We start from the raw sequence: 72,089 nt of genomic DNA, 5'->3' as shown, positions 1-72,089 counted from the left end.
TATCTGGCACATGTATGTATCTGTTATGAAAGAGAAATTGCATCATGAGTGAAACGGCTATAGTCCTTGGGAAACCATAAACCTACGTAGGCCTACATCTAAATGAGTTACCATATTTACTTACAAATTTCAAATTAAGAAGCCTTATAAGCTATATATTTCTGGGATGCATAGTAGCTGAAACTCCCCAAGATATCTACAAGATCTATCTCTCGTGCTCTCATTCTTTTTCTGTAGCCTATGTAATGTTTTATATAATAAAAAAAACTTTTATATATAAATATTGCGGGTTTTAGCACATCATCCCGCGGGTTCATTTGGTCATTTAATGATAAAATTAACCCGCGGGATGATGCGGTACTAAATCTTTCATCATCCCACGGGTTCATTTTATAATTTAATGATGAAATTAACCCGCGGGATGCGGCGGGAGTAAATGTTAAATGAACCCGTGGGATGACGCGGGACAGAATGGGATTAAATTTTTTCTTGGGATCTGGCCATGGTTGAACCCCTGTGGATTGATCTGCGACGTGTTTTTGTTGACTGTTTTGGTCGAGTTTATATACCGTCACCTATTACAAATAGCGGGCCACTTCCGTCTAATGGTACGCTTGCTTTCACATTGCAGCGTACCGTACCCAAATACGCATGATCCGGATCCGAGACTGTCTCCGGAGGTGGTTTCGGGAACGGAACGGTTATCCGTTTCGGGGGACGATTCGCAACATTCACACTAGCGCAACACCTGCCAAGCGGTCTGGAGTGCGCACCCGGGACCATAGTGTGAAAGCGCTCTTAGTTACTTTTCACCACTGGCAATCTGTAACCTATATCTTTATCAGCCTGCGTTCCTCCAGCCTATTTTCAAACAAACAAAGCCTGGCTCATTGTTAGACGCACTGACACTGCCTTAGTGCCTTAGTGCAGTCCTTTATACACGTACACTAGGCTAGCTGACGAACAAATGATTTGACTTGGTAAGGAATCAGCCTATTATTATAAATGGTGCATTTATATAGCGCTTTTATCCAAATCGCTCTACCGGCCACTCTACCCCTGAGCCACTGCCGCCCCTTGTTTATTGTTATTATTATCTAAACACAGATAACATTGATAATAGTGGTGACACTGTGGTATTGTACATGACGATGATAAGCAGCATACGATACAAATAAGCCAGCCTCTTGTCTTATGCATTAGTGGAGAAAATAATTGACTGTAGAGAGAGACTACTGTCTTTATTGAAGGTGTCTGTTTTGACAGGATGAATATTTATTGGGTTGCACCCATAGCCCTAGTTTCCTTCTAAATTTAATTTATGATGAGAAATAATGAAAACATGGGTAGTATGTGGTCAGTGAAAAGGAAAAAAAGACGCAGTAAGGCTCGTTGCCAGGATGCAAACGATACATTTATTAAGAAACAAACGTTTAGACTAAACAAAAGGTCTTCATCAGGGATTGATCATTGATTGTTGACTGACATCAGAAATAATCAAAACATGGGTATGGGATGTGGTCAGTAACACAGGAAACAGCTTTTAAAAATACATCTTCCCACTTCCTTTCATCTGTTGTATTGACAACAGTAAGAACTGCAGTGTTGATTGAATAATAAAACGTATAACTTGTATTTTGTAACATAACTTGATGGTCATTGGTCATTGAATTGAAATCACTTTGTTAATCCTTGACAGAACCACAAAAGTAACAAAATATATTTGTACTGTTTATAGTGTTTCATATTAACCAACTGAGCCCTAGCGTCCCTCTAATGGGCATGTCATGATAGACGATAAGACAAACATTCAGCCAAAATAGCCAATCTGCAAGCTCACAATGTGTCATGTCGGCTATTTTCAGCAACTAAAGTTTGGGGCGGTGTGTGGCCCTCACACCTACGTCCCACCGCCGATCCAACCAATATGACTGAGTCATAGGGTCGGGTGCTTTGTCAGTAGCCAATTTCAATATAGGAAGAGATTTGATGTAGAGAGGAAAAAGGAGGGGTGCAAGTACAGACCCCTGAGGGTCCCCGGTCAATGAAGTATGGGGCTTCAATGTAATTATGGGTACCTCAGTTTCTCCTTCTGTGCAATGAATTGTTTGAGTTTTTCCAAGTTTCACTACTAATTACCACTGTTTATTTTGACAAAGCAAAGCACTAAGCAACAGTTTCATCAGTGAAGTTAAGATAAATATATCTTCTCACAGATCCAGTAGGCTTCATATGAACATGACCAATTGCTCCATCCTCCATCCCAGCGGCTGTAAGCTGCACAGTTCCTGTCTTCTTCGTCACGAGGCCATTCACTGCCCCAGTACCTGCACAGTAAACAACAGTGTTGGGAAAGCTACTCATGCAGAGTAATAAGCTAGTTACTTGTTACTCCTTTAAAAAGTGAATAACTTTTTAGTTGGTTGCTCTGGTGTACCTCACTTTTTCATACAGGTGAAAAATACTCACATACTCACACAGGTAGGTGCACTGGTGCGACCAATTAGCCTGGTAAACCCCCCTCCCCCCCCTGGAAATAGCATTGCATTTGATAATGCAATGCGATTTCCAGGGGGGGGGTTACTAGGCTAGCGATCAATGAACATTTTAGTTGCACTGGACAGATTTTTTGGTGAGTCTGCACTTAGGCCACAACGACAGCGGTCTCTAGAGAAAACGGAAAAATAAAATATCAGATGTGCCGTCCATTTAGACGGCAACTGCATTATCGGGGGTTGAAAACGCAATAAAGTGAAAACCCCTTCCAGAGTGAAAATCTTTGAAAACACTCCGTCTCGTGTATGAAATACGGTGTTAACCAGTGTTGCCAGATTCTGCGAGAGAAATAAGCAAACAGGTCTATGAAAACAAGTCCAAAAGAAGCGACTAGGCTACGGCTATTTGAAAATAGCGGATCTACAAGCTCACAACGCGGCGCATGTGAGCTTGTATCTGCTATTTTCAAAAAAGAAAATAATGTTGAGAAAATAAAAAGAGGTAATTTTGGAAAACATTTTAAACTTTTTAACAACACAAATCTTGTATGGGGGTCCCTGGCACAAAATATTTTCAAATGGGGGGGTGTGTGGACAAATTCATATGTTCTACACTGCCACCTAGCCACCTGGCATGCACGTGTTTTCAATCACTGTTGCGTCTCCGCGTAACCTCAGAATAAAAAGTGAGAACGCAACGGCACTTTGCCGTCTTCTCTAGAGAACGTTGTCGTCTAAACGTGGCCCTAGTCTCGTGTGCTCTGAATGCTACTTTATGTCTGGAAGTACACCTCCCGAAAGCTATGAAAGGAAGCTGTCATCTGTTCGCCATTTCTGTTAATTTCTATATTTCTATATTTCTATATTTCTATATTTCTATATTTCTATATATGCAAGCTATATATTCTTCAATATATACTGTATATATATAATATATGCTTTATTTACAAATTGCGCGACTGCAAAGACGAGACAGAAGGGCGGGAGGCGGAAAATCCACTTAGATTTCATGGTACAGACTGTATGACGGAAGCATTTAAAAATTGGTCTGGCTTGAGAGACTAAAATTGACCCCTGTTATGTCATAATGCGCATGCATAAAAATAAGAGCTAAGATAAAAATGTGTCACATTGATGTATGTTGATAAAGTAGATTGTTGATCAGTTCCTTTTTTTGCATGTGGCAACCTCCTACTATTATGTATAAATTATAGAATACAGTCAAATACAAATTCATTGCAAGTTATTAATCAATCAACTCTTGATTGATTAATAACTGATGATTAATAACTGTAATATTATTACTGTTTTGATCAAGTTACACTAGTCACTGAGGAAAGTAATATAATATTACAGTAATAAATTACACCCACTCAGTCACTCACATAGTTACTTTGATAGGATTACGGAACATGTAAAATGTCTCACTGTGTTGTCAGTGGTGTTCCATCCACCCATGTCCATTTACCCTCAGTCCTTTTCACACCAATCCATGATGATGCATAATGATCCCCTGGGTTCAATCCTCTGATGAATTCCTGATCATTAAATGTACATGATTGAACCATAATTAATTGTCTCTGATATGTTCACTTTTCGCTCACAGAATGACATCACATGCAACATTGATGGTCACGCACACACACACTCACATACACACACACACTCACATACACACACACACACACACATGTGCGCACACATGCGCGCACACACACACACACACGCATGCTAACCTGTTCTTCTTTACTGTTAATGATCAGCAGATCTGCTCCTGTCTTCAGACAATGTTCTCTACTTTCCTCCCAAGTTTTAAATTCAGTAGATGTGTAATAACAGCTGCATCCAAACTTCTGCCATCCACTGGGACACGACTTGTCTAAATATCAAACAGGAGTTTTATAACTATATTATACACACACATGTATATATATGTGTGTGTGTGTGTGTGTGTGTGTGTGTGTGCGTGCGTGCGTGCGTGCGTGCGTGCGTGCGTGCGTGCGTGCGTGCGTGCGTCAGGGGCGTAGCCACGGGTGGGCATAGGTAGGCCTGGGCCCACCCACCTGGCTGTTGTGCCCACCCAAAAAAATATTATTTTTATATATATAAAATGTATATATATAAAAATGTTTTTTTATTAATCAATATAATTACATAGTGTGCCCATTTAAAGAATAACTCTTATAGAGCACCGAAGTCCTGACGTCACTCGTTCATCCCCAGGTTTGCGGAAGTAATTTCTCTATGGAGAATAACATTGGGTCATCTTAGAATCGTCTCATATAAGAATTGTGGTCCAAAAATAAACACCGCGTGTCGGCGTTATTGTCAGGGAGGAGGTTCTGTATCGTTTATGATAGTCAGTCACTTATATTTGATACAGTCTGTTTCTGGCGAAAATGTAACTAATTCGGCGGAAGTAACATTAGCGTTTTCTCACCGTCAGTTGATGCTTCATATCCATAAGAGTCAACCCGCCGGGGTCATGTGTTTATTTTTGGAACACAGTTCTTATTTGACGCGATATTCAATACGTCTATGGGATTCAGAACGGGGGTGGAAAACTGCAAACCAGGTAGACAAACAAAGGATGTGTAAATGACGTCAGACTTCGGCGGTCTATGTTGTTATGCTCATCTGGAAAACGGAATTCTTCATAATGGATTAACAGTTAATAAATACATAAATAATATAATTAATATTTAATAATTCAATATAATTAATGTAAATTTCATGGATTTTTTTATTTAGATTTCATAGATTTCTATGCATTTCAGGAGTTTGGGGGGCTGGCTCCCCCAAAATAATTAAATAACCCTAACAACCCTAACCCTAAAACCGAATTAAAGTATCAAAAAAACTCCCAAAAAAAAGAATTAAATAACCCTAACAACCCTAACCCTAAAACCCACCCGCAAATGCCCAGGCCCAGCTGCTGCCCTGGCGTGCGTGCGTGCGTGCGTGCGTGCGTGCGTGCGTGCGTGCGTGCGTGCGTGCGTGTGGCAGGTTTGATCATTTCTATTAGATTGATATTCCTGTTGATGATGTCATTGGTTTCTGAACTGTTCATAGCCCACCAATGAGATGCAGAGTGAGTAGACTGAAATTGTGCAGTCTTATAATTAGTGAGTCGGACCCATTATATGAGATAAGGCAAGCTTGAAAATGGGTCAAGTGCTGCATTAATAGTAATCACAACATGGATGTTACTGTACTACTGTATTAAAGGGTCAAACTTAGGGCGCTTTCACACTCAGGTCCCGGGTGCGCATTCCAGACCGCTTGGCTAGTGTGAATGTAGCGAATCGACCCGCGAAACGGATAACCGTTCCGTTCCCGAAACCACCTCGGGAGGCAGTCTCGGATCCGAATCATGCGTTTTCGGGTACGGTAGCTGCAATGTGAAAGCAAGCGTACCGTTAGACGGAAGTGGCCCGCTATTTGGAATAGGTGACGGTATATAAACTCGACAAAAACAGCCAACAAAAACACTGCTCTTCTAGCTGGTGCTACTGAATGAATGAAAACGCCCCAGAATGCATTGCGCACTTAAAGGGATACTCCACTTTCAAATAAAATAAACATTACAAATATATATTTTAAAAAAATGAAAGAAGTTATGGCAAAATCACGGCCCCCTCACACATTAGAGTGTGTTAAGGTGGGCTGGTGCATATTACTCTTAAGGTGGAACATAACAATTGAAATAATAATCAACTTATATTATGGGAGCCTTTCTAACAATTTTACTCATTCAATTCTGAACCGATTCTTAAAATTTAAAATTCTCTATTAGCTGTGAAGGGCCTTCTTTCATGTCTATCAGTCATGAAACATTGGCGGGTCTCCATCGCGCATTTCAGGTGCGCGAGCAGCGCATATAGTATATCTTGTGGGTATCTTGTGGAGTTTCAGCTACTATGCATCCCAGAAATATATAGCTTATAAGGCTTTGTAATTAATAATAATAAGTAAATATGGTAACTCATAGGCCTAGTAGGTTTATGGTTTCCCAAGGACTATAGCCGTTTCACTCATGATACAATTTCTCTTTCATAACAGATACATACATGTGCCAGATAATCCCCACACCAAGAGAGTAAAAAAAGAAAAGACGTTTGATTGATTGATCGATGTACTTTATTTAGTAAGACATGAGAAACAGTACATGGAAGTACAATTCACAATACAAGGTTTCTGTCATTCAGTCCGACTTCACTGTATAGGCTGCTACTATAGTTGCCTTTTCATAAATGATATATTTTTGTACTGAAGCTGTCGTGAAAGTTTATCATATTTAGAGCAATTTAAAGTTTCAAATACAAAAGTAGCCTAGTAGTAGTTGTGACGGTTAGCAAACTGGACATTTAGACTGAATGTTTCCTTTATCCTCATCTTGCGCTAATGCACACAAGTGTTTCACCAGGTTTTATTTATGTCGTTTCTCATAAGTGTGCATCCGTTGTCCGTCAACAACACAGCCTTCTGACTTCTGTGCGCTTATTGCCCTCAGTGCGCTCAGACTCTCTCACCAGCCGCAACTCCGCCCCCTTGCTTTCAACATATTTAAACGCATATTTGTGCGAGACCAGCACAAACATTGTCGCATAGTTGATGACGTCTGTGTCCACAGGGGAAACACTATGTGCATGCCGCCACCTGTAGGATCGGGGGTGTATATGCATGTGTTCTGTGGTGCGATAGGATCTATGCCCAATGTGAATGCAGGCCAGCATTCGAACTGGGAAACGTTTTCAATGAAAACGGATCCAGTGTGAAACCGCCCTTAGAGTTTGTCCGACAGATGCACAAGAGCATTTGTGCCTAATTTCTTGAAAAGGCCCTTCAAAGTGTGATTACAATTTGGGGCAGATTGGACAACTTTGCAAGCCAATTGGAATATAATATGACAAATGTGACTGATATGTATGAGTCAGATTTTTGTGTACCGATTCATGAGTTTTGACAAAATCTGTAGGAGTAGAAAGCAAAAAGTGTGTTTTGAAGAAAATGCAAAATGGTGGCAAATTGTGTGTGGCGGAAATGGGTATGACCTACGGACATATATACGGTAAATAATATGCTTATTAATATAAAATGTTTGTAACCTCTCTCACCAGCTATCTTTCTCTTAAGCTGGTTTACTTCTCTTTGCAATTGGTCTCTCTCCACAATCAGGTTGTTGTACTTAGTGTATAGCTGGTCTCTCTGCAGGATCAGGTGGGCCTCTAGCTGCTCTCTCTCCGAGTATAGTTGGTCTCTCTCCAGGATCAGGTTGTTGTATTTGGTGTATAGATGGTCTCTCTCTAGGGTAAGGTTGTCGCAGTTGTTCTGTTTGTTGTCTGAATTATCTGTAAAGAACCAGAAAGTGACAATAAACACAGTTGTTGCTACTGTTCATGATAAGGTCAAGCATCTGTGGTAATGAGCTTTGAGAAAAAGAAAAAAGGGAAGTTGGCATGGGGAGCTTGCCATTCAGGTAGGAATGGGATGAGAAAAGGGGGGGTTTTGGGGGCTGTGGGGGGCATGGGGGATGGGGGATGGGCGTGGGGGTATGAGAGTGGATGGGGGGTGTTATGGGGTGGGTATGGGGCTTGGGTGTCCAGGGTCTGTTCGGGTTGGATTATAATTTCTCAGGCTCATTGAAAACTATAAAGCAGTGATTCTCAAATATTTTCATGTCAAGGACCCCTAAATTGATATTTGGCCGCAGAACATTTTCTGCCAGGGACCCCAATACAAAAATATTTGTTTCTTAATTTTTCCAAATTTGACAACTTGATCAATTTGACCTTTGACCCCTGGTACTCACAGTCCATGGCCATGTCTGTGGTTCTCACCACTGGTAGAACACACAGCAGCATAAGACACACTGCAAGCACTCTGACCATGTCTCTCTGGATGATGAGGTCTCTCTGGACAACTGGAGGATATTAATACAATAGAGTTAAACTTTAATATGATCAGCTTCAATGTTTCATTTCAAAGAACAATGGAATGCAATTGACTCAGAACCCCCCTCATCTTCAATTTCTGCAGAAAGGTATGCTGTAAAATAATGTAGTTGAACATGTCTAAACCGTACAACATGCAATTGAAATGAGAAATAACATAAAACATAAGGAGGAACAACAGGCTCTCAACGTTCATAATGTTTCTTTCGATTGGCATTGTTCCAACATGGTGGCGTGTTCCCTTAACCATTTGTACAACTACTTTAAAAATTTTGTGACAAGCTGCTGTAGTGATGATATGAGAAGACAGAGAAACACTGTAAGTGTGTTAATGTACCTTGATCTCCTGTAGCCTCCTGTGAACCAGAGCCTTGGTCTGTGAGACTGTCTGACACCATGTTCACCTCCTTTCTCCTCCTGCATCTCCTCCCTAACTCCTCCATCCTACTGAACCCTTATTTTGGGGGGTCGCAGGCTTAAAAGGTTGAGAACCACTGAAACGTAGCATACTAAAGTTACAAACCTCACGTAATTTCACTCCCTCTCTCTCACACACACACACATGCAGACACAACTTGACAGGACAGCTGTTGTTGGTAGATTTGTTTACAGTACATTCCAAACTATACTGTAGATTTATCGTACATATTTGTTTAATAAAATACCCTAACCTACACATTTTGTTTCAATAAAACATTTTACAGTTACAATGTTCTCGCATTATGTAAACATTTACTGTAATTTTATGAGCAAGTACTCCAGTACCTTAATTAAAGTAAACATGTGACAGAGTAACTTTAACTTGAAGTTGACTTTTAAGTATTAATTGAAGACCAGCAGTATCTATACTTTGACTCAAGTACCTGGGTTACTTTGTCCATCACTGATTCTAATAATGTATATTACATTATCATTACAATATAATGTATTATATGTATTATGTTTAAATGTTATCTTACTCACATTGTCCAATATGTGTGTTGTCCTACAGTGGTCTTCACTGTTGCACTCTGAGCTGCTGTTTGTTCTAATCTGACTTTAAGAGCAGACTTTGGTGTGCCTTGAAAACCTTTAAGAAAACATTAATTTGCCTGAGGGAGTATAAATGTTTTCATCACCATCCTAAGAAGCAAAATACAATGTTCACAACAGACCTCTCCATGTGTCCAGCCCAGTAAGAGGAACCAGATGTAGGGGTCTGTCTGGGAGAACTTTCCCCAACAACATCCAACCTGTGGCCCTGCTGTAGATCAACAATAACACATCTGGCTCTGAACACTAGGCAGAAAGGTAGGCCTACAGCAGTGGTTCTCAAACATGTTCATGTCAAGGACCTCTAAAATGACCCATCTGAAAATATCTGAATTCATTCAAATAACTTGTAGAATGTCCTTTGTGTGTCTGCTAGAGGGAGAATCCAAGATAATGTTAACTTCAAGTCCTCCATAAACAAGGATGCTGAACGGCAGCTGGACCTAACCATCAGTTAGTTGAGTTGTGACAGGTTCTATTTACAGTACCCATGTTGTTCTAATTTTTGATATTTTTAGTTATCTAGCATGTTGAAATTTGAATGTATTTATTGTTGTTTTTATGTGTCTGTATGTCTCTGCTGACATTTTTTGTGATTAATTGTGATCATTCTGGCTTATTGAAAATAGTAATAATATGTCTAAAACAAATACAAACGTCTAACAATACTTTTTGGGTAAAAGTAAAATATCTTATAACATTGTATTAGATAATGATGACATACAGACAATGGATGCAGGATGTATGGACAAGAGAACACTCACACAAGTTTAGCATGTGTAGCTCTACAGGTGGAGAGAAAGTGTCTATTCAGACTCAGAGCATACATGCAGTATAGAGTAATGTACACATTACTCTATACTGCGCCCTTGTGGTCAAGATACAAAACAGCAAGTATGCAGAGACTTAGCTTACAATGCCATGAAAATGTTATTTAATGTGATTATGACAGTTTGTACTTCTGTACAATAACATGTTTGAGTTTTTCTTATTTTCAAGAAGAATCAAGAATCAAGAAAAAGCTTTATTTGTCACTTGATTAAACAAATACAAGCAAAATGTTAGCAAAATGTTGGTGGGATTGTTAACCAGAACATAATACAGAAATTAGGATAAAAATGCTGGATTAAATAGAAATAGAAGTCAGGGTTAGGGTCTTGTCTTAGAGACAGGACAAAATAAGGCACGCACATAAGAATGAAGTGTTATTTGTCTGTTTCATTCCGTTGTTTTTGTTTCTATTTTTGGTTTGACAAAACTTGACAAAACAGAACATCAAGCTTTCATTTTTATCAGTGAAGTTAAGATAAATGTATCTTCTCACAGATCCAGTAGGCTTTATATGAACATAACCAATTACTCCATCCTCTGTCGCTGTGTGTGTAAGTTACACAGTTCCTGTCTTCTCCATGGGTACGAGGATATCCCCTGGCCCAGTACCTGCAGAGTAAACAACATTATAGTTGCCGATTATTCTATCAATTACTTGTTCTACTGATCAATAATCGAGAAGCATGTTTTTGTATTTTATTTTATGTTTATCAATGAATTGATTAACCACTTAAAGGTAGGTGATATTTTTTGGTTAAAACAAAACGTTTTTTGTTAAAAGGTTAAAGCACTATATTCTGATAGTAGTCACTGCTATAGAGTGTTTGTTCAGTAACAGGGGTCTCCCTGTCTCTCCAACTCTTTATTAAACAGAAAATACAATTTCAGGTAGGTGACAACATTTCAGCCAATCAGGAGAGAGTACCCATTTATCAGCTTATTTTTTATAGTGTTCCAGTTCCAATTTTGTGTGCTCATTTTTATTTTAACCAAAGAAAATCACTTACCCTACCTTTAAGTGTTATTTTATTCTTTGTCGCACAACAGTGCCGTGCAAAAATAGTGAAAATTGCCGATCTACAAGCTCACAACTAGTGGCAGCGCTGCTCATGCGGTCCCATTCTAACTTGCAGAGGGTCTATTTTACAATTTTTTATTTTGCTGATAATGGCATGCCCAAGGATTCGAATAATAACGGATTATTTTATGAAATTATGGATATTTTTTGTAATCAATTAAATTCAATTAACTGCTAATTAATTATTTTAGTCCACACCCACTCAGTCACATACTGTACAGAGACTACAGTTCACCATGGCAGTAGCTTGATCAAGCTTCTGCCCCTGGAGAAATGTAGCTTGTAAAGCTAGGCTACAGCTAGGCTACAGCTCCCTTTTTTTTTCAGAGAAACTTAATTATGAAGACTTCTCTCATTTTGGGCAGAGATTTGAACGCATTTTGTCACCAGATGACTATCTGGACTTCTTTGCAGCAAGACCCACCCACCCTGTGAAGCATTGGAGTGATACCAGGGCCAATCAGAGGCCAATCAGAGGCAGCTGTTGGCTTGTCATGTGCTGACATGCCCCCAAGCAATCAGAGTGGACTTCAGGAGGCCGCGGAGAGACCATGCGCCCATCCTCATCGACGGTGCTGCAGTGGAAAGGGTCAGCGAGTTCAAGTTCCTCGGAGTACACATCGAGGAGGACCTCAAATGGGAGACGCACACCACACACGTGAGGAAAAAGGCTCAGCAGCGACTGTACTGGCTCCGCCGCCTGAAGAAGCTCGGAGTAGGACATCGCATCCTCAGGCTGTATTACAACAGTTCTGTTGAAGGCATCCTAACAGGCTGTGTCACGGCCTGGTACGGGAACTGCACTGCCCGAGAAAAGATCAGCCTACAGCGAGTAGTGCGATCGGCAGAGCGGATAATGGGAATCGAGCTCCCAGCGCTCCAGGAACTGTACAAAAAGCGGTGTGTGGTCAAAGCCAAGCGCATCATCAAGGACAAGCACCACCCAAGTCACAGACTGTTCAAACCCCTACAACGACCGCGACCGGGCAAGGGGCTCTACCGCAGTATCAAGAGTTCCACCACCAGGTACTGGTGCAGTTTTAATCCGGCTGCTGTCAGAATGCTGAATGGGGCATAAGCCTGATGAGGCATGGGCCTTGTTCAGCAGCCTGACAGCAGGGGGTGCAAAAAACTTTTCTGGCTCTTCCTGAACACACCTGTGGATTATACCAGGGACAATGACTTGGACTTAGCTCCCCCTCGGACACACCTGTGGACTACACCAGGTACAAATGACTTTTTGTTGCACTCCCTCATGGAGCTACTTGCGGATTATACTAGGGTCAGTCCACCCTAGGTGGACACGCACTGACCTTTTGCACCTTAATCCCATGTATAACGCACTGACTTTTTTTTGTCTTTTTATTGTGCTCTTTTCCTCTAAGCACCTTAACGTCCATATGTATATCATGCACAGTATAAGTATAACATGCACAGTATACATACATTGCTGCTATGCTCAGGCACTTTAGTTAGTTTTTTTTTTTTTTTTTTATTATATCAGGTACTTTGTAAATATGTAGATAACTTGTCTGGCCTTCTGTTGCTCTCTTGTTTTGATCTCCTTCCCACTTGCCCCCCACCCCCTCTTCTTCTCCCCCCCCCCCCCCCCTCTTCTTTCTATGTACAAAAACGAATTTCACCCACTTTTTTACCTTGTAAACCTGTGATGTGACAATAAAACTGATTCTGATTCTGATTCTGATTCTGAATGGAAGAAAAAGGGACATTCCTTGCTTTTTACCTGTACCTACCACGTACGTCATAGGTCAAATCAAGTCAACGGTATGACCACAGTGGAAAAGAGCAAAAACATGGCATGTCATCTGTTGAGAAGGAGCACCAACGCAAAAGAGGTCAGAACTGGACAATTAAAGCTAATTTTCGTCAGTTGAGAGAAAGTGTTTCAAAGTGTCCAATAATAACAATAAAAACTAAATTATAATAGCACTCAACAAACATAATCCATGGAAACCCTTGATCCACAGCCTCACCATCAGACCTCCTCCTCACCTCTGATCAAAGTTAGGCACCTTTGCATCAAACTATTGTGACACTGCATTCCTTTAAATCCTGCCATGCCCTTCACGAATCACTGACTATCTGACTTGACATTCAAGTCTTTTTCCATTGTTCCATCGGCTTACTTTCTCATCAACATAGACTAACCTGTTCACCTTAATGGAAACCACAACAAACAAAAAACTAGTTTAGCTGGTACTTCCCGTCTCTCCTGTCCTCAAGTAACACTGTCCTCTGAAAAGCCATCTTTCTACAGTATATACTGTAATAACAATAAGTATAATACACACCCATTCACCTTTGCAGCTACAGTAAGTGGCCCTTTTGCTCCTGCAATGTAAGATGGAAGCACTGTCTGTACCATAGGCCTGTACTGATAAGACCCAATTATTGAAATCCCAAACATGGAATATACTTGGACCATGCCACATTTAACCCATTCAAACCGGGAACGTCTGTGTAACCACTTTATCCATATTTTATACTTTGGCTATTCAAAAATAGAAGATATACAAGTTCATAGCACGGAACTTGTAGATTTGTGCAAATATATGATTATATATGTGTGACAGTGTTAGCAAATGTTTATGTTTTAAAGCAAACATTTTTAACTAAATATTTTGCTTCTGGGGGTCCCTGGAACTAAATATTTTGGGATGGGGCTCCGTGGCCAAATACATTTTATTTTGAGGATCCTTGACATGAAAAAGTTTGAGAACCACTGATATAGCAACGTAGTTTTTTTTTCTTTTTAACGGTTAGGATTCAGAAGATATTTGTAGAATATTCAAAAGATTTGCACAAATTTTCAGGATTTTTCAAAAATAGCAGAACTACAAGCTCATAGCGCGGCACTCGGTGCCGTGCTATGAGCTTGTATATCTGCTATTTTTGAATAGCCAAAGAAATATAAAATGACAGAGATGCGTTCCCAGACTGAATGGGTTAATGTCTGTCTCAGGAGTCAGGACTGCAACCTGCCAGGCCCAGTATACAGTAGATAACTTCTCAGTCTCCAGGTTTTCTGCAGTATAGCTAACCACTTTTAACTCTGACATCCCAATTTTTGGCATGCCATTATAGGCATGCCTGAGAATTGCTGATCTACAAGCTGACAACATGCTGTGATGTGTTGTGAGCTTGTAGATCGGCTTTTCCCCCCCAAATTTTTGTTTTTGTTTTTTTTGGCTCATTTTAAAATGTGTAGCGGAGTGGAATAGAGTAGACACTATGACACATCAAGAGTCCATAGTACTGTATACATTTGGGGCTAGGCCTATTTGTTTCTGGTAATATTATTGATGACTTGTTTTGCATGTCCGTGGCAAAAATAAAATATTGATGGAAATTAATGTCCATCACAAGCTGGCAAGGTGATGACCCTGAGCTTGAGTAGTTAAGCTACAAAGAATTACCCAAAAAGTAGTTGAACTACTTGACGCAGTACACAAATATGAATGTAGCTCAACTCCCAGCTAAATACAGCAGCATGTAGTTAAGCTACATAGCTCAACTACATGTAGCTTAATGCTCCCCAACACTGAATTAGAATTACAATAAAATAAATAAATTACTCACTGTGTTGTCAGTGGTTTTCCATCCACCCATGTCCATTTACCCTCAGTCCTTTTCACACCAATCCATGATGATGCAAACGGATCTCCAGGGTTCAATCCTCTGATGAATTCCTGATCATTTGTACATGATTGAACCATAATTAATTGTCTCTGATATGTTCAGTTTTCACTAAAATCACATTTCTATTTTTACTTCCACGCACGCACACACGCACGCACGCACGCACACGCACACGCACACGCACACGTACACGCACGCACGCACGCACGCACGCAAGCTGCACAGATAAACTAACCTGTTCTTCTTCACTGTTAATGATCAGCAGATCTGCTCCTGTCTTCATACATTGTTCTTTACTTTCCTCCCAAGTTTTTAATTCAGTAGATGTGTAATAACAGCTGCATCCAAACTTCTGCCATCCACTGGGACACGACTTGTCTATCAAAACAGGAGGATTCAAAATTTTGGGCAAATTGGACACTGCGTTCACGATGTGGCAATTTTTGCAAAACAGGCGTCCCACAGGAAGCCAATCGTAGCCAACTGAAATGTAATATGAAAAGCCTGACTGATACATGTTTATCACATGACTCCAGAGATAATGTGTACTGATTTCTATGTTGAGGAAATGGACGTGGCCTTCATACAGGGGCGATGGCCACTACCATTTTTTCTGCAGAATGAGCCAAACATAATCCTCCACGCCCGGCCATTCCGGCCTGACAGAGATAATAATACTAAAATGTATATACAATGTGTGTAACCTCTCTCACCTGCTATCTTTCTCCTAAGCTGGTTTACTTCTCTTTGCAATTGGTCTCTCTCCACGATCAGGTTGTTGTATTTGGTGTATAGCTGATCTCTCTGCATGATCAGGTGGGCCTCTAGCTGGTCTCTCTCCATGATCAGGTGGTTGTATTTGGTGTAAAGCTGGTCTCTCTCCAGGGTCAAGTTGTTGCAGTTGCACTGGTTATTGTCTGAATGATCTGTAAAGGACCGATGGGTTACAATAAAAACAGTTGTTGCTGTTCATGATGAGGTCAACTCCTGATCAGGTGTTTTTATATGAATAGATCTCAACATGTATAATAAAGTAATAGAGAACCCATACACATCAAAAGTGAAGCATGGTAGAGTTCATGTGTGAGACACAAGTCTCTTTACTGTTCTAAGAGCATGAATTTGACCTTTGACCCCCTGATACTCACAGTCCATGGCCATGTCTGTGGTTCTCACTACTGGCAGAACACACAGCAGCATAAGACACACTGCAAGCACTCTGACCATGTCTCTCTGGATGATGAGGTCTCTCTGGACAACTGGAGGATATTAATACAATAGAGTTCAACTTTAATATGATCATTTGGTGCAATGAACTCAGAGAGCCCCTTTATCTTTGATTTCTGCAGAAAGGTCCATATGTGTAATGCACGATAATGTAGATGAGCATGTCTTCACCTTACAACAGGCAATTGAAATGAGAAATGAGATGAGACAAAAGGAGGAACAGGCTCTTAACATTCATAATGTTTCTTTAGATTGTCATTGGTCCAACATGGTGGCGTGTTCCTTGTAAACATTGGTACTATACTTTGAATATTTTGTGACAAATACTGCTGTAGTAATTATATGGGAGGAGAGAGTAACCCTGTACATGTGTTAATGTACCTTGATCTCCTGTAGCCTCCTGTGAGCCAAAGCCTTGGTCTATGAGACTGTCTGACACCATGTTCACCTCCTTTCTCCTCCTGCATCTCCTCCCTGACTCCTCCATCCTATTGAACCCTCTTTGATCTGATTGGAATCTGGATTGACAGAAATATCAAGAAACAAAGTTTTTTGTTTGTTTTCCAATTAAGAAGTTGTACAATTCTGGTGTAATAATATCAGCTCATACTAAAGTTACAAAAATCACTTATATAATTTCACTCTCTCTCTCTCTTTTGTTTGCTCACACACTACCTCACACTTTCTTTCTATCTCTTTCCACACACACGCACGCACGCACGCACGCACGCACGCACGCACGCACGCACGCACGCACACGCGCACGCACACACACACACACACACACACACACACACACACACACACACACACACACACACACACACACATAGTATATTTGCATATACTGTACAGTGTACTCTGTAATTAACCCATCATAAGTAGGCCTATCAGGAGCAGTGGGTTCTACAGAGGCAGCGCCCAGAGAGCAGTTAGGGGTTAAGTGCCTTCCTCAGGGAGTCAGGGACACTTTTACACATAGACCAGGGCCGGGACACAAACTGGGGACCTTCTGTTTCACACACACATAGACACACAACTTGATATGACAGCTGTTTGTACATATAACTTTAGCTTACCTATTTGTTTAATAAAATACCCTAACCGTACACATTTGATTAAATGGATGATGAATGGCTGTCCTTTCGTTGATTTGATTGCATTTCTATGATGTAGACTCTTGTGTAGAATAGTGGTTCCACAAGTACATTTATTAGGTGGTTTCAAAAAGTTACAATGTTCTTTAAATGCATCGTGTAAACAATACAATGTCTTGATATTAAAAAGAAAATGTACTTTTTAATTTGTACTTTTGAACACTTAAATGTTTTGACAGAGCAACTTTCATTTTGAAGTTGACTATTGAGTATTTATTGAATATTTGACCAGCAGTGTCTATACTTTAACTCAAGTACTGGGGTTACTGATTCTAATAATGTACATTATATTATCATTACGACATAATGTATTATTTATATTTATAAATATATTTAAATGTTATCTTACTCACATTGTCCAATATGTGTGTTGTCCTACAGTGCTCTTCACTGTTGCACTCTGAGCTGCTGTCTGTTCTAATCTGACTTTAAGAGCAGGCTTTGGAGTGGCTTGAACAAACTTCATGAAAAACATGAATTTGCCTGAGGGAGATTTAATATTTGACCATCTCCATCCTAAAAAGCAAAATGCTGCAGGGTTGCTTCATTACACAAGTTCTCTCCATGTGTCAAATGGACCCTGTCCAGCCCAGTAAGAGGAACCAGATGTAGGGGTCTGCCAGGGACACAGCAATAACACAACAGAACACTGGCCAGTACTCTACAGCAGGGGTCTTCAACAGGGGGTCCGGGACCCCTAGGGGGTCCTCAGAGTTACTACAGGGGGTCCGCTAAATCTTTGTGTTATGATTATTATTTTTTACCTTAACCATTTGAACCCTAATATCTCTTTTCTGAGGAGAACTTGAGCCAAAAATAGCAGATCTACGCGAGGCGTTGTGAGCTTGTAGATCGGCTATTTTTGGCAAAGAGGCGTAGAGGGAAAAAAGAGCAGACCAAGTGAACAAAAAAAGTTTAATCTGAAACACAATTGTATACAATATAGAAGAGGGGGTCCCTGCTTAATCTCTCTCTCAGCTAGGGGGTCCTTGGCCTGAAAACGTTGAAGACCCCTGCTCTACAGACATACGTCACTTGTTAATGGTGTGACTGCCATTTGCCAAACTCCTTAGAACTTGTGCAATGCATCGGCATTGTAAAACAGCATTTTCTTGTGTGTTTATCATTATCTAAATATGTTGAAATCATTTCCTTTTTAAAAAGATATTGCTCCCCAATCAGCAATATAATATTGCTGAAATTGGTGCACTTGGGGCATAGTTCTGGTGTTCTGTCACTATAATTGGGGAACACATGGAGCCATCCCAAACATGTTAAAACTCTTGTCATCCTTTCAAAAGAAACACCAAGCGTCTGTTCCACATCTGTAAAACATTTCTTCTCTCTGAGATAAGACTTCCTCATGCAACCCTGTGCCGCCATTCGTTGTGTAAAACACATGAGATCTGTGTCGTCGTAGCCACAGAGAGCTGCTGTTGTTGTGCACCTTCAATAATATCAAAACTGGATTTACTTCCACTGGATTGATACTGTGGAGCTATGGATACTAGAGATGTGTTCCTCATGTTGTGTGTTGTGCTGCTGGCACATTCTACACTCCAGCAGACCTCCCCAAAGAAAAAGAATGGCAGAAAAGGTAAGATTGCTTTTATCTTGACCAGTGGTGTAAAACATAACTAGGTACATTTACTCAAGTACTGTGCTTAAGTACAATTTTGAGGTATTTTTTACTTTACTGGAGTATTTCCAATTGTCTATACTTGTACTTCTATTCCACTACATCTCAGAGGCAAATATTGTACTTTTACTCTACTACAATTATTTGAAAACGTTAGTTACTAGTTACTTTGCAGATATAAACTATTACATTATAACACATACATTAACCACTTCACCCCTATTTTATACCTAGGCTATTTGAAAATAGACGATCTACAAGCTCACAAGATGCGACGCGTTGTGAGCTTGTAGATCTGCTATTTTCAAACATTTTAGTACTTTTACTTTTGGTACTTTTAGTATTTCTACATTTAGGTATTGATACTTTTACTTAAGTAAAACATTTGAGTACTTTTTCCACCACTGATCTTGACAAAACAAAGCATATGGCTTTGAAAATCTTTGACAAGAATACCATATTTGTTTTATCATACCATTGCTGTTTTGTTTTTTTGCTGTAGATTAATTATGTTGCATTATTTGGCTCCTTTTTACTTTAAACAGACGCTGCGATCAATGCTGCCATAGAGGAGATGAAGCAACAGATTAATGACATTGTTCAGGAGCTGAATTTACTGAAAGAGCAGCAAGCTTTACAAACAGGTACTGTATGTGTTAGCGAGTTTTAGTAAACAGAAAATTGGGATATCAATTTAATCCAATCAGGAGAGAGAGCTCATACAGGATGCAAGATAAACAAAGTGACATTGATTGGAAGTGATAAATGAGAAGACTAAATTGAAACTGGAACACAGGCTGATAAATGATCTTTGTAGGGTTCTCTCTCCTGGTTGGTTGAAATGTGTAACCCACCCAAACATGTGTTTTCTGTTTACTAAAGAGCTGGAGAGACAGGGAGACCCCTGTTACTGAACAAACACTCTGTAGCAATGATTACTATCTTTGCTGAACTTTAAAACTTTTAGTTTAAAGTTAGCAATTATTAAAAAACAATATACTTAATTTCCACCACTGCTCCATGAGCGTTCTTTATTTCCCCATGCATTATAAATGTGATGTTATGTGTGGGAGGGAAGGAGGACCTCAAATGGTGAGCAGCTGCTCCATGGATGTTAGTCTTTAGTCAAGGATGACAGGGGAGAAGGGGGGTGCAGCAGCAGTGTGATGCTGAATTTACAGTCTGTTATATGACCCCGCGTCACCCGCTGAAAATAGCACATCTACAAATCAGCCTTATGAAGGCTGATTTGTACTTTGATTTATACTTTATCTATTTTGAAAAATCATGGAAAATGTGTGAAAGTCTTTGAATGCATGTTTTAAAGCGAACATTTTTAACTCCGATCTGTGCTTCTGGGGGTCCCTGGAACAACATATTCTGAGATGGGGGTCCATGGCCAAATACATTTTGGGGATCCTTGACATGGAAAGGTTGGAGCACCACTGATATAGCAACATACTGTTAGGATTTTTTTTAGATGGCCACGGACGATATATATACAGTGATATATTGTCAAGTCAATGGCCGCCGAATGGCCGCCAAGGACTATTTTGAATGATCAATTTCAAATCAACGGGACAATAATTGTATATCCCCAATTTGGAGTTACCGTACATAATGGCAAGGAAGCTACACAACCCACACCTCTACCAAAGTGTCATTACCTTAGCCCATTCAGTCCGGGAACGCAACTGTGTCATTTTAAGATTTCTTTAGCAATTCAAAAATAGCAGATATGCAAGCTCATAGCTTGGGCCCCACCATGTCTACACTACTCATTATTTTAATAATGAGTAGTGTGTGTGCGCGCCTCACCCGATGAGCTGTTCTGGGTAGCGTGGGGTTGGCCCTAAAAAATAAATGGCTCAGGGACCTCCTAGAGTCCTGCCCGAACCTCTACCAAAGTGTCATCGAGCTTTAAACCCAAGATGGAAGGAACAGTATAATAGCCTCTCATTCTCATTCCCCTTCAGCAGCCATAGCTAAATGTTAATTTAGTAATTGCGATTAATTTAATTGTGTGTTTGGCATTGAACATTGGAACATATGAGCTTCGTAATCCAAAATTTCACAGCGCATATATGACAAATGACTGAAATATACAAAGAAATGATTGACATACTTAATAATTAATTGTATGGAAAAATAGCAGAAATTGCTGAGCTTACTAAAAGCTATTTCTGCTTTTTTAATATTTGAAAATGTGTGAAACTTTTTCAACATGGAAACGATTATGATGATTATGCAAAAATATTAAATAATTGCGATTATCTCAAATAATTGTGATTAGACGATTATGTAATAATTGTGACAGGCCTAGCTATGTGCCCCAGCTTAGCCCCCCCCCCCCCCCCCCCCCCCCCCGAGCGCTTATCAGAACCATCTGAGCAGCCATCAGCAAAAGTGAACCTGAAAAACTGCATTTCCCCCGTGGTATCAACCCAGGTCTCCCCTTTCCTTCCTTTCAGTTTGCCTGAGAGGCACAAAGACACTCGGCAAGTGTTTCCTGTCCGACGCGGTGAAGAAGTCCTACCACGCCGCCAACGAGGACTGCATTGCCAAGGGCGGCAGTCTGAGCACGCCCGTGACCGGAGACGAGAACGACGCGCTGCACGACTACGTGCGCCAGAGCATCGGCCCCGAAGAGCACATCTGGCTGGGCGTCAACGACATCGTGACCGACGGTCACTGGGTCGACCAGTCGGGGGCCGGCGTGCGCTTCAAGAACTGGGAGACGGAGATCACGCTGCAGCCGGACGGGGGGCGTGGCCAGAACTGTGCCGTCCTCTCCACCACGGCCAACGGGAAGTGGTTTGACGAGAGCTGTCGCGCCGAAAAGGCCTCCGTTTGCGAGTTCAATATTGTCTAGTAAGACCAGTGATTCTTAAAGGGCAAGACCACTTTGGTAGAGGTTTGGGTTGTGTCGTTACCTTGCCATGATGTAACTAAGGTGGGTAAGAAATCTAAAATAATTGCTCCTTCGATTAGAAATTGATCATTCAAAATATGCTCCTCATTAACTTACACGGTGAAACAGCTCTCAAAGTCACTCTTTTAGCACGTAAACGAACACAAACAAAGTTATGATTCAGACAATGTATAACATCACCAAACCCAATACTGTTTTTTTTTTTTATAAAGATGTCAACTTCCTGTTGATTTTACTATTTGAAGATCCGGATCCAGATCCGCCGATCCAGTCCGGGTTTTCTTCCTAATAAAAATAGCGAAATCAACAGGAAGTTGACATTTTTATTTAAAAAAAAAACAGTACTGAGTTTGGTGATGTTCTATTGTCTGAATCAACTTTGTTTACGTTCGTTTACGTGCTAAAAGAGTGAGGTTTGTGTGACAACCCAAACCTCTACCAAAGTGTCTTGCCCTTTAAAGTGGGTCCGTTCCGAGGGGGGGGGGGGGGGACCCAGGGGTCCTTGACCGGCTGTTTGATAATAGCAGATCTACAAGCTGACGGACGCGTTGTGAGCTTGTCGATCTCCTATTTATTTTCTTACAAATGTCTCTTATGGGGTTCCCTGGCACAAAGTATTTTCAATTTGAGGGTCTTTGACATGAAAAGGTTTGAGAACCACTGGCTCTAGACTAGAAGAGGGTCATGGTGCAGCCTCCTCAATCCTCAGTACATCATTCTGTCGAGAGAAATATTCAAATCAGCACAGTGCTATTGAGTATAGAGGTTGAGGAATGTTATGCTTTATTAATAAGTCAATAGGTCACTGTTCCTTTAACAAACCATTCCCTTTTGTTGGTAATACGACATAGAAGGACATGTCACAGTAGTTTGGAATGCAGAATAAGTATTAGCTAAAAACACTGGCTCCTAATAATTAGTGTTATATGTGTATGAAAACTGAAATGTAATGATCTAAACACACTTTTTGAGAAATACAACTTCTTTGCTGTGTTGTTTCTTTCTGTTTAGCACTAAACCAGAACCCACTGTGGACACTTTCAGCAAGTGGTCGCTATAGGCATTATGGTGACGGTCTATGTAAAAAATACAGAGCTTCGAGAAATGTGGTTTAAGTCTTGTCAGTTAGTTGTTTTTCTCTTTTGTAAATCTCTCACATTTTGTGCAATCTTTTTTGTAGTATTCTCTTTACTTTGATTTTAGATTTAAATGTTAAAAGGGTATAGGAATAAGCCTTTTGCTTCAGCCTACACCTTTTTGGTCGGTTTCACTGATTCATATATGAAATGAATACATTGTATTTTTTTATTGCCTTTAATTACCAAAATAAAACTACCAGGCTACTACTACAGAAAAAGGCGTGGCATTTTGCTGTGTCATATTAATATTTTCGCTGTTAATATTGCAGTGGTTTTGAATCACCCAGCTGTAAACAAAGCTTACATGATGAGTGCAAGGTCCGCCATTCAGTTAACAATAATAAGAAGATGAAAAAAATAAACCTAACACATTTGTTTTTACTTATTTGAATTGTTTGTTTTACTGTTCTGTGCTCCGTTACTCTCCTGTGCTTGTATAGGATTCACAGTTCACTGATAAAGACGCCGGCACAAGCCAGCATGTGGCTCCAGAAATAGATCTAACAACGCTGGCTGGATGATGATGAAGTGTCTAATATCATTTTAATCTGCTTTGGTGCTTTAAATAGCAGTGTGAACATACACACTGCCAGGTCTAAAAGGAGGAGCCTCCTCTGTAGGCCTACCTCAGTGAATGAAGAGACACTGGATTTTCAGGGTTTGTGTGTGTGTGTGTGTGTGTGTGTGTGTGTGTGTGTGTGTGTGTGTGTGTGTGTGTGTGTGTGTGTGTGTGTGTGTGTGTGTGTGTGTGTTTGTGTGTGTGTGTGTGTGTGTGTGTGTGTGTGTGTGTGTGTGTGTGTGTGTGTGTGTGTGTGTGTGTGTGTGTGTGTGTGTGTGTGTGATTGTAGACTCGACCACAATCGTTTGACAGCTTTAGTTAGTGTGGTTGCCCGAATGGGCAACCAGACTATTGTTATAGATAAACTTTATTCTTTCTTTATTTATAGATAAACAATATTTCTAACCGCATCACAGCCCACAGTTTATTTTTCCCAATTTAGTGCCATATGTCAAAATGACCGGCTTCACCGGGAATCGTGTGCTTGTATTTTGCTAGGAGATTGGTTGCATAGTTTTATTGATATTGATTTATTAGTGCATTAAATGTCCCCATCCACTTTAATGGAAAAGTGAAAAAACTCAAATTCAAGTATTTTTTTCTCAGAAACCGTAAGAGCTAGAGTTACCAGATTTGGAGGGGAGGTTTATAATTTAGTCCGAAATTATTTAAATAAATAATCACACCATTCGGCCTCATGGTGGCGCTATAACAGCCCACTTTACGTTTTTGGCCTATAACTTTTGAACCGGAGGTCCTAGAATAAAAATCTTTTTTTCCCCTAGATTCCTTGGGTCATGACGCAACTCCTTATATAGGCCACGCCCATTTGCGTCAGGATAGATTTTCCACCATTTTGAATTTTCTTCAAAACACACTTTTAGCTCCTCCTCCCACATATTTTCTCCAAATTTCACAAAAATCGGTACACATGATCTCTGGACCCATGCGATAATCTGGAGTGAAACAGAATTTTGATAGTCCATACCGTTCGTCCGTAAATGGCTTCCAAAGTTAGCGGGAGGGGCCCGTTTTACAAAAAAGCCCACAAATCACGAACAAAACGTCCAGTCAATCCCAAATTTGAATCAAATGTCAAGGGTGGTTTACTCAACAAATCCCCAAAAGCATTTCCACTTTGATCCATAGGGGGCGCCACAAATGCTCAAAATGTAACGTTTTGATGCAAAAACCATATGTTGATGTTTCTAGATAAACTACATTTCAAACCACTACTCCTCTCACAGTTTATTTTTCCCAATTTAGTGGCATATGTCAAAATGACCGTCTTGACCGGGAATCATGCGCTTGTATTTTGCTAAGAGATTGGTTAAATAGTTTAATTGATATTGATTTATTTGTGCATTAAATTTCCCCATCCACTTTAATGGAAAAGTGAAAAAACTCAAATTCAAGTATTTTTTTCTCAGAAACCGTAAGAGCTAGAGTTACCAGATTTGGAGGGGAGGTTCATAATTTAGTCCAAAATTATTAAACAAATAATTACACCAGTCAGCCTCATGGTGGCGCTATAACAGCTCCCTTCACGTTTTGACCTATAACTCTTTAACCGTAGGTCGTAAAATAAAACTGTCTTTTCCCCTGGATTTCTTGGGTCATGACGCATCTCCTCATATAGGCCACGCCCATTTGCGTCAGGATAGATTTTCCGCCATTTTGAATTTTCTTCAAAACACGCTTTTAGCTCCTCCTCACATATATTTTGTCCAAATTTCACAAGAATCGGTACACATGATCTCTGGACCCATGCGATAATCTGGACGGAAACAGAATTTTGATAGTCTATACCGTTCGTCCGTAAATGGCTTCCAAAGTTAGTGGAAGGGGCCCGTTTTACAAAAAAAGGCCACAAATCACGAACGAAACGTCCAGTCAATCCCAAATTTGAATCAGATGTCAAGGGTGGTTTACTCAACAAATCCCCAAAAGAGTTTCCACTTTGATCCATAGGGGGTGCCACAAATGCTCAAAATGTAACCTTTTGATGCAAAAAACATATGTTGGGGGACCAATCCTCTCAAGATGAAACGCAGGTGATCTCAGGAGTTGCGTGACAATGTAATTGGCGCAGCCTCCGACGGTATTCCTCCCAGCGTATTCCTCGAGTCCCGGCGGCAGCGACCCGCGACTCGCGTCGGCGCAACCACACTCTGCAATTGCCCTGAATTGCGACGCGTCTAGTTATTAGTTACTTTGCAGATTCAGATTATGAACAATTAAGCCAAATTTGTATCAAAAATGGTATACATTTTTCGAAATTAGTAGATCTACAAGCTCGCTTGTGCCGCAACACACTGTGAGCTTGTAGATCAGCTATTTTCGATAAAATGACTGGTTAATGACTATATGATTCTAAAATGGCCATTCTGCATAATGAGTATTCTTTTACTTTTGCTACTTTAAGTATTTTGATGCGATCTACAAGCTCACAATGAGTCATGATGCGCAGTATTGATACTTTTACTTAAGTAATAAATGTGAGTAGCCTACTTTTTCCACCACTAGTAATAACCAGTCAACTAGCAGGTTTAATGGCACATGGAGGAGTTGCGTCATCCTGTGGTAAATCTGCTCTCTCAGCAGGATTCCGTCCCAAATTCAGAGACAAATGCACCTGCATGTCATCCTACCAACAACCTGTATGAACCTTAGTCTGGTAAATGTCATCAATGCTACCTAATTAACCCGTTAAAGCAGGGGTCTTCAACAGGGGGTCCGGGACCCCTAGGGGGTCCTCAGAGTTGCTACAGGGGGTCCGCCAAATCTCTGTGTGATAGGATCATTGTTTTTTACATCAACCACTTGAACCCTAGCATCCCTATTCTAAGGACAACTTTAGCCGAAAATAGCCGATCTACAAGCTCACAACGCCTCGGAGCTTGTAGATCTGCTATTTTCGGCAAAAAGGGAAAAAAGAGCAGACCAAGTACAGAGTGAAAGTTCACTAAGTATTGATGGTTTAAGTCGTTAAAATGTCTGAAAATACACATTAATATGAACCGCGGACCTCCTTTTTTAAAATTTTTATCCCATGATTTTGTACCCCCAAACGCTATTTTCTTTTGGGGGGAGGGGGGGGGGCCCTGCCAAGTGGGCGCTGCGTGGGCACTAGACCGAACTTCTAGTTCCATACATTTGAAAACTTGTGAAATGGGACATTCTGCATAATGAGTACTTTCTACTTTTGTACTTTAAGAACATTTTGATACCAAAACTTTTGTACTTTTACTCAAGTACAATTTGAATTCCGGACTTTTACTTTTAACAGAGTATTTCTACATTGCAGCATTGATACTTTTACTTAAGCAAAAAATGTGAGTACTTTTTCGTTTCATTTCATTAAACCACCCAGACTCTGGTTTCTTCCATGCATGCACATTTGTATTTGTGTTACAGCCAGGCAATGTCTGCATTTCACACACAGGTGGACATTTGCAATACTTAAGTTAAACACCTGATTGTTGCACATACATTATGGCTGTCCAAAAAGGCATATTTGGCTGAAAATACAATTCAAAATCTTAGCATTACTTATTTAGACGACACGTAAAGCAGCACTCTCAGACATCGGAAACATACTGTACATATGTAGCCTATTTGGTTGTAACATCTCATGTAAAATTATGTACAAAACATCAATACAAACACAAATGAAATACATTCCTTTGGTTAAAAACAATACAAAGGCCTCAGTGGAGGTGTTTGGCAGTAGAGGAGCGGCCGTGACTCAGGAGGTGTATACAGTAGAGGAGCGGACGCGTTGAAAGCGGAGGGTTCCCACCGGTTTGATCCCCGTCTCCTACTGGCTTCACCTTGAAGTGTCCTTGAGCAAGACAGACACTGTGACTGAACCCCTAAACTGCTCCCTGAAGAGGCTGGTTCATTGCAATGGCCTTGTCTGTGAATGTGTGTGTGAATGTGTGTGTGTGTGTGTGTGTGTGTGTGTGTGTGAATGGGTGAATGTAACGCACCCTATAGCCGATTGGCTGTTTTAACCCTTTCAGACCGAGAACGCATCTGTGTCATTTTAAGATTTCTTTGGGCTATTAAAAAATAGCAGATATGAGTGCCGCGCCATGAGCTTGTAGATCTGCTATTTTTTTGAAAAATCGTGAAAAAGTGTGCAAATATTTATTTTTCTGTAGCAAACATTTTGTTACAACTTCTGGGGGGTCCCTGGAACAAAATATTTTGAGATGGGGGTCCGCGGCCAAAATTCATATCATTTTGGGTGGTCCTTGACATGAAAAAGTTTGAAAACCACGGATTATAGCAACATATATATATATTTTTTTAACTGTTAGGATTTAGCAGACATTTGTAGAATCCCCCCAGAAGCAAAGATTTGAGTTAAAAATGTTTGCTTTAAAAATATATAAATTTTCAAAGATTTACTCTTAATGTTCACGATTTTTCAAAAATAGCAGATCTACAAGCTCATAGTGCGGCACTCGGTGCCGCGCTATGAGCTTGTAGATCTGCTATTTTTGAATAGCCAAAGAAATCTAAAAAAAGACACAGATTCTTTCCCGATCTGAATGGCTTAAAAGTATAAATCGGGCATGAAGGTAAACTTGATTATCAAACTGAGTGAGTGCCTTCACCTACGGACAGGTTTGAACAGGTGCTTCTGGGCACAGGGCTTTGCGCCCTGTGCTTCTGGGCACAGGGCGCAAAAACTAATCTCACAACTGAACATTTTTGTCACACACAAACACACTAGTGCTGTATTTACTAAACAATATGTATAATTATGATGTTTAGGTATTGTCATTCTAAACTGTTGTTCCATACAGCCAACCAGTTGAAGAAATTGCAGATTGAGGCTTTAACCTAGCCTGGTAAACCCTTCCGGTCGCGGAATTCACATTTCATTTTAATTCGAAAATGAAATGTGAATACCAGGCTACAGTAGAGCTAGACTTGAATTCATGGATATTTTTTTGTTTTTGTCGCATTCCTAAGCCAATAATTTGATGACCAGCGGACCAGTAGGCAGCGGTTCCTGTAGGAGACACAAAGAGTCTCCTTTTTGGTGAACTATCCCTTTAACCATTGCTTTTATGAAATATCCGAGACCATTCGAGTTTTATTTAAAGATACTTCTGAACAAGTATTCTATTTGTAGTTTTCTAATAATCATAGATCTTATAAAAATTACTGAAATCAGTCGTGGCGACTGAGAACTTTAATTCATGTGAACATGAAGACCGTTTCTTTTGTGTGTCCTTCAAGCAAAATCTCAACTTATCACATAGACGCCAGGGGGGGGGACACACCTTACAAAGTTCATGGTGGTCAAGTTACAGCTAAGTGATAAGACCGGCCTCTGATCACCTCTTCAGTCCCCTCCCTCGGGGTCCAACCTGGGCCCCCGCACCACCTCCTCGCTGTGGTGGGAGGAACCGTCCGCCTCCCCGTGGATCTCGGCACCATCGTAAATCTCGTTGTCCACCATGGGCGGGCCGTGGCTCGCGGGTCTGTTTGGCAGCGGAGGCGCCTGCTGAGACTTGGCCACATATGGCTGGTAGACTCCAATGTTCGCGTGCTCCGTGTCGCACCCCGACGGGCCGGGCTGGTCCGTGGGGCCCGTGAAGGGCTGGTAGGTGTCCACCTCTCCGTAGACTTCCATATCCTCCTCTCCCTTCCGCAGCAGGTGCGTGTAAACGAGGTCGTCCTCGATGGAGGCGTAGACGTGCGACTCGTTGTCCTCCCGCGACTTGGGGAAGCCGTTGTGTTGCCCCGGGAGAAAGCTGGCGCCGTTAGGGTTGTAGATGGACACCTGGTGGTTCAACTTTTTCTTCTTCTTCCTGTTTGGGTATGAGAGGATGGGAGGGGGAACAGTATTTAGAGTGTCTGTGGAAAAGAAAAATGTAAAGAGGTGGATAGTGACATGATTGAAAACTAAGATCTAATAGGTTCATGTCCCCATTCCCCAAATAGCAGAAATTATCTGTTTTCATCTACTGGTGATTCATTCTGAAGTAATTACTTGATTCTGTTTGGCCAGAGGCTGTTTTCAGGAAACCATATTCAGTATTTGTCAGGGTCAGATTTGAAAAGTTCAGAATATTACAATACAAACACATCACTTTGAGAAGGAAATGCATTCCCCCCAGAACTAATGGAGTAATGTAGACAATCTAGTCTCAATAAACATGTACCAATGTAAGTGGGATGATCAACTCTGCTGTGCGGTTAAAAGAAAACAATGTACTCAGGTGGTTTGGCAGAGAGCCAAACCACCTGATGCAAAGCATTGTTTTTCAATAACTACATGGCTTGTCGTTGACTATCCCTCACTTATGGGTGCTTAAGTACACAGCAATAGCTGATAATAACTACAACTTCACTAAACCGACTTTGATAAACATTGCAAGTCTAGCCGATGATGACGCTCTCACCTGATCACCACACAGACCACTGCTAGTATAGCGATGGTAAGAACACACAGGACAGCCACCACACTCAGGACGATGGTCAGGATCAGGTCTGGTTCATTACAAACAAGAACAAACAGACAAACAGGTTTTGAAACTGTAGTAGTTCATTTTGCTATTTAGTTTTATGAAACACTTCAGCCCCATATATAAATTACCTCGTCATACGATGTACAGCGAAAATAGCCGATCTACAAGCTAATATGGATGCCAGGTTTAACCCATTGAAACCGGGAACGCATCTGTGTGACCACTTTAACCCTTATTGTATACTTTGTCTATTCAAAAATAGCAGATATACAAGCTCATATGAGCTTGTAGATCTGCTATTTAAAAAAATTGTGAAAATTTGTGCAAATCTTTGAATATATACAGTATATATATTTTTAAAGCGAAAATGTGTAACTCAAATCTTTGCCTCTGGGGTGGGGGGTCCCTGGAACAACATATTTAGTGATGCGGGTCCGCAGCCAAATACATATCATTTTGGGGGCCCTTGACACAAGTTTGAGAACCACTGAGGGCGGATTCAGACTATGGTCCCGGGTGCGCACCCCGGACCACATGGCAGATGTTGTGATAGTGTGAATGTAGTGTAGCGTTCCCCGTAACGCATCACTGTACCGTACCCGAGACCGCCTGGGGAGGTAGTCTCGGGTCCGATTGCTGCGCACCCGGGAACGGAACGCTGCAATGTGAATCCATCCGTACCAAGAGAAGGAAGTGGACTGCTAATGATATATCATTTATATATATTTTTATAACTACACATTATTTTTAGCTGGGTTATACCTTCTCATAGTTCTACTCGAATGTTGACAAGAAATAATAATCCCGCTACTGTTTGAGTAGCGCGAGCCGTGGAAAAAACATAAACAAAAAACACATGTGTAGCGAACGCTGCCGCTAGGATAAATATACCAAGGATTAGTCCGTGACGTGACTGACGTCACTGCTAAAATACCAAGGATGCATCTGTGATGTCACTATCATATGAACAGAGACGACGTTACATTTCGAGGTTTCAAAGACCAGCGCACAGTCGCACACACTGCTTTGGTTGTGTATTGTTGATCTGTTGTTATTATAACTAAAGACAACGTCAGGAACACAGTCAAACTTTATTATTCACTCTACACTCTGACAAGTGACTTTTCTTCTGTGAATGACATTCTCTATCTCCCAAAGCCCCATAGTCCACAGCGCCCCCATGAGGCACATAAGTACCATTACTGTTGAATGAAGTGTACTCGCGTGCGGAGGAATCTTGGCCAATGTGAATGCTGGCCAGCTGGGAGAGGCCAATCGTACTCGGGAACGGTTCGAATCATTCGGACCCAGTCTGAATCCACCCTGATTATAGCAACATACGTTTTTTTTTTAAACTGTTATGATTCAGAAGACATTTGTAGAATCCCCCAGAAATAAAGATTTGAGTTACAAATGTTCGCTTAAATGTTTTTATAAATTCAAAGATTTGGACAGAGTTTTAAAAAGAAATGCAGATATACAAGGTATGAGCTTGTATATCTAGCCAAAAGTATAAGATAATTAAAGTGGTTAAAATCTAAAATGACAGATGCTTTCCAGGTCTTAATGGGTTAAAGGGGTTCATCGTGCAGCCCTAGTTTACACAAGGGTTGATGTGGGAACTTTAAAGTCACTAATGAACACCCTCCCTCCCTCCCTCTATCCCCAGGTGAAATGTTCTCTCACTCTTGTTCTTCTGCAGGGTGATCTGGGAGATGACGCTGAACTGTCCCGACTCGGGCATGCAGTTGGACATGTTGAGGTAGAACTTCTCGTAGACGAGGACGTCGGAGGTGGCCTCGTCCTCCCGGCGGCTGTAGATCTCCTCCGGGGAGCTGAAGGCCCGCACCCCGATGTTGGTGTGCCGGTTGCCGCACTTGGGCCTGCTGGCGTTGGCAAACTGGATGCTGGCCTCCATCTTGGCCGGCACCGAGACTATCCAAGCCACCGTGGAGTAGGGCTTCATGCCTGCCGGCCAGCCAGGGGTGGCCAAACGGGTGGTAGCGCCTTTCTTGGGAGACACAGTGAATATGTACCTCTCTGTAAGAATGAGAGAGAGACGAGAGACAAACAGAAAATGAAAAATGAATCAAGACACTTCGATGGCTTAGGGCGGTTTCTCACTGGATCCGTTTGAATCGAAGCGTTCCCGAGTACGCTTGGCTGGCCAGCATTCACACTGCCCAAGATCCAATCGCACCAAAGAACACTTGCATGTATACCCCCGATCCTATAGGTGGCGGCATGCACATAGTGTTTCTTCTGTGGACACAGACGTCATCAACTATGCGACAATGTTTGTGGTCGTCACGCAGAAATATAGGGTTGCGGCTGGAGAGCTATGCTGGGGAGGGGAGGCGATCTATGTAAGTGCACGGTCTTTGGGGAGCCTCGCCCCGAAGCGGGGAGAACGCACTGAGCGCTCAACACAGTGAGCGCACAGAAGTCAAGCCACAGACTTCTGTGTTGTTGACGGACAACGGATGTACGCTTATGAGAAACAACACAAATAAAACCTGGTGAAACACTTGTGTGCATTAGCGCAAGATGAGGATACAGGAAACATTCAGTCTAAATGTCCAATTTGCTAACCTTCACAACTACTAATACTTTTGTATTTGAAACTTTAAATTTCTCTAAATATTATAAACTTTCACGACAGCTTAAGTACAAAAATATATCATTTATGAAAAGGCAACTATAGTAGCCTATACAGTGAAGTCCGACTGAATGACTGAAACCTTGTATTGTGAATTGTACTTCCATGTACTGTTTCTCATGTCTCATGTCTAAATAAAGTACATCAATCCAACGTCTTTTCTTTTTTGACTCTCTTGGTGTGGGGATTATCTGGCACATGTATGTATCTGTTATGAAAGAGAAATTGCATCATGAGTGAAACGGCTATAGTCCTTGGGAAACTATAAACCTACGTAGGCCTACATCTAAATGAGTTACCATATTTACTTACAAATTTCAAATTACAAAGCCTTATAAGCTATATATTTCTGGGATGCATAGTAGCTGAAACTCCACAAGATACCCACAAGATATACTATATGTGCTGCTCGCGCACCTGAAATGCGCGATGGAGACCCGCCAATGTTTCATGACTGATAGACATGAAAGAAGGCCCTTCACAGCTAATAGAGAATTTTAAATTTTAAGAATCGGTTCAGAATTGAATGAGTAAAATTGTTAGAAAGGCTCCCATAATATAAGTTAATTATTATTTCAATTGTTATGTTCCACCTTAAGAGTAATATGCACCAGCCCACCTTAACACACTCTAATGTGTGAGGGGGCCGTGATTTTGCCATAACTTCTTTCATTTTTTTTAAATATATATTTTTAATGTTTATTTTATTTGAAAGTGGAGTATCCCTTTAAGTGCGCAATGCATTCTGGGGCGTTTTCATTCATTCAGTAGCACCGGCTAGAAGAGCAGTGTTTTTGTTGGCTGTTTTTGTCGAGTTTATATACCGTCACCTATTCCAAATAGCGGGCCACTTCCGTCTAATGGTACGCTTGCTTTCACATTGCAGCGTACCGTACCCGAAAATGCATGATCCGGATCCGAAACTGCCTCCGGAGGTGGTTTCGGGAACGGAACGGTTACCCGTTTCGCGGGTCGATTCGCTACATTCACACTAGCCAAGCGGTCTGGAGTGCGCACCCGGGACCTGAGTGTGAAACGGCTCTTAAAGACCTACTATATGAAATGGCTTTTTGTGACAATATTGTGAAGTGTTTCCTAGTGAGACAGGGGCTGGGTCTCTCAGCCCATCACAGTCTCAGCTAACCATTCCATACCCTCAGGCTATGGGATCTAAATGAAACAACACGCACTACAAGCAGTGGTGTAAAGCAACTAAGTACATTTACTCAAGCACTGTACTTTAAGTGCAGTTTAGAGGTATTTTTTAGGTACTTTACTGGAGTATTTCCAATTTGCAGTACTTTTACTTCTACTCCACTACATCTCAGAGGCAAATATTATATTTTTACTCCACTACAATTATTTGAAACTTTAGTTACTACTTACTTTGTAGATTTTGATTATTATTACAAAAGATACATTACCCACTTCAGCCCTATATACATTTCGGCCATTTGAAAATAGCCGATCTACAAGCTCACAATGCGTCGCGATGCTACGCATGGTGAGCTTGTAGATCTACTATTTTCAAAAGATTTGTATACATTTTATACATTTGAAAACTTGTGAAATGGGACATTCTACATAATGAGTACTTTCTACTTTGGTACTTTAAGTACATTTTGATACCAATACTTTTGTACCTTTCCTCAAGTAAATTCAGAATGTCTGACTTTTACTTGTAACAGAGTATTTCTACATTGCAGCATTGATATTTTTTGTAAAAATGTGAGTACTTTTTCCACCACTGACTACAGTAAAAGGCAGTGCCAAATCATGTTACTGTAGGCCTACTACCTATTTCTCACCTCAAATGTTCATATCAAGGATGTAAAAATATATACAAAAAAACATATACATTGCATAATTAAGGTTTGAGAAGTGCAATCATAAACGTTATCAACTCATTTATAGTCCCTGGTTGAAAATGTTTCACCAGTTTTGAAATCTCACCAAAAATCTCTGCGTTGAAGCGGCCATTCAGCAGTGACTGCGACGCCACCAACTCTTTGCCCCCCGACCTGGAGACCACGACGGACACGTTGCTGTAGATCTGCATCTTCTGCACGGGCCCCTGAGGGCAGAACTGGCCCACGGAAGTGCCGTCGTCCTCGGAAATCTTGAGAATTCCGCTGCTGTCGTTGCACCTGAGGAAGAAATAAAACACCTTATAATTGTTAGGTTGTTCACCCTTTTACTGTATGATTATGTTCTAACCATCTAAATATGATAAGAGTCAAGATGCCATGGCGCAGGCACAGGCCTTGTATGTATTGTTTTTGGGTACGGCTTGGTCCCGTGACACAAGCAGTTGTCTCTCTTATCTTTGCATATCGTCTCTCTCGGGTGGAAACCTCATACTGTACTGTATGTCCAAAACTGTTAAAGTAGCAGATCTACTCAAAACACACTTCACGCTGCGTTTCGAGCTTGTGGATCCGCTACTTTTGAAGCTTTAGTGTGACACTGTAGTATGATCGAGTAGAGGGTTAATTTATGAAAAAACACAAAAAGTTAAAATATGGAGATAGGAGGTTATATACTCTCTCTCCCTGTATTCCCCCAAGAACGATAGTACCACCACCCTGAATGTGTAATGTACTTCTCCCATGAGCTGTATGTGGGGTATATTAGGGGCCGTGTCCACAGAAAGCACTTAATGAGCACAGGAACACTTTGGACGTCATGTCCAGAGCGCTAGCTGCTCGTAGCGTTTATTGACACCCGCAATGTTTGAACCCATCAACCGTTGCTGTGCTCGAACGTCCTGTCATTAGAGTTATTAAGACAAACAGCTTACTGTGAAACAACGTAAACATGGACTCATGGTCGGTTGTGGTAAGGATTCAACGTCAGGTCATAAATGACTGGGTTGTCAGACACAGACATGAGGATCAAATGAGCCACGCCCCTCTCTAAAAGTTGAACTATTTTCTGCTTAAACATCTATCTTATAATGTGAAGTGTCTCAGACTCCGTTTGCCTCAACAATCATTAATTTATACCGATTAATTCCTCACCTCTGCTCGGGCAGAGACTGCCTCAGGCCGGCGCCGGCGGAAGCGGACGGCCACAGCTCCACGGTGCCGTGGGGCGGGGGTCGCAGGGTCCACGTCATGCTGCTCAGCGGGGCGGGGGGGCAGTTACGTAGGTCAGGCACGGTCAGGGCGAAGGGGCTGGAGCATCCTCTGAGCTCAGGACATTCTGGAGAAATGACACACATGTGCACTTAAGCAGTGGGTTTCAAACTGGGGTTCTGTGCCCGAGGCACACCAATGGGCAAGTTAAAATGTCAAAGCACGGCTGTGCTCGTAGCGAAAATAACCGATCTACAAGCTCACAAAGTGTTGCGATCTACTGTTTTCGCTAATTTTGAAAATATATATATTTCTATTTTTTACATTTTTGCCTATGACATGCCCAAAATAGGGAAATTGGTTAAAATATATATATATATATTTTTTAATAGTATAAATTATAGAACTTACTGATTGTAAATACAAATAATTATCCCTAAGTTTTTGTATAGTTGTATTGCAATCCCAAGTCACACCTGGACTTGACTCACAGGCGGCACACTGTTTGGGAAGCACTTCTTTTTAGAGCATTGGTTCTCAGAATAGGGTCCGGGGACCCCCAGGGGTCCTTGAGTGAGTTCCTGGGGGTCCCCAGCTAAATGATAGATAGTTAGGAACCAAATGGGCCCTTATGGGTCTGTAAGAGTGTACAAATGGATCCAAATGATACATTTGTTTCCATTTGTACACTCTCAGAGTTAAATTAACATTGATTTTACAATGTAAATTGGGGTCCCAGAGATAGAAATGCCATTAAATGGGGGTCTGTAGCCTAATGCATGTCAAACTGGGGGGTCCTTGAAAGTAAAATGGTCGAGAATCACTGCTATAGCCGTAAAAATCTTCTCTTATGGGGGTCCCTGGCATATCTTTTCAAATGGGGGTCCGCGGGCAAATAAGTGAGTTGGAGTTTGAGAAACACTGCTTTAGGGAAATCATATCAGAGGGCGAGATACAGTAGGACCTGAGAGCTACAGCATGCAAGAGTGAAACTGTGATTCCAAACAAGACCAAATAAAAAATCATCTGTTTTGTTGAAAAGGTGATATACAGTACACTATATCACATGTAATAATTGCATGACAATTAGGAAGATCCTCTAGCAGCACATCAACTCTTATGATGCCATGAGCAGTAAATGACACAAAGCTGTGGCTCTGTGAGCTACATAGGGCTAAAAAGGTACATGAGTCATGGCAGAAGTTTGCAATGTTACCGTTGTGTGTGACATGAGTCACGCGGGCGGTCAACCACACCATGGAAGCCGGTGATTTGGTGATCCACAGTCTGATACTGTACCTACAACTAGAGTCTGACAGATGTCAGATTCATGGGTGCTGGTGCCGATACTACAGGCTATTACTGATGTTTCTTGAAAATGTTTTAATTCAATTTGGAAAAACATATTATTATATTATAACTAGAGTGTTTGTTCAGCAACTGGCAGCTCTTTAGTAAAAAAGAAAATAAATCTTCAGGTCGGGATACCAATTTTATCCTGCCAGAAGAGAGAACTCATACAACTGAGCTATGACCTTTTAAAGAGGTGGTGCCATGGTTTTGCACTTTTTCTGTTTTTCATGTGTCTATGAGGTTGATAGAACTTCATTAAGCCCCCTGGTGGTGTTTTTATGGTGTTTTATGTCTTCTCTGACTATTTTGAGTTTCTTCCTGGAGGCTGAAACCTTGAGGGTCAAACGTGCCAATAGAAAAACAGCGCTTTAATGACACAGTAGAAATATACCCTCCCCCTCATTATCATAACACAGTAGGTGTGGGCATGAGGAGGAGGAGGGACTAGGACAGGTGGGAGGTGCTAAGGTGAGAACCAGGTATACTTAATGAACTGGAGGCGTGTCCACATAAAAACATAATTTTAACACTTTCTGTAAACGTTTTTGAAGAAAATCTTCTTCCTAGTATAACTATAATACCTGATGATCATGTTTTAGGGGGGGAAATCACTGAAAATCACGGCACCCCGTCTTTAACTATTTTGAAACACTTGTAAAGCTTAGAAATCAGGACTCATCGGCTGCATAATTGCAGATGCCAATGTCCTCAAAAAGGTTACCGTCATATCGTTTGGGCTCTACCTACAACAGCCACACTCAAAGTACAGTAGGAGTGTGCAAGTTACCTATGATTTGCCTGGCGACCACGAGGAGGTCTTCGGGGCGGCAGTCCTGGAAGTACAGCTGGGCCCGTTTTCCTGCCGGGACGCTGATCTTCCCCTGGGGGACGGAGTCCATCTGCATCTCACAGTCAGAGTCCGGCGTGGTCTTCTCTATGTTCAGAGAAAGGCCCTTCTTCTTCGTAAGATCGACGCTGCACTGCACTGCACATGACACAACAATAACACATCAACGTTTTGTCCGCAAACGAATGTCTGAAAATGAGGAAGGTTTCACGTTGTCTGTGGTGCTGCAACTATCGATTATCTTATCTTGATGAATTGAATACATAGGACCACAATGGAAACAAGCCCTCAGAGCTTTTTGTGTTATCCTTTTATCATCATTGTATGATGATAAAAGGATGCTGTGCTTTTTTGCAAACTGTTAATAAAGTATTCAATCAAGCAATATTTTCTTAGCGATTATTCATTTGATTACTGTGTGAGTGTGTGTGTGTGTGTGTGTGTGTGTGTGTGTGTGTGTGTGTGTGTGTGTGTGTGTGTGTGTGTGTGTGTGTGTGTGTGTGTGTGTGTGTGTGTGTGTGTGTGTGTGTAATGTTCACAGGTATACACACATTACCATGCTGAGGCAGTCCATCACTGCCAGCCATGTAGCACAGGTTTGACATAAAGGAAGTGCATCCTTGAAACAATGCGTTCGTTCTATTGGTGACTCTGCGGCGATGACGCAATCTCAGAGCTCCCCTAAGTTAACCAATGAGGGTTCATATAAAGGCCACGAGGCCATGTGTCGTCATGACATCATCTTGTAAGATGTTCTAACATGCAACGTTGTCATTAAGTGCATCTCAGGTCGACACCAAGAATCCATGCCAGCCAAGATTTAGATAAAGACATGTTTGCTGCTATAGTACGTCACAATATCTAAAATACATTCTCCTGACCACTCGTATAGTGTATATAAGAAAACCTTTTGATCTCCATTTATCATATTTTTACGTTTTTTCCTAAATGAAAGCTCAGTTTTATAGTTTTTTTGTCAAACGTAAGTGAAACAAAAGAAGAAAAGAAAAGAAGAAGCAATATGAAAGCAAAAGCTCACAGTGTGTAGATGTGCTATTATTGTTTTTGTTCACCTATAATCACACGCCCCAAATAGGGACACCAGGTTAAACGTGGTTTAAGTGTGTCTGTGGGTTTTAAAAGTAATAACAAGCTTGTGACTAAATAATAACTGGTATCCATTGGAACACAAGTTCCTTTTTTCCTATTCCTGAAAAGAACCGGTTTCCAACGACTACCAACCTCTATGGATGTATATATTATAAGTATGAAGCAACCACTTCATAGAGTGTGTTATTGAGATATATATTTATACAAATAAATACAAATGTAACCTAACAATTGGAAGATCAAAATAAGTAAATAAATAGAAAGATAAAATAAAATTAATTAATACAAATAGTAATGATGATTTTAAATAGTGATGGTATATAGGCTACTAGTAATCTGAGTTCCCAGAAGTTTTTCGCCTCGCATACAAACGGGAGCGGCGAGGAACTTCTGGGCCAGAGCCCTGGTATTTGTGGGCGGGATGTAACTTACGCTCAGAATCTGAGCGGACACGTCACTTACCGGTCTGAGAGCTGTGCAACTCGTCTAAAAAGTCCGACGAGAGGCAAACAGCAGTACACAACAATGGCGGCCGCAATGTCTCAAGGGGAAATTGCTTCCCGTCGCTCCTATTTACATCTAACACCCACTGCATGTGGATCCCGCCCCCTTTTCTTCATTGGCTGTTGATTTGAATCAGAACTCAGTGGCCGCGCCCCTGTTGTTCAGGCTTTGAGCCGAAGCCTCCCAGACTAGGCTACTAGTGATAGAAAATATTGTTATAATATAATTAGTAAAAAGTATATACAAATTGTTTACGTCTTTTTTTTTTTTTTTCTGTTCTGAAATGTAATATTTGAAGATTCGTGATAGTTTATTTTCTTTTGTTTGCGCTTACGTTTTCTCTATGCTACTGTGATTCTATGATACAGTTGTACTGTATGTTCAACTGTTTTGTTTAAAAAGAAATCATGACCGAAAAAGAAAAAAAAACTAACTAACGACAGTACCGCATGCTTTTGCAAACCTGGGAATCTCGTCCTGAGAGCAGAGACCTTGAAGCGGACAGAGAGTCCCGGGGAGTTGGCGCGGCTCCGGTCCATGTCACAGTTGCTCAGGGTCAAGGAGAAGTTGTCCCGTACCTGCGTCGCCTGACGGCCTGCCAGCTCCAGCACAGACCCCACCCCTCTGCCCCCCGGCATGCCCGGTACTGTCAGGTACTCCATGGCGGCCCGGCCGCTCTTTCGACACTGGGGCTGCGTGTGGTTCACAAACTGAACGGTGGCGCTGTGTTTGGCCGCGACCTGAAAGTCCCACTCCATCACGGCGTCATCTGGAAGACTGTCGGGGTAGTTTGGAGACAGCAGCTCTGAAGAGGACATCCCTTCTGGTAAAACCACCTGGATTCTGGCAAGTGCTGCATGGGAGAGAATGAGGAAGTGAATGAAGACTGTCAGAACACGCTGGGTTAATCCACTGGATGTTTGATCACATCCACCCAGGGTTTGTTTTGTAAAAAGTACAGAGAGGGGACATTTTCTTAACCAGTGAAGCCCTATATACTCTGTCGTACAAAAGGTAGTTCCTAACGCGTTACAATGCAATGCGTTTTCAGCTTGTAGATCTGCTATTTTCAGATTTGTTTAATTAAAAACATATATTACATATTATTTTTTATTAAATTGTGATATAATGAAACATTAAATCAAACATTCAGTATCACACAGTCTACATTCCACAAAAGGAAATGCATGTATTTAATTCAGTCTAACCAGAAGCATATCCATATCCATATCCCATAACTATTAATAACCAGAGGGGGGATATCAAATGCAGACTTTACAAACTCACATTTGATTTTCTCCCCAACGGACACAGGAAACAGGGCAGCTTGCAGTTTCTGCTTGGCCGGCACTTTCAGAGAAAACCGGCCCTGGTTTTGCACCTGAGCCCCGCGGACGGTTCCCTCTCTGCAGTAGGTTCCGATGGCCACCACCTCCTGCCCCTGGAGGGCGCCCTCCAGGGTGTACGTGTGTTTGTCCGGACAGCTCTCCCTGGGATCGATCTGCCCGAGGCCCGTCTTGGTGAAGTCTATTCGGAACACCGCCGGGACCGTGGAGGAGGAGGAGGAAGAGGAGGAGGAGGAGGTCGTCAGGTTCCAGGTGAAGGTACGGTCGAAGTCCGACAGAGGAAGGGAACCCGGTGATTCAATCAGGACGATCCCATCACAGGGCTTTGTGGTACACTCTGTGAAAAGCAGAGCAGTATTGGTCACGCGTTGTGAGCTTGAACATTTTTGGCTATTTTTGCTACTTTTGTGGGACATTCCGATGACGAAGGAGTAGGGATTTTTTTATTTTTTTAAACAATAAAAAGTTGGAAGAGGGAGAAACAAGGTTTCTGCCTGACAATATACAAACATACACAAAATTAAAAAATTGCAGAAAGCACAATTATGATACTATATATCAAATCATTTAGGTAAGATAACCATTAACCACGGGGCTGCATTAACCACAGTTGGCAGTGGCTCAGACAGTGGCTCTGGGGTAGAGTGGCCGGTAGAGATGGGAACCGTGAGGTTCCCAGTTCGATCCCGGGCTCCCCCAGAGTTAGTGTCAAAGTGTCCTTAAGCAAGATGCTGAACCCCTAATTGCTCCCGATGAGCAGGTTGGTGCCTTGCATGGTTTCCTCCACCATCGGTGTGTGTGAATGGGTGAATGTAATGCACAATCTATGTATTTGGATAAAAGCGCTATATAAATGCACTATTTACCATTTACCACTTGAACCACAGCATCCATATTCAAAGGGGAACATTATACAAGAAGAATAGCCAAATCTAAAAGCTCACAATGTGTCACAACCTGATGCGTTGTGAGCTTGTAGATCGGCTATTTTTGGGCAAAGAGATTTGGTGTAGACGTAAAATAGTGGTCTAAGTACAGAGTCGACGTCTATGGTCTATGGTTTGAAGTGGTTAAAGGGATAGTTCACCCCCATTATGACCGGCAGCGGTTCCGGTAGGAGACAAAAAGAGTCTCCTTTGTGTCTCCTACCGGAACCGCTGCCGACCAGTCCGCTGGTCATCAGATTATTGGCTTAGGAATGCGACAATAACAAAGAAATATCCATGAATTCAAGTCTCCATGGGGTGACTAATCGATAGGAAAAAAAAAATGGGTGAACTATCCCTTTAAGCCTGATTTATACTTCATCACATGACAGTGTCGCACGTCGAAAATAGCCGATCTACAAGGTCACAGCGCGTGGCATCCGTCGTAGAATAAATTAATTAGCCGACAGAGCAGTCAGATGATCTTTAGTAAACACTTACTTATGTATCTTAGAATTTCCACGCTGAATACATCCTGAGGACTGGAACAGTTGAACTCCAGAGAGGCAGCGCTGGCGTCGCTCAACCGCACAGACGCACCACACTGTCTGGAGCCGCCCTGATCGGCACACACCACGCACGCCGACCCCCTGACCTTATTCCTGATGAAGACGCTGGAGCCCCGGTCAGGGCTGAGGGTTAACTTCTGGACTCCTGGAGGTGAAACAAAAACAGGGGAGCAAAAACACATGGATTAAAGCTAAATAAAATCTCATGACTATAAACATTTTGTTAGACCAATTCCTAATATATGATTTGTGAAACAGTGTCAAAGGAGCACCCCACACACCACTGGTGCTGCGTTTCATAAACAATTGGCACAATATAAATATGATGTTTTGGTAGCCATACAGCCAACCAGTTGAAGAAATTGCAGATTGATGCTAAAGTCAGCCATACCAGCCTTGACAAAAAAGGATATTCATTTTGTATTTTAAAACAAAATGCCAGATGCCAGAGGGTTAACTTTGCTTTTATTAAATATCTGAGATCATCAGGATTTTCTGGAAGATTGAACATGCATTCAATTGCTAGTTTGACCACTTCAAATACTCTTTTAATCTTCAAATAATGACTAACCGAAAATAGGCTATCTACAAGCTTACAACACGTCACAGCACGATGTGTTGTAAGCTTGTAGCCTATTTTCGCTGCGATTAGTGACCAACAGCAGACATTTGACCTATCCAATTCTTATTCATGTCAGTGTCAACTGTCAACAATAACCCCAAGAATTCTTGCCTGCATTCATGGGCCAACATGTGAGGAGAGCTACAGTATGTATGAGCTTTCAAGCCATGGAATGGATTAGTATCTCAGTCTTGTCTTGAGTCAGCTCGATTCAATCATTTGACATCCAACAATGTATGTTGGAGATACAGTTTGTCATTGATTTTAAGGGGGGGTTTGCATCTGTTCTGGGCTGCAAATGAGTTTAGAATCAGAAGATGTTATATTAAGGTCCATATAATGTGTGTTTGGTAGTGGTGTTGTGTTGTAAGTAACAAGCTGCTATGACTGACTGCGCTGAGAGCTGAGGGCGACAGCCTGGCTTCACTCCCTCTATGACTAATAAGCCTTTATAACTCCTGAACAAACAGGCCTGTACATACACACACACACACACACACACACACACACACACACACACACACACACACACACACACACACACACACACACACACACACACACACACACACACACACACACACACACACACAGCAACTACTGCGCAAAGACAGTTTACATAGTCTATTCTCTCTCTCTCTCTCTCTCTCACACACACACACACACACACACACACACACACACACACACACACACACACACACACACACACACACACACACACACACACACACACACACACACACACACACACACACACCCCTGTTCACACTATTGTCTCATCATTTTGTCCCTAAAAAACTGTCATGTTCTGTACACATTTAAAAAGCAATAATAGGCTGTATGTCTACCAAAGATATTTTCAGTCCATTTCATAGTAATACACTAATATAACCACGCCTTGCAGCTACTGATACTGTGTATAATGAATGAACTAAATATGGGTAGATTGTGTTTTGTTTCCAGTTCCATTTTCAGTTCTTTAGTGGTGATACAGCTTGTTTTCCAGTCCAGAGGATGACTCATAGCCTACGTGCTTCAGTCTTTCACAAGACTAACATTTTTAACATTTTCCAACAGTAAAACTAGACTTAGACCAGCTGTAACATGTTCCATGGGGGAAAGCAAAGAACAGGCCTACATAATATTATCTATTTATGTATAATTCTTTACAAATACATTCATACATAGCCTACTACTGGATTCATCATTCAAGCAAGTCATCTTCAGCAGTAGTTCTCAAAATGGGGTCCAGGGCCAGGGGTCCTGGAGGGGGTTCCAGGGGGTCCCCAGCTACATTATTGATAGTTAGGAATAGGAACCAAATGGACCCTATAGCTAGGTCTGTAGCTCTGAAAGAACAGCTACAAATGCATTATTAAAGTGTAGCCAACAAATGAATGTCCAATTTGTACACTCTCAGAGGTCAATTAACACTGAGGTTTGTACAGTGTGTTGAGGTCACATAGAGATGAAAATAGATAAATAATAATCCATCAGCTGATATCAAACGGGGGTCCTTGAAATTAAAATGTTTGACAACCACTTATTAATTCAGCACTATCATGTTTATTAACAAGCTATATAATATAGGTTGATTAAGGATACACTGATTTTCCACTATTAAATCACCCAAAGGTTAGATAATAGTATTTGTTTTGATTTCTAAACATAAGCCAGTAAGCCTATACCCAATGGTGTAAAGTAACTATGTACATTTACTCAAGTACTGTACTTAAGTACAATTTTGAGGTATCTTTACTTTACTGGAGTATTTCCAATTTTCAATACTTTTACTTCTACTCCATCACATCTCATAAGCAAATTTTGTACTTGTATTAATATTGTAGTATTTTGAACACAGCTAGGCCTTTTACTTGTAACCAGTATTTCTACTCTGTGGTATTGCTACTTTTACTTAAATAAAATATCTGAGTACTTCTTCCATCACCGACTATGCCCAAACAAACAGGGCCAAATCATGCTTATAACTATTTAAATGCCACATATAAAGAGTCAGGACGAAACCATTAATATTCCACCCAAACAAACGGCTGTAATAATAGTTTTAGCAACTCAATCAGCGACATGATCAACAAGTTATATAGCAGTTATAATCGGCTAACATTATCACTTACCTGATACACTGAAGGAGAAGAATGCAAAAAAGTAAATCTGTAGAACCACTCTGACTACTGATGAGATCATAGCTACTGTCCTTGGAGGAGAAACGACACAATAATAAATACATAAATAAACAGATCAGATTGATCCTGAGCGGCGCATGCTTTATGGCTTATTATCATCCAGCTCATAAAGGTGAAGTCTGGCCGATTAGGTTGGGTTATTATCTACAGTAGTAGACATACAGCGGTGCTTCCTGTTACTGTATAATGTTCAGTACCAGTGTGTCACCCATAGGGTGTCACCCAGAGGTATGTCACCTCCTCCTCCTCCTCCTGCAGGTAAAGCATAGAGTTATAATATATCTAGAGAACGGACTGCCCCGTCCTCACCTATTCATTTCAATGAAAGTTGCTCAGAAGCGCATGAAGCACCCCGAACCAATAGTCCTTTACTTCCTGGATTGGCTCCAAAATGCGTAGCCAACAGAGCAAGCGCACTAGCGTTTCAGACGGTGGACGCAAGCGCAGTAGCGCTTTAAACGCAGAAGTGTTGCTATCCCAGATTTGACCACCAGGCGACGGCAGCTTCACTGTTCTACCGCGGTTCTGAAGGCTTTTGAGGTAAAGGCGTGGCCCAGTCGGACATTTTGACGTCTGCACGCGTCATCATAATATATGTGCCCTGCTTTGACAATGTAAACAGTATCTATCTATAATAGATAGATAGATAGATAGATAGATAGATAGATAGATATCTATCTATCTATCTATCTATCTATCTATCTATCTATCTATCTATCTATCTATCTATCTATCTATCTATCTATCTATCTATGTGTCTCTCTCTCTCTCTCTCTCTCTCTCTCTCTCTCTCTCTCTCTCTCTCTCTCTCTCTCTCTCTCTCTCTCTCTATATATATATATATATATATATATAATAATATATATATATATATATATATATATATATATATATATATATATATATATATATATATATATATATATATATATATATATATATATATATATATATATATATATATATATATATATATTTATATATATATATAGAGAGAGAGAGAGAGAGAGAGAGAGAGAGAGAGAGAGAGAGAGAATGCAACAATGTTCATATACTTGTACTGATAGCCTTTATCATTTAGGGAACCAAACACTGATTACACAAGGACTTACTGTACAGTATACTGTAAACTCAACAGTAAACATACAGGCAGATGAGTTCAGTTTGTTTGCTGTTGTGATTAGTCAGGATGATTGATTGTAAACACAGTCCTGCCTGGGTAATAGCCTACTACGTCAAACACAGGTCTACACTGTCAGCATGTAGGTCATGTAACTGGCTCATATAGCAATTTAATGGCATAAATAGGTTAATGAAAGTACAAGTAGACCTATATGTAAACCAAGAGACACTGGCTTGTAGCCTGGTTTGTAGCCTATTGATTGGTTATTAGTCTTACATTTAGGATGAAAATGTGTCTGTTTTCCCTTGCTTTATAGCAGTTAAACTGGACAATCCAGCTATATAAACTGTCCAGTTGAACTGGACAATCTGGAAGAGGTGGTTGCAGAGGGAAAGGATTAGGAGCAAGCTGGCTGCTATCCTGATGAACCCCTCTATGATGAGCTACTGTGCTCCTCATGATAATGAGGAGCACATTCAGTCAAGGCCCTTTGTGCCAGGCAGTCTTCTCCACAATCAGGCTTGACCCCCTCTGAGTTAGTCCATTTGTTGGAACAAAATAATTATAATCAAAATACCACTTTCAACTTGGCATCCCTATTTTGGGCATATCATTCTTGTAAAAAGAATTGTCAAAAATAGTCAACACATTTTCAAACCTTTTCAAAAAGTTAATTTCTTATTTTAATTTTATTGCAAAAACAGCCTATTCACAAGCTCACAACGCATTGTATCGCAAGCTTGTATTCATTGTACAAGAAGTATATAGGCTGTGGAAGGTCTCAGCTTTTGTCAGACCAGGGCTTGAAGGAAAACAGGTTGGGAAGCCACTGAACTAAATCAATACTGCTGGAAAGCTTTTGCAGGAGGGGAGCAATGTTTACTTCTGTGCTGTCCTTGTTTACAGCACGTGAGTGACTGCTAATGGATGGGGTTATTTGATTAGGTTGGTAATACCATTACATTATCAGTGGAATAGATGATGTCTAGAGACATAATGGATCCCACTGTTGCCGGCTCATCACAGATTAAGTAATCTACCAGAAAATAATGAGCAGGAACTAATTGAATATTAGTCCAAACAACACCCCTATTGTTTTAAAAGGTGCAGTAAGTGATTATTATAAGTGTTGAATAGGTCTATATTCTGATATCACTGAGTGTTTGTTAGTTGCTAGTTCTTCCACCACATATATGCATATCCACTTTTTATGCACAGAGAAATGGAAATGTGTTGTTCAGATGTAGCATGCATCCCAGAGGTATTGTAAAGGTATTTTCTCACCACGCACGCAGGCACGCAGGCACGCGTGCGTGTGCGTGCGTGCGTGCGTGCGTGCGTGCGTGCGTGCGTGCGTGCGTGCGTGCGTGCGTGCGTGCGTGCGTGCGTGCGTGCGTGCGTGCACACACACGCACACACACACACCACCACAATGTGTACATTGTTATTGTATTAAGATTTGTTTTTCCACTATCAAACTGGACAGAAGCTAGAGACTATCTGACAGCTAGTATGAGTTTTAAATGGTCTACCATTCAAAATTACTACTAACTACTACTCTCCTACTGTAGGGGAGAAATGCACAGAACAGGCACAGGAAATTGGAATGGAGAGGGGTCACTTTTACCTTTTAACCAAAACTTTAAAATAATCACTTACAGCACCTGTAAGTGTTGGGTACTGTACAGAGACTCATTTATATTCCGTAGTACGACTGTGTATGTCTGTGTAAACTGATCTGTCCTCAATTGAATGGTGTAATGATATGAACCCGGTGGTGTAAAGTATCTAAGTACATTTACTCAAGTACTGTACTTAACTGTAGGCCTACTTAATACAAAACATACACTAACCACTTCAGCCCAATATAAATTTCGGCCATTTGGAAATGGTCGCATTGCGACGCATTGTGAGCTTGTAGATCTGCTATTTTCAAAAAAAAATGTATACATTCCATTTGAAAACTTGTGAGATTGGACATTCTGCATAATGACAGTATTTCTACATTGCAGTATTGATACTTTTACTTTAGTAAGAAATGTGAGTACTTTTTCCACCACTGAATGTACCTTGCACCAGGCCCATGATATAAATCCTTTGACTGTGGGTTGCATCTGCAAATTCCTGCAGCAGGTCTCATTTGAATTACAAATCATCTCAAATTCAAATGACTTCCAAAGCAGCACAGAACAGGTCAGACCCAATGTAATAAGACTATAAACATTTTATTTTCTTCGTAGCAAGGGTAACATAAATACAAATCAGCACTTATATTGAACTTGACTTTATAAATCTAACAATATAAACTTTTGCAACTGTCATAAACAACTATTTTTGAGAATATACTGAAAATCAAGGTTACATTAACTATGAACCTGACTACATAGGCCACACGTATAGCCATACTTTCACACACCTTGAATAGTGTGTTCAGTGTAAAGGACCTACACGTAGGATAAGGCAAAACAAAACAAATCTAGAAATACTAAGTAAAAACTAATACAAACACTGCTTTAAGGAAAAAGGTGTGCACAACTCACACTGACCTCGTCTATAGGAAGGTCTACATGGATATAAAAACAAACACTATAGACGTCCTACTTTTAAGAGCTGAGCAGCTGGCCCCATTACAGATCTCAAAAGGTTATAGGCTTCAACCAGTGGTCCGGGGACCACCAGTGGTCCTTGAGGAGGCTCCAGGTGGTCCCCAGCTAAATGATGGAGTTGGTAACCAAATGGACTCTTATATATCTTTAAGAGTTATAGATCTTTAACTCTTGAGAGTGTAAAATGAAACCAAATGGACCCGTTAACACTCTCATTTTACTCTTGAGAGTGTTCAATTATTGTTAAACATCTGCATTACTTACAAATAATTGTTATTTTGATCAACGTTTGCCTGTTATCTATGGTACCACATCAATACAGCATGGAATTGTGGACAAAATCGTATCCAACAATAACAAAATATTCTAAGTTTTGGGTCTGAGAGTCTAAATCTCATCAAATGGTGGTCCGTGGCTCAAATGATGAATAAATAATGGACCTTGACATGAAAAGGGTTGAAAACTACTGGGCTATGTGACTCTTAGCTATAGGGCTGGGCGATATGACTTTATTTCAAGATTAGAGTTCAAACTTTTACCTCCATTACGATTAATTAACAAACAAAAAAAAGTGATAATAGCAGATCTACAAGCTAGAGTCACGATACGACTTGTTGTGAGCTTGTAGACTATTTGTGTTTTCACTATTTTCACAATTTGTATATCACACAAAAAAGTGGAGTCCTGGATCCCAAGGAGGCAAAAATCCAATGCAAAAAAAACTATTGAGGAGGGAGAATGCAATATATATGTGTATAATGCAAAAGAATAGTATTAATGCCTTCAAACATTATAAAGCATCTTACAGACTGCTTAGAGTACAAAACTATTGTGTACTCAAAACATGTTGCTGAGTAGTCTGTAAGATTTTAAGCCAAACCTCACTATGTAACTTTTTTTTTATGAATACAATTTTGTACAATCTGTATGGTAGAGTATGTCAAAGGTCATGTCTAACCTAGACACAGGATCTGACACGAATTTTGGCCTGATGGTCAAGATTCAATTTATCCCCTGAGCAAGCAGGTATATGTCAGCACTCAAGCAGGAAACTGGGTTCAAATCCGGGGTAGAAGAGGAGTTACATACAGCAGTGCTGCTTTAAGAAAAGTTGTATTCTCTTTGAAGGCATTAAAACTATTATCTTGCATTATACAGTGGTCTCTCTCCTCAATAGTTTTTTTGCACTATTTGTGCACGCTACCATTGTACAACGAAGTACAATACAGGATTCAGTGGTTAATAGAATATTTTGGTGTCGATTCGTTGACATATAAGAAATACAAATAATTATAAAATTGAAATAAAATAATAAAAAAGATTATTCGATTAACCTACATACTGGTTCTAAAGGTCGGTTTGGATATATTTTGGGTTAACTGCTCAGCCCTATACTCTTCACCCTAAGGTGGCCTAAAGAGGAACTCTACAGGGTATAAGTTTAAGTTAACATATAGGCCTATGTTTTGAACCAAACACTTTCAATGTGTTATCCATTCCAAACCTCAATACATTCATTCATTCATTCATTCAGATCAGCAGTTGAATGGCTACAGATAGTATAGGCAGTGGTGGAAAGTAACTAAGTAACTATATTTACTCAGGTACTGTACTTAAGTATAACTTTGAGGTGCTTTTTACATTACTTGAGTAATTCAATGTATTTTATACTTTATAGGCCTTTCTACTTCACTACATTTGAGGCAAATATTGTACTTTTTAATTCCACTACAATTACTGAAAATGTTTTATTATTAATTAAAAAAAACACATTCTATACCTTCAGCTATTCGAAAATAGCCAGCCTGATCCACAAGCTCGTGAGGAGTTAAAAACGTTTGAAATATCTTACGTTTGGCAAGTAAATATTTGAATTCAGGACTTTTACTTGTAACAGAGTATGTTCTACACTGTGGTATTGCTACTTCTACTTAAAAGTAACAAATCTGAGTACTTCTCCTTCTTCTTCCACCACTGAGTATATAGGCAGCAAGGCTTATTAATTCCAGGTTTAAAAGTCATTCTTAATGAATTATCTCGGCCGTCTCTGCTCCATGCCGTTGGGCAGAAAGCCCGCAATGATGGGCACCGGCCAGATGAGGGCAGCCACGCTCCACACGATGATGACCAGAGTCATGAAACAGGCCACCAGGGTGGACTCGATGGGCTTACGGTTCATGATCCTCCAACTCTTGTCCCCCTTCAGCTCGTCCAGGCTGAAGTCCACGCAGCAGAAGTTGACCGCGTCCCCTCCCCCGGTAGACCCCCCCTGACCCCTGGACCTCGACCCGAACCTGCGGAACCGCGACGACAGCCCGCAGCCCACGCACAGCCTCAGCTCCTGCTGACCCCCCGCGACCCCTAGGTGCTCGATGAGCACGGGCGAGATGGCCCTGTTGAAGGAGGCGGAGAAGAACGCCCTGCCGTGGTTGTTGGTGGTGTAGACCAGCACGTCGCACTGGAAGCCCAGGCTGCCGTCCCACCGTGCCACCAGAGAGGTGGGCATCAGTCTGTGGATGCTGACGTTACACTGGGACTGCCAGCTGTCAGAGGATGAGGAGGATGAGGATGAGGATGATGATGATGATGATGCCGATGCCTCAGTGTCCTCCGCGGACCTCTTGGAGGAGTAGCGCACAGTGTCCACCTCCAGGTTGGCACCGTCCACCTCCAGGTTGGCACCACCGTCCACCTCCAGGTTGGCACCACCGTCCACCTCCAGGTTGGCACCACCACCGCGGTGCTGCAGGAAGGTGTTGGCGGTGGATGAGGAGTTGATGGGCGGCATGAGGAGCAGGTCCTCGTCGGTCCAGCCATGGCAGCATCGCTGGAGGAGCAGAAGCAGGGTCAGAGCCACCAGCAGCAGCACGGTGGATGGACAGTTGTTCAGCATGGCACAGGGTGCGTCTCTCCTGCTCGCATGGTGATCTGTCTGTGTTGTATGTGTGTGTAGTGTGCGTGCGTGCGTGGGGGTGGTGCGTGGTGGTGGCACTGCCAGCCAGGCAGGCGATGGACGGACGGACGGACGGACGGACGGACGTGGGGCGTAGGTAGAGGCTAGAATGTTGGTAAATGTCCGTCGTGATCCCCTGCTGCTAGCCGAGTCGTTGTGAATGGAAACGTCCTGGTCTTGTCATCATCGTAGCGCATCTCCTCTCTCTCTCTCTCTCTCTCTCTCTCTCTCTCTCTCTCTCTGTACTCCTCCTCCTCCTCCTCCTCCTCCTCCTCCTCCTCCTCCTCCTCCTCCTCCTCCTTTTTTTTCGCTGGCCAAAGTTGCCTGACTGACTTCGCGTCCTAATTCCCACCACAGCTATTATTAGTTGTCAGAGCGTCGCGTGGACGCTGAGCTGTTGTGTTCATGTCTGGGCTTGAAGTACTCAGTCCTCCTGACCTCCTCCTCCCGCTGTGATTCCAGGTGTGACCACAGTGTGACCACAGTGTGACCACAGTACAGTCACCACCACACTGACTGAGCAGCTGTGCGCAAAGAGCGGACTGGATGGATGATGAGGGAATGAGTGAGTGAGTGAGTCTGAGCCACCTCTCTCTGCTGTAATAGCTCTGGTCCAGAGCGTTATAGTGAGTTCTCACTCTCTAACGCTCTGCCAGCCGCGCTGCTCTGCTCATAGACCGAAAAGTCCACTGCCGTGCGAGGTAAGTCTCCAACTTTAGTCAAAAATAAACAAAAATACTTCGCTACTCACCGAAACAACGGCTGTTTTGAGTTGTTGAAAGTGTATTATCAAGGGTAGGATGGGAAGCCTCCCAGCCAGGACCCCACCTTCTCTGTATAATACGCGCGCGTATAATACACTTTTTGGGCAGACGGAAATTATTTATTTTACTCCACTGCGCCCTCTACAGATCTGGTCAATATAAATGACCATTGACCAGATCTTTAGAGGGCGCAGTAGAGTAAATACAGTAATATCAGTCTGGCGGACATATTTTATTTTCTGCCCAAAAAGTGTATTATACAGAGAAGGTGGGGTGCTGAGAGGCTTCCCACCCTGGAGAATAGACTTTCAACAACACAAAACAACCTTTGTTTTGGTGAGTTGCAAAATATTTGTGTTTATTTTGACTAAAGTTGGAGACCTCGCACGGCAGTCAGTGTAATGTTGGATCTATAGACCAATTATTTGTTTACTAACATTGAGACTGGACGCACAGGTGATTGTTTCACGCAATCAATTCTCAACCTGTTGTTTTGGGGTGCGCTGGTTTCAGCACACCCCAACCCCCTCTTGTGTGTTGGCTATTGAGGCGCGTCCTAGCGAGACCTGATAGAATAGAATGGGTTTCATTGCGCACGTACTGGTTGCATACTGGTTCTTATCAGTGACGTCGTCTGTTAAGGGGTCTATGAGCAGAGCAGCGCGGCTGGCAGAGCGAGAGAACTCACTATTAAACGCTCTATCTATGCTCTGCTGCTCTGCTCTTATCTGCTCTGCACGGGGACACAACAGTACCCCGTTACTGTGCGCAGCACTGGTGTAAAGTAACTAAGTACATTCGCCCAAGTAGCTACTGTAGACTTAAGTAGCCTATACAATGTCAAGGTATTTTACTTTATTTGAATGTTGCCATTTCTTAATACTTTGTCTTCTATACATCAAATAATAGCCTACCTTTTACTCCACTATAACCAAATTATGAATTCAAAAATAGCAGATCTAAAGGTCCAGTCAGTGGAAGACAAAGTACTCAACCCCTGTAGGCCTACTTGAGACAAAGTATAGATACTCCTGGTCAGATATTACTCCACTAGAAGTGAAAGTTGCTCTGTAAAAAATGTGAACTTGAGTGAAAGTAGGCTAAAGTGAGTAAGAGTACTTGCTTTGAAAAATACTTAAGTAGGCCTATTCAAACGTAAATGCTTTTAATAATACTTAAGTATTCAAAATTACAAATCACAAAGTACCTTTATCAATACATTGCTGTATTGCAAAGATTTTCCAATAGAAAAATAGATCGATCTACAAGCTAACAACACTTGCATCATGATGCTGCATTGTGAGCTTGTAGGCTATTTTCACAATAACTGAAATAGGGCTTAAAGGGATATTTTACTTTCAAACATGTTTGGTCATTTTAACCTCTACTCCAGTATTTAGATATTTGATATCCATATTTGATATTCAGACATGATCCTTCCCATATACAGTAAACCCATTGTAACTTCAAACCCCATTTTAACCATGTTAGATTCATTGAAAACACCTGTCCTTGTGACTGATATTGTCCTTCTAATGCGTGAGGGGCCATGTTTTTTCAATGACTTTTTTAATTAGTTTTTTCTAATTTCTTTGGAAAATGAAGAAATTAAAATTATGAAATTAAATGAAATAAAATCAATGAAAGAAGCAACTGAAAAGAATACGGCCCCCTCACACATTATGACAATATCAGTCACCAGAACCGAGGCCGAGTATTTTCAATGAATCTAACATGGTTTGGAGTTTGAGGTTACAATGGGTTTATATAGGAAGGGGCATGTCTGATAAAATGAATATTAAATATCTAATGAATCAAGCAACTTAAGAACTGTCTGGGGTGCTCACATAAGCCCGGGTAGATGACTGCAGGACTTTTACTTGTAACAAGTATTTTTACACTGTGGTATTGAAATAAGACCAAAATCGGAGTACTTAAGCTATAGCCATGAGTATACATAATTGCAATGACAACTAGAATTTCAATTAGGATAAATGTTAGTGGTAAAAAAATAATCTGCTGAGCCACCAGCAAGCAGAACACTGATATTAACAATACTGCAAAGTAGAAAGAAAAAGTCCAGAATAAGAAAAAAAGTAAAAGTATTGGCATAAGTACCAAAAGTAGAAAGTACTCATTATGCAGAATGTTCCATTTCACAGGTTTTAAATGTATAAAAATCTTTTGAAAATGATTCAACGAGTTGTGAGCTTGTAGATCGGCTATTTTCAAATAGCCAACGTGTATAAAGGGCTGAAGTGGTTAATGTATGTTTTGTAATAATAATCCAAATCTACAAAGTAACTATAGTAACTAAAGCTTCTTAATAATTGTTGTGGAGTAAAAAGTGCAATATTTGACTCTGAGATGTAGTGGAGTAAGAAAAGTATACACATTTTGAAATACTCCATACTCAAATGTACTTAGTTTCTTTCCACCACTGATTGCACTGCATGTAGATTCCGTTTCAGAGCTCTCATTCAGAGTCATTGATTACCTTTCAGCTGCTCATTATTGTTACAAACCATACATGGGCAACTGGCCCCCACCTTCACTTAATTAAGTTCATCTGTTACAATTCCAAACATGCAATCATGACCCGCTTTCATTACTTCAGTCTATATTTAAAATTCTATTGTCTTTTTTATGTCCAATGTTTTTGTATTTAAGTTCATAAAGTTAACATAAGTATAACTAAATGCATTTGAAATAAAATCAAAAATGTTACTTTTCAGGATACTTTTGTGCTGCTTATAAAAAAATCTGGATTCCAATTTCAAAATAGCAAAAATAGCAGATCTACATGCTCAAAACGCGTCGCACTGTGAAGCGTTTTGAGCTTGTAGATCGGCTATTTTTGGTACTTTTGTGTGACATAGAATGGCCCGCTAGTATATGCAATGTGGCCCTTTGGAGTGAGTGTGGAAATATAGTGGCCCTCTCTATCATCAAAGTTGCCCACCAATGTTACAAACCATTTGACAGAAATGACACAACCTTTAGATGGTTGTACATTTCCACAGCGAGGTCATGTACATGTAGCTCTGTTAACGCAGGCACAGCAGCTAGACGCACAATTGCCTTCAGGTTATGTAATCAGGTTAGTTGCTCCCTCGTGGATTTGGTCTTTAATGAATTCTTCAGCTCAGAATGCCTTTTGAGCATTTTCAGAGCTCCTAGTGCGCGGCTCTTGTTCAATTCTCATTAAATTGTCCAGGCTAATAATGTCACGTTTACAACATGGCATGGCAGTTATGTTAAAGTGCTCACGTAATGGTGTTCTTATTCTGTAACGGCTTCCATTGCTCATCAATGTCCAAAATAGAAAAATTAGCAGATCTACAAGCTCACAATGAGCGTTGTGACCTTGCAGATTGGCTATGCTTGCTATTAAGCCATTTTCACTTTATTTATTAATTTATTGATTAGGCCATTTTGCAATTATATCAAATAATTACACTCGGGCGATTATGTAATAATTGTGACAGGCCAAATGACAGGCAGTTAATTTACGTAACTGGTGGTGACCTCTGTGACACATCCACTACCTCTGTGACACATCCTCTACCTCTGTGACACATCCACTACCTCTGTGACACATCCACTACCTCTGTGACACATCCACTACCTCTGTGACACATCCACTACCTCTGTGACACATCCACTACCTCTGTGACACATCCACTGCCTCTGTGACACATACACTCCCTCTGTGACACATCCACTCCCTCTCTGACACATCCACTACCTCTCTAACACATCCACTCCCTCTGTGACACATCCACTCCCTCTGTGACACATCCACTACCTCTGTGACACATCCACTACCTCTGTGACACATCCACTCCCTCTGTGACACATCCACTACCTCTGTGACACATCCACTCCCTCTGTGACACATCCACTACCTCTATGACACATCCACTCCCTCTGTGACACATCCACTCCCTCTGTGACACATCCACTACCTCTGTAACACATCCACTACCTCTGTGACACATCCACTACCTCTATAACACATCCACTCCCTCTGTGACACATCCACTCCCTCTGTGACACATCCACTACCTCTGTGACACATCCACCGCCTCTGTGACACATCCACTACCTCTGTGACACATCCACTCCCTCTGTGACACATCCACTACCTCTGTGACACATCCACTACCTCTGTGACACATCCACTCCCTCTGTGACACATCCACTACCTCTATGACACATCCACTATACCTCTGTGACACATCCACTACCTCTATGACACATCCACTCCCTCTGTGACACATCCACTCCCTCTGTGACACATCCACTACCTCTGTAACACATCCACTACCTCTGTGACACATCCACTACCTCTATAACACATCCACTCCCTCTGTGACACATCCACTCCCTCTGTGACACATCCACTACCTCTGTGACACATCCACTCCCTCTGTGACACATCCACTCCCTCTGTGACACATCCACTACCTCTGTGACACATCCACTACCTCTGTGACACATCCACTACCTCTGTGACACATCCACTACCTCTGTGACACATCCACTATACCTCTGTGACACATCCACTACCTCTGTGACACATCCACTCCCTCTGTGACACATCCACTCCCTCTGTGACACATCCACTCCCTCTGTGACACATCCACTACCTCTGTGACACATCCACCGCCTCTGTGACACATCCACTGCCTCTGTGACACATCCACTACCTCTGTGACACATCCACTACCTCTGTGACACATCCACTCCCTCTGTGACACATCCACTCCCTCTGTGACACATCCACTACCTCTGTGACACATCCACTGCCTCTGTGACACATCCACTCCCTCTGTGACACATCCACTACCTCTGTGACACATCCACTACCTCTGTGACACATCCACTACCTCTGTGACACATCCACCGCCTCTGTGACACATCCACTCCCTCTGTGACACATCCACTCCCTCTGTGACACATCCACTACCTCTGTGACACATCCACTACCTCTGTGACACATCCACTACCTCTGTGACACATCCACTACCTCTATGACACATCCACTACCTCCGTACTAAATGGCTGAGTCACCAGGAATCCAAGCTGTTCCCTTTCCGTGTGATTTTAGCATAACACCCATTTACAAATAGAAAATGCTGTAAGATCACCATTACAGCGGGGGACGCAGCTGTAGTTCATTTCATTTTTTTCTGCAGCTCTAATAAAGGTTTTGTACACATTGTTATGATGCACCTGTTCTGTTTTGGCAAGAGGCTCTTAATCTGCTCCCCTCTGTGAGCTAGTTGTCCTGTCCTCCCATTTAAGCTAATTGGATCACACTCATACAAATCACTCTGAGCTTCAGGGAAAATCATTTCTGATGGCAGAAACATTGCCTATAGAGGCCAGAGTCCAACGCTTACCAAGCCTGTGAATATCACACATGAATAAAGGCTGAGTTATACTAAGTATTCTGGTGTGACGCGGCCGCACAGCTAAGTATAATTAGGTTTTAAAGCTGCACTATGTAACTTTTCTCTTCTTCCCCCGGATTTGAACCAGTGTGCAAGTGCAGACATTTTTGCCATTGAGCTAATAGAGCCTGCCTACCAGCTCAGGGGATAAATTGAATCTTGACCTTCAGGTCAGAATTCGTGTCAGATCCTGTGTATAGGTGAGACATGACCTTTGACACGATCTAAATGTCTCAATAGAAGAGCAGGGAGACGAAATACAACCACCCCAATTGTATAAGTTATATGGTATTATTACAAGGCTTGGTTGAATGCTTGATTCTGATTGGTCAATCACTGAATTTAGTGGTGTGTTATTTCTTGATAATGACATGAGCTCTATAACAGACTGCTGTCTTATTAAAGACTCAGAGCATCTGTTCATATCAACCTGCGCTGCTTGATTCTGCGCCGTTTCGAACCAGACAGCCATGTAAACAAACGCACAATGTCGTTTACAACTAAACATTGCTCTCAAGAATGTTTTTGAAAACATTTGAAGTGAGAAATAGACAATGCAGTAACCAAAAATGTATTCTATTTGATCAACACTTTCCGAGGTGACCGTGTTCGCTGGGCGGACAGCCAGCGCAACACTTATGGAATACTTTCATTGCCGTAAGAAAGGAAATACTTCGCTTTATTGTTACTTTTGGGTCAATTTATTGATTTATTTATAAAGTAGCCGTGTAATAAACAGGGTAATTGACGGGTCGACGGTCATTATTGAGAAATAAATCCTGGCATGGTGATTAGGCACCGATGCGTAGCGGAGGTGCCTAATCACCCTACATGTATGAACATGTCTGAGCTGACCCGTCAATTGTCCCTTGCTTAACATACTCTATATACCATACAGATTGGACAAAATTGCATTTTCTTCAAGCTTTAAGGTTTCTTGCACTGTCTTGTTTCTTTGTTGCATATCTACAACATTTAAAAGGTGTGCCTTTAGTTTTTCAAATTGTTTAATAACAGTTATATCATAATCATAATCATATTCAACCGGGGAGATCTTTAGTCATACAGTAGAGAACAAAAGTAGGCTTATTATAAACTGCAATGAGTCTCCCATCTCTTTAATCCTGAAATCAACAATTGACTATTGAGAGATTTTATATAGTGAATTATTTATCAATGCATGCTCTTTTATCCTGACCCCCAGTATGTATTCCAATCCCCTTGAAGGGAAGGTACATTCTCAAATGAAAAAACAGGTCCTTGACTTGAGATAAATAAATCATTCCCTTTCATCTTTTTGCCAGAGAATATGAATGATACTTGTATGAATTGTCTTCTTTTGTGCTGCTTATAAATGGCTTCATTTTCTCTGGAGGACCGCCTCTGTTTGTTTGATTTGGAGAACAGTTGAACTTGAAGTGAGAGACATGGGTCACCTTTGGCCTGGATTTGCACCTGAAAGCACCCCCCTCCCCTACCCAGTTATCAAAGTGTAAATGATATGTATTTGGCCACGGACCCTCATCTGAAAATGTATTGTGCCAGCCAGGGGACAGGGACCCCAGGCACAGAGAAGATTTGCGTTAAAAAATTTAAAAAATTTAAAAATATTTCAAACACTTTCAAGTTTTTTTCTAAAATAGCAAATGTACGAGCTCGTACATCTGCTATTTTTTGTGTTTTTAGAAAAACGTGATAATAAATTATTATCGATATTTATTTTAAGTAATCGATTAAATCGATTAGTTCCATTAATTGTTGCAGCCCTACACACTCGTGCACACAAAACACTCACACATTTCCAAAGGAGAACTTCTCTCTACCTGGTAGGCTAGACTGTCTAGACAATGTACCCGGCAAATAGAGCCAAAAAATGTAAATGGTGTTCCTGCTCATTAATTATGCTATAAAAATGTAAATTGCCTCAGGGCCAAAAATGCAAATTGGACGGAGATAAAAGCCTCTTGTGCCAAAGGAGAATGTATGAAAGATTCATTTCCTCAAAACTGTGTCTCTGGAAGACAAAAATGAGGACCTATTAAAGGGCTTTGACTCGCCTGTGCTTTTTCTTTTTTTTTAGATATTTTTTTTGGCTTTTCAGCCTTTATTTGATAGTATACAGTAGACTGACAGGAAATGGGGAGAGAGAGATGGGGAGTGACACACAGCAAAGGTCGTTGGGATCAGGATTCAAACCTGCGACACGCATTAGCAGCCTAGGTGCCCTAGGGGGTCCTCAGAGTTACTACAGGGGGTCCTCCAAATCTTAGTGTGATAGGATTCTGAGAGGAGTGAGGTGAACATGAGCCAAAAATAGCAAATAGGTTTGGTGTAAAGGGAAAAAAAGAGCAAACCAAGCACAGAGCCAATGGTCAAGTTTGGTATTGAGGCTTCAAGAATTACACATTAACATGTTAGTGCTGTCAAACAAGTCTATGAAATCTATGAAAAAGTTCAATCTGCAACACAATTCTATACAATATGTAGTGGGGGGTCCCTGCTTCATCTCTCTCTCAGCTAGGGGTCCTATAGGCTGAAAAACGTTGAAGACCGCTGGTTTAGCAGATGCACTGGCTCAGTGGTTCCCAAACAATGGCTATGACATGGCCAGAACAGGGTCGCTTTAAGATTAATATATAATATTCCACATGCTGATACAAAACCAGATCTAGGCATGGCAAGGCAAGTTTATTTCTATAGCGCATTTCAACAACAAGGCAATGCAATGTGCTTTACATAAAAAAAGCTCTTATGTATTTAACATTTTTGTTAATAAAATGTAATTTTCTCCAATCTGTATGGTAGAGTATGTTAATACAGTATAACCTATACAATCTGCATGGTAGAGTATGTTAAAACTATATAACTTATACAATCTGTATGGTAGAGTATATGTTAATACAATATAACTTATACAATCTGCATGGTAGAGTATGTTAATACAATATAACTTATATAATCTGTATGGTAGAGCATGTTATTACGATATAATTTATACAACTGGGGTGGTTGTATTTGGTCTCCCTGCTCTTCTATTGAGACAATTAGATCCTGCGTCTAGGTTGGACACGACCTTTGACACGATCCTGTTTCTGCTTTGACCAAAATTTTGACCTGAAAGTAAAAATTCTATTTCTCCCCAGAGCAAGCAGGCAGGCTCTATTACTTACTTACTGATTACGTTAACAAACACATTAACAAATTGCAGCAGTTGTGCAGAAAACCCGGGTTCAAATCTGGGGTAGAACAGGAAAGTTACATAGCAAATTAAATACTTTATAAAAGGGCATTTGAATTAATACAAAGGAGGAAAAAAGGAGATAAACACCTACTGTATCTCCTTAAACACCTATTCAGGACACAGCGAGAAAATATGAAAGGACATTTGAATACAGCAAAAACAAAAGAAGAAGAAATAAAACAGAATAAAATACATTTTAGGCTAAAATCCACAAGATCAAGAGTGGATTTGTTGGTGAGACCTGCATGGTGCTTAAGAATCCTTACCCGACTCTAGGCTGTGATCTGAGAGACTGCAGATGAATTCACAGGACAGAAGGGTAGCATGTTAATTAATAGCATTAATTACCCAGGAGTCCCTGGGGAGACGAGAGGTAGAGGAAATAGCTGATGGTAGTGGTTGGAGCGGAAGGGGGAACGGTAGAGAGGGAAAATTCAGCCTATCCATCACAGAATACTCATTTTGTCAGCTTAGCCACGTGAACGTATAGCGTCCCTATTCTGGGGTGAACGTTGGCCAAAAATAGCCGATCTAGAAGCTCACGACCCGTTTGAGCATGTACAGTATATCAGCTGTATTAAGCGATGAGATTAAGCTGTAGAGGATTCCAGTTAACTTAAGTAGGCTTTAAAGGGGTATTTCACTTTAAAATATTTCTGAGGTAATTTTCTCGTCTACTCAGGCTCTTGTGTGAGCACCTCAGACAGTTTTTAAGTTGCTTCATTCACTGGTTAGATATTTGATATTCACTTGATCCCCCCAGCCCTCCAATATAATGAGCACATTGAACTTTCAAACTCCATGTTAGACTCATTGAAAATATTGTTCTTCTAATTAATGCCAATTTTCAATTAGTTACTTTGTGCATGGACTTACAGGATTCTTTTATGCAACGTTACATTACAGAAAATATTAACATAACAAAATAACTAATTGAAAAATGAAGCTCTGCTCATTCATTAGAAGGACAATTGTAAGTCACCAGAAGCAGGGACGTGTGTTTTCAGTGAGTCTAACATGGAGTGTGAAGTTGAATGGATACAGGAGGGCAGCGTGTCAGATCAAATGAAAATCAAATATCTAAACAGTGAATGAAGCAACTTAAAAACTGTCTGAGGTGCACACATAAAAGCCAGAGTAGACGTGGAAATGACCCCAGAAGTGTTTTACATTGAAATTCGAGTAAGCAGGGCCATGTTAAACACTGGTTATGCTGGGTACATAGTAAAATCCTTAAATTTACTGTAACTCCGAAGTTTACAAGTGTACAAATGTGCATTTGTGCTTCTGAGTTACAGCTGATGGTTGTTCAGATATAATAATAATACATTTTATTATTCCTCAAGAATGAACTGATTATAAGTAGGTGGTCAAAGGTCAAAGGTCAAGGTTACTGTGACCAAACACGTTCATTGCATTCCTTTAGAGTCTTGCACTACATACAGTATACTACATGTCTGGACAGACACGGATTCTTGAACAAAGTTTCATGAATATACATAAGATAAGATAAGAAAATATTGAAAGGGCAACGTGAAAATGAGATAAAACAAGATTGAGATCTACATGCAACAGAACAGTTGTTGTGTGGGTTTGAGCGCTAGGATGGCAGAGCCTTGAAAGGAATCCAATAAAATTAATAAAAATCTAGTTCAACTGAATCAGATCTGCAGCTCTAATGAAGCTCTAACTTCAATACCTAAAAACAAAAACCATTTAACATAAAGAGGTACAGTACACAGAGACTTGAATTAAAAGTGCATCATCATGTTTCTCCAACCTGCCACACATTTGTAGGTAGACCAAATTAGGCATACATGGTCTCATGAGACAATGACTGTCAAACAGGGTTTTGATACTCCATATCGTTTGCCTGCAATTGCCTTCAAACATTTGTGGCTGGGGTCTACAAAACAGCATATCATGAGCGCAACAACATCCGATCATCCCAAATTGGAATCGCTTGTCGAAGGGCCTCTATAGGGCGCACCACCAAAAGCACTTGCACTTCTGCCCATAAGGGGTACCACAAACATGAATAGTTAACACCGTCTGTAGTACAAACTTAATTCCCCCCCACACGTTCCTCGTGTCCTGATGGCTATCCTGATGACTGACACAGCCCTGGGTAAGCAACCAGGCCTGGTGCAGATCTGTGTTCCGAGAACCACGCTTTCCTAGCTTCTGTGTTCTATGGGTAAAGATCGGTGACAGATGTGCACTGCCTGGAGGGGCTGTCGGTGTGAAATAGGCCCTGAGAATAACATCACACTTATCATCCCGTCTGCGCAGTGGTCACAGGCGTTGCGGAGACCTATCAGCCTGCTCCTCGTTGCTCTGGAAGCTGCGATGGTGTGAGATTGCTTCTCGCTGCCAATGCCTCCTCCAACCAGCACCGCTCACTTCTCAATACCGCCGGACAGGCTGGATGTGAATCACAGTAGCCATCCACAAAAGGTCACCTTGGACACGTAGAGGCAGCAACCCCCCCCTCACCCTCACCCTCCTACCCTCCGCTCCCCTCATCCACTTCCCATCTAACACATTAATGCTGTGTGCTCATTTGTCATGGGGTTCTGTTGCTGGTGAAATGTAATCGTCCTCCAAAAAACAGGATGAGAGAGGCAAGGGAGGGAGGGTGAGATTACCGTGGGCTGTTTGTCATGTTGGAACGTGGAGCTAGCTGCTGGGAGGCAGCGACGTGGGTGAAAAGAAGGAGGCGAGCGAGGCTGCTGCTGCTTTTCAAAGGAGATGACTTTTTAGTCAAAAATGTAAAGCATATAAAGGGGCTTATCAAATAGTCAAACCAATGTCCAAACTTTTCTTTTGGCTGCCGATCCCAAAGAAAGTTCTGAGAGGACGAAATTAATACATACTGCCACTGAACTTCAGACCCGGCCCACTCAGTAATCTGCTCAATGAATCTGCCTGGTAACACCGCCGTCGGTCTCTCAGTCTCAAGCCACTGAAGCTGTGTACATCCAGAGCTGGAAGCGGTGGTTCTAATACCTTGATCTCCTTCGGACGCACTGTGGGAAATTTGTTGTGGAGGGGTTTTGCCATGTCTTGTGACAGGTTCTGTTTGTGTGCATGGTCTCTAGCGAGGGATTTCAGAGGTGTTTGTTCCTCCTGGAGGTTGGCTTGTGAGGCTAATACCTCTCCTTAGACCTTAGCCAACGTCTCTTCGAAACTATCGCTGCTTTCACTCCTGCCTGCTGCTTGGCCTGAAAAAGACCAGTGATTGCACTGCTAGTGTTTACTTCTAACTTCCAGGAACTGAACAGAAGCTCCATGATCCCGAAATTGCAGTGGAAAATATTGGTCCAGTGGGGTGAACAGAGTTGTTGCTAGACTACTGAAAACTTTGGGGGTAATTGGGTCAAGGTCAAAGGTTAAGAAAAATAAACCTAAATTGTTTTCTGTCCATAACTCAAAAATAATCCAATTGACTTCAAACTAAGAACAAAATGACACACTTCACTTCACTGCATAAGAGAAAAGCCAGCGCTTAAGTTATTTTTGCCGAATGTTTGCCCCAGAATATAGTGACACTAGGGCAAGGGGAGCGATTTGCCTGGCACCACCACTTGTTTTAATTTAAACTCTTTTTAGAGATTCAAAATATCTCAGTTGAAAACCCTGGGGTCCATCATTGTAACCACTGTGAATCCCTCTGTCTTACATCTGGTTGTGTTCAAAGACGTCTCATTGAACCCTAGCATGAAAGCACATCCATGAACATTGATTTTAGGATTAGTGACCTCCAGATGAACCCACTCAATCGTCGATACACTTAATAAAATCCATAGTCTATAAGACATAGCTGCAGGTAGCGTCTGTCAGGCCTCACTGGTTGTAAAAGTTGAAGTTCCCGACCTAATTCAAAGTCAAAGGTATTGTAAATGATATTTATTGGTTAAAAGAAAACTTTTTTGTTGTTGTTGTTGTTAAAAGGTTATAGCTTTATATTTGTTATTGTAATCATTGCTAGAGTCTTTGTTCAGTAATGGGCTCTGTAATGGGTGAGAATATCAGATCTACAAGCTCACAACGTGTCAGGATGCGACACATTTTGACCTTGTAGATCTGCCCTTTTCCTTTCGGCTGTTCCCTTCAGGGGTCGCCACAGCCAATCATCTGCCTCCATCTCACCCTGTCCTCTGGCCTCCTCTTCTCTCACACATGTCCTCTTTCACTAAATCCATTAATCTCCTCTTTGGTCTTCCTCTAGGCGTCCTGCCTGGCAATTCCAACCTCAGTATCCTATCCTTCTACCGATATACTCACTATCCCTCCTCTGTACATGTTTGTTTGATTGATTGATTGAATACTTTATTAACAGTTTGCAAAGACAAGCACAGGGAAGTACAGTTCAATACAATGTCTGTTAAGAGGATTTTAAACCCAAGATAGCACTATGGCTTGTTTCCATTGGGGTCCTTTGTACTCAATTCATCGAAACATTTAATGACAGACAAATATACACTACTATGCAAAAAACATGTCCCTCATGTGTCCAAAACTGTTACGTTTCAGGATTCGAATGGAAAAACAGCAAAAGTAGCAGATCGACAAGCTCAAAACGCTTCATTGTATTTCTACAATAGGGTATTGATGATACTTTTACTTAAGTAAAACATGTGAGGACTTCTTCCATCACTGCAAGCGGGTGGGAAACCTCATATTTCCAAAACTGTTACTTTTCAGCATTCAAATTCAAAAACAGCAAAAGTAGCACATCTTCTCTGGCTGCTCTCCAGTAGGATATAATATGTGCTCCCTGTGTGATGACAGATCTTTGTCTGGATGGATGAGCACAGTCAACGGTCTAAATAGTGTCATAAAGCCATTTCCCCTCTCTCCTCGTTCCTCCTCTAAGGAGCCCCATCCTGTTGTTGCCTTGGGGCGGTGTGGCGCCCGCTTGACTCTGATGTACATGTGACGGATGGCGGGCCGTAGAGAGCCCCGGGTTTTAGCTCACTGCCGTCCAGTGGTGGAAAAAGTATTCACATTTTTTACTTAAGTAAAAGAATCAACACTGCAGTGCAGAAATACTCTGTTATGAGTAGAAGTACGGAATTCAAAGTACCAATACTTTTAAATCAAAATGTACTTAAAGTACTAAAAGCAGGTAGTATTCATTATGCAGAATTTCACAAGTTTTCAAATGTATAAATTGTATGAAAGCCTTTTGAAAATAGCAGATCTGCAAGCTCACAATGCGTCCCATCGCGGCGCATTGTGAGCTTGTAGATCGGCAATTTTCAAATGGTCAAAATGTATATGGGGCTAATGGTTAAGTGGTTAATGTATGTTTGGTAATAATCAAAATCTACAAGGTAACTAGTAACTAACGTTTTCAAATAATTGTAGTGGAGTAAAAGTACAATATTTGCCTCTGTGATGTAATGGCGTAGAAGTAAAGTACTGAAAATTGGAAATACTCCAGTAAAGTAAAAAATACCTCAAAACTGTACTTCTACTTATGAGTAAATGCACTTAATTACTTTACAACACTGCTGACGTCACACTAAGGAGCTCACTGTCGTCTCCAGCTCAAGTCTCACTTAGTTGCGTTGCTGGTGTCGTGCTCAGTAAATAGCAGATCTACAAGCTCACAACGCAGTGTGCAACTTAGTAGGTTATTTACTATTTTCAAAACAAATCTTGATTATTTTTATTTTTTTATAAATGTAAAATATTTTTTAAACACACAAATCTTGTATGGGGGGTCCCTGGCAAAACTATTTTCTGATCGGGGTCCTGCTGACAAATACATATTAATTTGGGGTTCTTTGACATGAAACTAAGCAACTATACTTGTTTAGAAACAAGCCCCAAAAAAACGCAACCCGCAACTACCAATATTTTACAATTTTACAGAAAAAACAAGCCCAAAGTCGCTTATAATAATAACCAGACATGGCAACATTGCTGTGTGCAAGCTCAGATCAAAGGTGGGAGCTCCGGGGAGCTCTGATTAGACCCTCGCCATCCTCCTCCTCCTCCTCCTTCTCATCTTCTTGTGTGGATCTCTCTCTCCGGGATGGAAGCCATCTCTCAGTAGTACAATCAGTAATCACTTACTGGATACTGTGGAAGTTGGCATCAAAGTCACACTTTGCAGAAGTAAGGCAGTGGTTCTCAAAGTGTGGTCCGGGGATCCCCCAGGGGTCCCCAGCAAAACTAGTTAATATAACATCACAATCATTTTAACAACTTTATCCATATTTTATATATTTTAATTGGCTATTAAAAATAGCAGATCGACAAGTGCATCTGCTATATTTTTGAAAGATGTTGAATAAGAAGACAAAATCTTCTCTTCTGGGGGTCCCTGACACAAAATATTTTCAAATGGAGTCCACGGCCAAATACATATCTTTTTGGGGGGTCCTTGACATGAAAAAGTCTGAGAGCCACTGCTTTAAGTATCCTTGTGTTTGTGGAGGGCTGCAGGAGTCTCCATTTCTCCTCCTCCTCCTCCTCCCCCTCCTCCTCATGTTGGATCTCTCTGGGTGGGATGCAGATGTCGTGAGTGGAGGCAGTGTCTCAGTACAATCTAGCACTTGACTGTGGAAATTTACATCAAAGAGTCACGCTGCACGGCTGCAGAAGTGATGTAGGCTACGTGTAATGATGATGACAGCCTTGTTTGTATCCTTGTTGTGTTTTACACTGGCTCTCAAACATCTTCATGTCAAGGACCCCCAAATTGATATGGATTTGGCCACAGACCTCCATCTGAAAAGAATGTTGTGACAGGGACCTCCATGATAAAAGATTACAATTTATGTCGTTAAAATGTTTCTAAATTATTCAAAAGTGTTATAAATATAAGGGTTAAAGTGGTTAAACCCATTTTGATGCTAATTTTCTTTAAAAAATATAACAGCTATAAATAATAAATAGAGAACCGCTGATGTAATACATTCAGCCAGGGTGCAACAAGTGGAATCATGATGTTCCTTTTTACTTTTACTTTTAGAAATAACAATCATTTAAAAAATGTAACTCCTGCCTCGTGGTGTCATTTGGTTTGTTTGGTGTGATTTGTTTCTGTGCTTTGTGTTTGTGCTGTGGATGTGCAATTGGAGATTACAAGGTGACAGTCTTTCTAGGCTGGCTGTTAACAGTCTTTGCAGTCTTTAGGCTGTTAACAGCACCTTCAACTATTTTCGCTGGAACATTACTAAATCAGGGGTCTTCAACATTTGTCAGTCCAATGACCCCTTAGCTGAGAGAGAGAGATGAAGCAGGGGCCCCCCACTACATCTTGTATAAAACTGTGTTGCAGATTAAACTTTTTCATAGATTTCATAGATAGCTTCATAGACTTATTTGACAGCACTATCATTACTGTGGGATTCATGTTAATGTGTATTTTCAGACATTTAACCACTTAAACCGTCAACACTTAGTAAACTTGACTTTCACTCTGAACTTATAGTCTGCTCTTTTTTCCCTCTACACACCAAACCTCTTTGCCGAAAATCGCGGATCTACAAACTCACAACTCTTCGCAGCGTGAGCTTGTAGATCTGCTATTTTTGGCTAGACAGTTCTCCTCAGAATATGGATGCTAGGGTAGCATCTATATATCGTTGCTGTCTGGCAGGAACCAGCTAACCAGCTTTTGCATTTTTTTTCGTAAATCATTGCTATAGATGGGTTTCCGCGCGACGTCATCACAGAGCAGAGTGTGCAATCTGCGCATGCGGGAGGTAGAACGACCCGGAAGTGCCATTCACTCTATTGTTATTTTCGGGATTTAGATAGGCATAATGCTGCTATTATAGGCATAATAGGCATAATGCTGCTATTATATACAGACAGATACAACTTCCGACAAATCATTTTTATTGAGTAAAGAAGATATTACAAACTGCATCATTTAATCTACTTTCATTAAACCCGGTGAAGACCATTTATTTTATCAATGTACTATGGCCAGAGCTGCTGCGGGTAATAGCGCCCTCTACAGGCTCTTCCCTCCACTGCGCGCGCATCATCCTCTAATGTTTACAAACGGGAAACCCATCTATTGAACACCCTTTACGTCTGTGTGTTGGTCAACAAAAAAAAAGATTGAACCAATGAAAAGCATAAAAAGGTGCTTCTGACAAAACCAGCTAACTCCATTGGCTCCTCAAACTTTCTGCTAAACCAGCTAACTCCAGCAAAGGGGGGTGGAGTTAGCTGGTTTTGCTGACTCCAGGCTCCACCCCCTTTTGACCTCCAACCTCATTGTGAGCTTGGAGGTCCATTTAGCTGTTCTTATCAATGATGAACAAAACCTCCTAACTCCATTTTTGGAGTTAGTTAGCTGGTTCCTGCCGGACAGCAGAGATATATACATAGCAGTGGTTAAATTAAAAAACTAAATCGTGTATCTTGCACTCATTTAAATTTCAACTGTTCACAATGTAAAAGTACAAAGTACAAATCTGAGTGCGTCTTCCACCACTGGCACACTCTCATACCTACAATTTGCTCAACTGAGAGACCAACCACATAGGAAGATAAAAGGGGGTTGCTACGGTAACAAGCAGAGTCATCTAAAATAAAAAAGATTGTGCATACCAGCTGTGCTGCTGAATCAAAATGCAAAATATAGAACATGCTGACCAACAATACAAAATATAGAACATGCTGACCAACAATACAAAATATAGAACATGTTGAGTGCTGACCTACAGCAATGCATTCAGGACAGGTCAGGTGTGACTGGCTGCATGTTTTCAAAGGGATGCCAGAAGACATTAAGTAGCTAAAGCAGGGACAATTTAAGACAAGAGGAGGTTCTCAAAACTTTTTCATGTCAAGGACCCCCACATTGATATGTATTTGGCCGCAGACCCCCATCTGAAAAGGTTTTGTGCCAGGGACCCCCAGAATAGAAGATTTGTGTTAAAAATGCAAAATTATTCAAACATTTTCATTTCAAATTTTCTATGAATTTCAAAAAATAGCAGATATACAAGCTCATATAGCGCAGCACGAAGTGACACGCTATGAGTTTGTGTATCCGGTAATTCTGAATAGCCAAAGTATAAAATACGGTCAAAGTGGTTAAAATGATTGTAACGCTACAGTATAATACCACATTTAGCTGGGGACCCCCTGGTACCCTCCCAAGGACCCCTGGGGGTCCCCGAACCCCACTTTGAGAGCCACTGCTTTAGGACACTTTAAGGGGCAGGGTCTCAAGTGCAACAGTTAATCAAATCGATTTAATCGATTATAGAAAAAGAAAATATCAATAATCACTTTTTATAAATGTTTGTAATCATTTGTTTTAATAATTAATTGTCCCATTTTTTGGGAAACACACGTTTTGTCATGTGATCCATTAAAGTAAATGATTTGACATCCAATCTTTAATATCTTCTAGACAGTGAACCAAATGCATGGGACAAGTTTGGCTGTTGGCTTCATGGTCCTTGAAGTCTTCCATGAAATGGACATTATTATGCTATTAAAACAAGTAAATAAATAAATAAATAAATAAATAAATAAATAAATAAATAAATAAATAAATAAATAAATAAATAAATAAATAAATAAATAAATAAATAAATATTATTATTAGGCTATTATTGTATAAGCAATACAGGTTCAATCATAAACATTAAAAACTCTAAAACAAAATGATAAATAAGTTACTCCACTAATACAAATAATTTAAACCAAAACAAACCAAACCCCTTCCTTTTAGGGTCAAATTCCATTAGAACAAATATTGTAGATGAGGATTATTACTTCTACTTCACTACATCTCAGAGGCAAATATTGTACCTTTACTCCACTACAATTATTATAAAACTTTAGTTACTTTTGTTTTGATTTTGATTATTATTAAAATAGCTTATCTGCTATTTTCAAAATATAAAATATTTGAAAACTTGTGAAATGTGACATTCTGCATAATGAGTACTTTTACTTTTGGTACTTTATGTACATTTTGATACCAATACTTTTGTACTTTTACTCAAGTAAATTTAGAATTCCGGACTTTTTCTTGTAACAGAGTATTTCTACATTCCAGTATTGATACTTTTACTTAAGTAAAAAATGTGAGTACTTAATATTCCACCACTGACTACAGCTCTGTCTAAACGGGGCGTGGTTTGAACTTTGAACGCATTGTTTTTGACAAGGACACTTGTGTCCATAAAGGTTTGTTTTTCAAAAACAACATGGCGGCGCCCATGGCAGAGCGGTGAGAGGAGAAGCCGGTCATTTATAACGCATTTCATGGCTGGATGTGTGGATTTATGAAGGAATTATGGATATAATTATGAATGTATCATCATAGAGAAGAACTACAGGGTCCTGGACATAAAACGTCATCCTTAATAGTGTAAGTACAACTGTGTCTGTGTTATGTTGTTATGAATGATATGACTGTCTGTATCTGTAACTAGTTTAATAGTTGTACATTAGGGTGACTGTTATTTTCACCCCGCCCCCCAACTTCCCCAACCCCCCACCCTCTTAAATGAATGCGCACGTTCGTGCACACACGC

The 72,089-nt window shown here is 41.0% G+C and overlaps 4 protein-coding genes across 4 annotated transcripts in view; 2 read left to right on the top strand and 2 right to left on the bottom strand.

Moving 5' to 3' along the window:
• The first annotated feature begins 18,805 nt into the window (after positions 1–18,805).
• On the top strand, positions 18,806–23,455 carry clec3ba (C-type lectin domain family 3, member Ba). Its single transcript, XM_080427745.1, has 3 exons — positions 18,806–19,031; positions 19,619–19,717; positions 21,545–23,455. The coding sequence occupies exons 1-3, from the start codon at positions 18,935–18,937 to the stop codon at positions 21,943–21,945; spliced, it is 597 nt and encodes a 198-aa protein (XP_080283871.1). The 5' UTR covers positions 18,806–18,934; the 3' UTR covers positions 21,946–23,455.
• Positions 23,456–28,214: 4,759 nt separating this feature from the next.
• Positions 28,215–45,589, bottom strand: cdcp1a (CUB domain containing protein 1a). The gene is made up of 10 exons (XM_080426132.1): positions 45,346–45,589; positions 42,518–42,730; positions 41,032–41,427; positions 40,208–40,597; positions 38,071–38,268; positions 35,874–36,057; positions 34,807–35,000; positions 31,881–32,234; positions 30,129–30,216; positions 28,215–29,534 (listed from the first exon to the last, which is right to left on the bottom strand). The coding sequence occupies exons 1-10, from the start codon at positions 45,413–45,415 to the stop codon at positions 29,066–29,068; spliced, it is 2,556 nt and encodes an 851-aa protein (XP_080282258.1). The 5' UTR covers positions 45,416–45,589; the 3' UTR covers positions 28,215–29,065.
• Positions 45,590–51,069: 5,480 nt separating this feature from the next.
• Positions 51,070–52,251, bottom strand: tmem158 (transmembrane protein 158). Its single transcript, XM_080426255.1, has one exon. The coding sequence runs from the start codon at positions 52,034–52,036 to the stop codon at positions 51,176–51,178; it is 861 nt and encodes a 286-aa protein (XP_080282381.1). The 5' UTR covers positions 52,037–52,251; the 3' UTR covers positions 51,070–51,175.
• A 19,517-nt stretch (positions 52,252–71,768) lies between these two features.
• Positions 71,769–72,089, top strand: part of lars2 (leucyl-tRNA synthetase 2, mitochondrial) — a 106,054-nt gene continuing 105,733 nt past the window's right edge. Inside the window, exon 1 of the mRNA XM_080426130.1 lies at positions 71,769–71,923. The gene's annotated coding sequence lies outside the window, so the exon portion shown is untranslated. The remainder of the gene's footprint in view (positions 71,924–72,089) is intronic.

The sequence above is a fragment of the Gymnoscopelus braueri genome (genome assembly GCF_963280865.1).
Source record: "Gymnoscopelus braueri genome assembly, chromosome: 4".
Lineage (NCBI taxonomy): Eukaryota > Metazoa > Chordata > Actinopteri > Myctophiformes > Myctophidae > Gymnoscopelus > Gymnoscopelus braueri.
This window is presented reverse-complemented; position numbering and strand designations above follow the sequence as displayed.

Excerpts from the sequence above, each read along its gene's own strand:
- cdcp1a (XM_080426132.1), bottom strand. The coding sequence starts at position 45,415 with ATGATCTCATCAGTAGTCAGAGTGGTTCTACAGATTTACTTTTTTGCA. Across the intron at positions 41,428-42,517 it reads GGAAATTCTAAGATACATAA|AGTGTACCACAAAGCCCTGT; the intron begins GTAAGTGTTTAC and ends TGCTTTTCACAG. Across the intron at positions 36,058-38,070 it reads GGTCGCCAGGCAAATCATAG|AATGTCCTGAGCTCAGAGGA; the intron begins GTAACTTGCACA and ends TCATTTCTCCAG.
- tmem158 (XM_080426255.1), bottom strand. The coding sequence starts at position 52,036 with ATGCTGAACAACTGTCCATCCACCGTGCTGCTGCTGGTGGCTCTGACC.
- clec3ba (XM_080427745.1), top strand. The coding sequence starts at position 18,935 with ATGGATACTAGAGATGTGTTCCTCATGTTGTGTGTTGTGCTGCTGGCA. Across the intron at positions 19,032-19,618 it reads GAAAAAGAATGGCAGAAAAG|ACGCTGCGATCAATGCTGCC; the intron begins GTAAGATTGCTT and ends TACTTTAAACAG. Across the intron at positions 19,718-21,544 it reads GCAGCAAGCTTTACAAACAG|TTTGCCTGAGAGGCACAAAG; the intron begins GTACTGTATGTG and ends CCTTCCTTTCAG.